At 42.5% G+C, this 70,448-nt stretch overlaps 3 protein-coding genes and 1 pseudogene across 7 annotated transcripts; 3 read left to right on the forward strand and 1 right to left on the reverse strand.

Annotated features, from left to right (window-relative positions):
* Positions 1 to 1,267: 1,267 nt before the first annotated feature.
* On the reverse strand, positions 1,268 to 13,163 carry ATP5PB (ATP synthase peripheral stalk-membrane subunit b). 3 transcript variants are annotated; one of them, XM_011737101.3, is made up of 7 exons: positions 13,007 to 13,163; positions 12,715 to 12,751; positions 8,314 to 8,459; positions 6,431 to 6,594; positions 5,931 to 6,056; positions 3,370 to 3,549; positions 1,268 to 1,761 (listed from the first exon to the last, which is right to left on the reverse strand). In XM_011737101.3, the coding sequence occupies exons 1-7, from the start codon at positions 13,044 to 13,046 to the stop codon at positions 1,684 to 1,686; spliced, it is 771 nt and encodes a 256-aa protein (XP_011735403.1). In that variant the 5' UTR covers positions 13,047 to 13,163; the 3' UTR covers positions 1,268 to 1,683. The 3 variants fall into 3 exon arrangements, with proteins under 3 accessions (XP_011735403.1, XP_070950858.1, XP_070950917.1); XM_071094757.1 differs by having other exon boundaries at positions 8,314 to 8,495; XM_071094816.1 differs by having other exon boundaries at positions 8,314 to 8,449; positions 13,007 to 13,124.
* Positions 13,164 to 13,274: 111 nt separating this feature from the next.
* Positions 13,275 to 22,198, forward strand: LOC105479211 (WD repeat domain 77). Of its 2 annotated transcripts, XM_024792067.2 has the most exons (11): positions 13,275 to 13,537; positions 13,789 to 13,974; positions 14,901 to 15,042; positions 15,333 to 15,382; positions 18,371 to 18,441; positions 18,570 to 18,624; positions 19,098 to 19,169; positions 19,706 to 19,814; positions 20,376 to 20,444; positions 21,076 to 21,151; positions 21,207 to 21,401. In XM_024792067.2, exons 1-11 carry the CDS (start codon positions 13,423 to 13,425, stop codon positions 21,267 to 21,269), a joined length of 1,008 nt encoding a protein of 335 aa, XP_024647835.1. In that variant the 5' UTR covers positions 13,275 to 13,422; the 3' UTR covers positions 21,270 to 21,401. The 2 variants fall into 2 exon arrangements, with proteins under 2 accessions (XP_024647835.1, XP_011735401.1); XM_011737099.2 differs by having other exon boundaries at positions 13,278 to 13,537; positions 21,076 to 22,198.
* Positions 22,199 to 36,191: 13,993 nt separating this feature from the next.
* Positions 36,192 to 49,831, forward strand: LOC105479213 (oviductal glycoprotein 1). Of its 2 annotated transcripts, XM_011737104.3 has the most exons (9): positions 36,192 to 36,396; positions 37,392 to 37,448; positions 39,030 to 39,195; positions 39,682 to 39,806; positions 41,372 to 41,480; positions 41,584 to 41,769; positions 43,325 to 43,441; positions 46,899 to 47,034; positions 48,007 to 49,829. In XM_011737104.3, exons 1-9 carry the CDS (start codon positions 36,317 to 36,319, stop codon positions 48,585 to 48,587), a joined length of 1,557 nt encoding a protein of 518 aa, XP_011735406.2. In that variant the 5' UTR covers positions 36,192 to 36,316; the 3' UTR covers positions 48,588 to 49,829. The 2 variants fall into 2 exon arrangements, with proteins under 2 accessions (XP_011735406.2, XP_011735404.2); XM_011737102.2 differs by lacking the exon at positions 36,192 to 36,396 and having other exon boundaries at positions 36,403 to 37,448; positions 48,007 to 49,831.
* Positions 49,832 to 53,826: 3,995 nt separating this feature from the next.
* On the forward strand, positions 53,827 to 63,861 carry LOC105479321 (pepsin B-like; annotated as a pseudogene).
* Positions 63,862 to 70,448: the final 6,587 nt, after the last annotated feature.

Below are 70,448 nucleotides of genomic sequence, written 5' to 3' on the forward strand. Positions count from 1 at the left end.
CCACCATCACCACTATCCAGCACCATAACTCATCTTGTAAAACTGCGTGATGTCCTCAAGGTTCATTCATGCTGCAGCCAGTGTCAGAATTTTCTTCCTTGAAGTGGAGTAATACTCCATTGCATGGATATACCACATCTTGCTTATCCATTCATCTACTGATGGACACTTGGGCGGCTTCCATGTTTTAGCTATTGTGAATAACGCTGCTATCACCATGGTGTACAAGTATCTCTTCAAGACCCTGCTTTTAATTTTTTTGAGTATATATGTAGATGTGGGATTGCTGGGTCATGGTATTTCCATTTTAATTTTATGAGGAATCACCACACTTTTCCATAGTGGCTACACGTACCATTTCATATTTCTACAAACAGTGCACAAGCGTTCCAACTTCTCCATATCCTTGCCAACACTTGTTATTTTCTACGTTCCTGTTAGGTGTCTGCTGGATTTTTTTTTTTTTTCTAGATGGAGTCTCGCTCTGTTGTCCAGGCTGGAGTGCAGTCGTGTGATCTCGGCTGACTACAACCTTTGCCTCCTGGGTTCAAACAATTCTTCTGCCTCAGCCTCCTGAGTAGCTGGGATTACAGGCGCCTGCCACCATGCCTGGCTAATCTTTTGTATTTTTATTTTTTATTTTATTTTATTTTATTTTGAGACGGAGTCTCACGCTGTTGCCCAGGCTGGAGTGCAGTGGCGCGATCTCGGCTCACTGCAAGCTCCGCCTCCTGGGTTCACGCCATTCTCCTGCCTCAGCCTCCTGAGTAGCTAGGACTACAGGCGCCCGCCACCGCGCCCGGCTAATTTTTTGTATTTTTAGTAGAGACGGGGTTTCACTGTGGTCTCGATCTCCTGACCTTGTGATCCGCCCGCCTCGGCCTCCCAAAGTGCTGGGATTACAGGCTTGAGCCACCGCGCCCAGCCTTCTTTTGTATTTTTAGTAGAGACAGGGTTTCACTGTGTTGGCCAGGCTGGTTTCAAACTCCTGACCTCAAGTGATCCACCTGTCTCGACCTCCCAAAGTGCAGGGATTACAGGTGTGAGCCACTGCACCTGGCCTGCTGGGTTCTGAAGAGTGACTTTATGACACACTGAGTCCATAATATTTTCTACAGGCATACTACTAAAATAGTAATGTCAACTATATGAATTAATATATATAATATTCCATTTAGTTATTTTAAGAGTACTAGAATAGCTTTACACATCTCATAACCTATCAGTCAGAAATAGTTCATCACTGAATGGTCTCATAAACAAGACAGTAGTTCAACAACATCTTTAATTTTTACCCGATGACAAAAGCTGAGTATTTCAGAGAATTATACAACTTGAAAAACCTTGTTTCATTCAATTGTCACTTTATTGCAAGATGGTAGAATTAATTGCAAATTTAAACTATAATCTGGTAATCTTTAGTCAGGCTGCAAGTTTTTATAAAGACAAACTGCTTATTCAGAAGTGATCATGGAACAACTCAAAGGCAGAGTAAGAAGGATGAGAAACATTTGACTAGCTGATAGAGATTTTGTTCTCTTACTATATGAAACAAACTTTTCATTTTTAGGAAGGGTAAATTATAACTTCAGTAGACATCAATACAGAAAGATTTCGTCAAATAGACTAGTTTCCATTTAGTCTGTCAACTGTTTCTAGCTGTCTCAATTGGGATAGATTCATTTACATAACCAGGGGTGCTTGAGCCTTCTTTGCCAGCAGCTTTAGGTCCGCAATGCACTTGGCAACTGTCTCCTTTTCCTGTGATAAGGAAAGAGAAATCTGGTTAGACCTTTCCAAAACATAGAAAAGTATAGAGTATAAACATCATTATTCTAAAAGACACCTCCTACCAGACCAGAACCTCAAGATTACTGGCTTAACATTATACGTCTACTAGACAGGTTTAGAAGTAAAACTAATTAACACAGAGGAGATACAATTTATTTTAAGCAAATCCAGGGGGTTAGTTAAAAATCCCTGGCTCACAGCTTTTATGAGTGAAACCTGTATAGAATCTGAGACCAGATATTCCTGTAACCATCTGCCACTGATGTTGGCTTGTACAACTAACAGCTGCTTGAAAAAGACCAACTCAACAAATATTAGTAATATACAAATGTTAAGAATGAAAATAATTTTTAGTCTCTTTTCTAGACTTCTTTTGTATTTTCTAAGTTTCTTAAGCATGTATATTACATTTATGTAAAAGACAGTTTACTAGAAAAAGAAAAAAACTTTTGATAGGACCCTGTTTTTCTTTTTTTTTCTGAAACGGAGTCTCACTCTGTCGCCCAGGCTGGAGTGCAGTGGCCGGATCTCAGCTCACTGCAAGCTCCGCCTCCCGGGTTCACGCCATTCTCCTGCCTCAGCCTCCCAAGTAGCTGGGACTACAGGGACCCACCATCTCCCCGGCTAGTTTTTTTTTTTTTTTTTTTTTTTGTATTTTTTAGTAGAGACAGGGTTTCACCGTGTTAGCCAGGATGGTCTCAATCTCCTGACCTTGTGATCCGCCCGTCTCGGCCTCCCAAAGTGCTGGGATTACAGGCTTGAGCCACCGTGCCCAGCCTAGACCCTGTTTTTCTAATCCTACATACATTATGCTGAAAATGACCAGAAATACTTAAATGTTATAAACCCGAGAAAGAAAAAAAATCAAGTCATATTAAAGCAAAAATATAAATGAAAAAAAAATCGATTCAGTTTAAGCAAACAGAAAACATTTCCGTTCAAAACAGACAAATTATGCAGGTGAAAAGAAGAAATGGAATGTCATGGAATTAGAAAATGGAAGGGGCTTAGAAATAGCCTTGTTCAGTCTTTTATTTATTTTATTTTTTGAGGCAAGGTCTTGCTCTGTCACCCAGGCTGGAGTGCAATAGTGCGATCAGAGCTCACTACAGCCTATGCTTCCTGGGCTCAAGAGATCCTCTCACCTCAGCCTCCTCAGTAGCCCTAAGTACAGGCGTTTGTCATCGCACCCAAGCTACTTTTTAAATATTTTGCAGAGACAGGATCTCGCTATGTTGCCCAGGTTGGTCTCGAACTCCTGGTCTCAAGTGATCCTCCTGCCTCGCCCTTCCAAAATGTTGGGATTACAGGCATGAGCCACCATGCCCAGCCCAGTCTGTTTTATAGAGAAATTAAATATATCAGTTAATGCTACCCAAATTTGAGGAAAGAGAAAAGCCAGCCTGACAGATAGGCAGCATCTTCCTGCTTATCACTATCCAGAAAAACAAACCGGGGTTACACTGCTACTTCTAGGCTAAAGACTCCTTGCCAGCTATTCCTACCTTAATGAAACATCAGCAGATACTTGTTAAGAGATACCAGTACAATGTCAGAACCTGTAAAAATGTTGTGTACCTGCTCTGCGGAGATGCTTTGCACCACGTGCTTTTCCACCCAATTTATCATGTGCTCTTGTTCCTTTCGACGCGTCATGTTCTGCACAGCTATATGATAGTCCAGGCGACTCTTTACTTCCTTATATACTCTATATAGTCGTTCCCGGTAAGTAACCTCCAAAGCCATAGCAATGTTATTCTGGGGCAAAATGAAGAAATGATAAACATTGTATACTTGAAGGAATACTTCTACTCTGAAGATTCTGCCAGTGAGAATGCCCCACTTCTTTTGTATTTTATGTGGAATTCTTTTATTTAATAAATATATACCTAGAAATTATAACAGCATATGGCAAAAACATACTTAAAAGTGTATGCTGTAAGAAATAAGTCTCCTTCAGTCCCCCCATGGCCACTAACTTCCTGTATTTCTTGTATTCCCTCTCAGAAATATTTAATAAAAATATAGGTATACACATCAAAATATAGGCATATACACATCACGTTTATTAATTATGACAGAAAAACCTACCTCAATTTTAAGCTACATTGGATTCCACTATACTGGTACTCCATAATTAATTTTTTGGTTCTACAAATAATGGTGCATATATTGTATATTTGTCTTTGTGTTTATGTCATAATACTTGCTGGATCAAATAATAGTTAACATTTGTAGAGTACTGACTACACTCTAAACACTTTTGTGTTTGGATTCAATTAAACCTTATAATGAAACCATGGCATAGTTATTATAATTATATCCATTTTGCAGTGAGGAAACTGAGGCAAAGTTAGGAAACTTGACCAAGGTTACAGAGCTAAAAAACTATGAAGCCAAGATCAGCATACAGGCAATAAGGCTACAAGGTCAAGCTCTTATATATTTCTACTTAGCTAACCCATAGGCATCACAAACCAATGCACACCAAACTGAAGGTTATTGGCAACAAGGCAATCAGAGTGATCCTTCAATGACTTTCTCTCATTCAGAGTCCAAGTCAAAGTTCGTATAGGAGCCTAAGGTCTTTATGTATCATAGTCCCAGGCCACCCTCTATCTCCTTTTATTCTCCCCCCACCAATTCTACTTCAGCTGTATGAACCTTCTTACTTTTCCTTGACTATATCAAGCAAACTTTCAGGTTTAGGGCATTTGCAACTGTTCTTCCCTCAGCCTGGCACTTATTTCCCCAAAAACCCACATACTTTGCACTATTAGTTCTTTCACGTCTCTGCTCAAATATCATATTAGAGACATTTCCTGAATGCCCTTATGAAAACAGTAACTCCTTCTTCCTGCAATTTTGTAGAAAGGGTCTATGCCCAGGCTGGTCTCAAACTCCTGGGCTCAAGTGATCCTCCCGCCTTGACCTCCCAAAGTGCGGGGATTATAGGCATGAGCCAATGCACCTGGCCTGCAATCTTTTTAATACTAGTTTATTTTTCTATCTAGCATTTACTACCTGTTGACATTTGCATCTGTTCAATTATTTATTTTCTGTGCTTCTCCCAAAGACTGGCTAGAAAATAAGACTCCATGAAGGCAGAAGCTGTTTGTTCTCCACTATATTTTCAGCACTCTGCCTTGGTCAGAATATCTACATAGGAAGAACTCAATAAATAGCCATCAAGTAAATATAAATAAATAAAAACCTAAATTACTATCATTTCACTCTTAGGAAAAAGCTACATTTTCCAGTATGGTTTTTTTAAAAAGCCAAAATATATGTATGCATGCATTCACATATGTGTATATACTACGCAAGAAGCAGGAAGCATTCTCCCTTTGTAACCTAAATATACATGGAATTAACATTTTTCTGGGATTTTTCAAATATCCATGTGCTTACGAGTCCTTAGGGATCTTGTTTAAAAGAATACAGATTCTTGGGTAGCCCTTAAGAAAGGTTCTGATTCCACAAGTCTTGGAAAGAGGCAAAAAAAATTAACACCAAAGATAACTCTAATGCATGTGGTACCAAGACCACATTGGCCAAGATCCTAAACATTTCAGATGCTTACTATCTTAGCCAGTATTGAGAAATATTGGCCAAGATCCTAACTATTTCAGATGCTTACTCTAACTCCAGTCTTGACTTCCTGGGTGCAAGCAGTCCTCCTGCCTCACCCTCCTCAAGTCCTAGGATTACAGATGTGAGCCACTGTGCCCAGCCTGCTTTGTGGATTTAGAATATCAGATTTCCTTACAGCAAAGATGTTAAGATGTTCTTGTAGCAAGTGTGTATGAAATACACAGGATGTATTTTACCTATAGTCTTCCTTATACAGTGCATGTCATTTTTAAATCAGCTTTAACTTAATGACTATTTCTTTTTGTGTGGATCCGAAATGTTTTTTTAATAGCTTCTACGGTTTCTAATTTTATAATAATTTGAACTATTTTTCCACTTGACAGTTCTTAAATGTTTGAATAGCCGTGAATGCCAACTGCTACATAAATGTTCTCTTTTCTAAATAAAATATGTTCAATCTATTTAATCATTCTTCATAAAAAATTCTGAATTTAAAAAAATGCACACAAGTAACTTCATTCTTTCTAGAAACTTCTGAAACCTACCCTTTGCACATCAAAAAGGTAATGGCGCTTCTGAGTCAGTGCCTGCTGTGACTTCTCCATATCAATTTCATTCTGCATTTGCTGGATGGTAGACTGCTTCGCCTCTTCTAGTTGGGCAAGTTTTTGCTACAATTGCGATAGCAACAACAAAGATCAGTGAAAGCACAAAGGGTAAAAAAAGGAGATTCATTTCATGCTTCTTCAAAGTTGCATCTCTCATTTGTAAAAACACCCACAAAGAAAATAGAAAGAAATGCACAAATCCTTACAAATAATTTCCCATAATAACTATACAATACCTTTTGAATGATTGTAGAAAAGCTGAAGGGTTTAGTAGATATAAAAAAATTATCTCAAATTAGTAACTAACATTAACACTTATTTGAAGCATTAGATTCATTTCTATGTGTTGCTCCCCTAACAATCATATCAAAAATATCACTAAATGACCTTCATGTTTCTGCTAGTCTAAAATAGGAAATAAGGTTTATGGTTCTTACCTCATTGATTTTATCAGCATATGCTGCAACAGACGGACCATATTTTTTAATTCCATAGACCATTATCCCTATTAATGACATGGCAGTGAAGGTCTCTGCGGTAATCACATATATTTCTTTGGATAAAGCATACAAGATAAGCCCAGTTCCGAGCACATAGGGTCCTACAAGAAGAAGAGTTATTTTATGAATGGATATGCTATGCCTAAAAGAGGGAAGATAGAAAGGCACTTCTATATTTAGCAGAAAGCAAAGTAATGACTTAATTAGATTCAAAGACAAAACACTGGATTGGGAAGCAGTATGGTAGAGCTGAAAGAACAAAGATATGGACTCAGAGAAATCTGTATACTGACTCTGCAATTTTAAAGAAACTGAGCAATCTAAATAATCTCTGAATTTAGTTCCTTATTTGTAAAATGGGGACAATACCTTCTTCAGTCTGATAAATTTGAGAAATAATGTTAAGCACAATACACAGCACAGTAAATTATACTATTCTACAAAGATACCAGATAACTTTCTGAAGTAACTTGTCCAGCAAAATATACTATTTATTGAATGGGAACACTAGACAGGTTAAAATTTACACACGAAACAAGCAAAAACAACTACAAAGTGGTATGTATATAAAATAATGAATAAATATTAGGATTCCCAACTCCTGTAGCACCTAATTACAACGCTTCAAATATGGTTTTTTCTTTAACCAGGCCATGTATTCTGAAAGGATGCAAACCATGATTTACATTTCTTTAGTCTTTCCTCCATGCTTCGCAGGATGTAAGAGAGGCCCACAGCAGGCTTTTAGGAAAGCATTTTACAGTATTTCTGAGAATCATAGGATGGCAGGATGTATCATGACAGTAACAGGGTTACAAACTCAAATACATTTTACCCGGTTTCCCATACAAAGTTCCAACATTTTTTTTTTAATTGTCTTTAATATACAAATTTTAAATATGAATTTGCAAGAAACATCTATCATATGTAACATTTTTATCACCCATTGAAGTCTGAGGAGACTAATGTTTCTAGCAATTTCAGTTAGGAAAATGCTACTTTAGGTGACTCTAGGGCTAAAAAAAGAGTCTTTGGCTTCCAATATTCCACAGTCATAGCAATACTTGGGTATGGGCCAAGAAAGGCAGTACATGTAGTAGAGAGAATCATAAACTTAATCAGGGGACTCCTGCTTTACCTGGCTTCATTTTTATTCATACCCTTTTCATTATCTAACAGTATATTACACAGTTACTCATTACTTTATTGTCATCCTACAACAGAATGTATGTTCCATGACAGCAGGCACTTAACACTGTTTAACACCATATGCCTTCAACAGTGCCTGGCATAGAGCAGGCATCAAAAAATTTGATCTACTAACAGAGATAATTCTGTAAAATTAAGTTTAAAATCCCAAATACATTTATACCAAAAACAAGTTGGAGCAATCAAATCAACTGTTACAATTTCCTTTTGAAAACAGCTGACTTGCGGCTGCAGGCGGGTGGCTCAAGCCTGTAATCCCAGCACTTTGGGAGGCCAAGGTGGGTTGATCCCACGAGCCCAGGAGTTGGAGACCAGCTTGGGCTACATGGTGAAACCCTATCTCTACAAAAAAATTAAAAATGAGCCGGATGTATGCCTATAGTCCCACCTACTCGGGAGGCTAAGGTGGGAGGATGACCTGAGCCTGGGGAGGTAGAGGCTGCAGTGAGCTGTGATTGTGCCACTGCACTCCATCCTGGATGATAGAGTAATACCTTGTCTCAAAAAAACAAACAAACAAACAAAAAAACAACCAAACAAGAAAACCCACCTAATTTGATTTTAGTGATGCCATCAAACCATATTATCAAAGACCAGGCAAAAATGCTCACCTGTTACACCAGTTTTAGGATAAAGAAACTGGAAGAATTCCTCAGGGATCAGTCCATAACGAACTTTTCCTCCATATTCAGGAAGAGGCGGTATAGGGGCAAGGTGTGGCTGCCCTGTATGGAAGGTCCTTGTTGCCTGCAATACTCTACAGGTAATTATTGTACAAATGTAAAGCCTATTTCTTTAAGGAGAATACAATGTATGAATAATTAGCAGAAACAATAAATGGGGTTGAGGATTGAGGCAGTTTTCTAACTCTCATAATGGAAAGAGAATGGACTGGGAATAGGAAGGTTAGGGTCCAGTAATCAGCTGTGACAAGAGCAAAGAATTAATTACAGACACTTAACCTTCTACCCAATACTGGAATCCTTTCTATAAGCCTTGCAGATCATCTGTCTAGCACTGTGTATGTCTATTATTAGCACTGAAATATGTAAGAATGTGGATGTGGCAGCCAGATAGACTCCTTGAGTTCAAATCCTAGACCTGCCCCTTGACTTTGAGTAAAGAATTTAAAGCTTTTGTAATCTCAGATTTCTCTCAGTAAAATGGAAATAAAAGATAATACCGTCTATGGTTGTTGACAGGATTAACTGAGTTAATATGTGTAAAGTGCATAGAATGATGCCTGGCACATGGAAAAGTGCTATGTAAGTGGTTAGCTATTATATGCCTGGTATGTTGGCTCCTCAACCTTTCTGAATATTCTCTTTGATGGGAGTGCTAATCACTACATGTAACAGACTTTTTCAGTACGGGGCAGCTCTAATTATATTCATCTTTGAATTGAGATGCTGCATACATTCTTGGAACCTCAATCCATTCTTAGTTCTAATTTTGCTATGTAAGATAACACACATGTACCTGGGTGAAACATCTGTTCCCTCACAATCCTGATTGCCCATAAAGACTTCTCTGGTTTTGTCTTTTTTTTTAATGAGGTATAACAGAACTGTATACAATACTCTAAGTATAGTCTGGCCAATTCATTCATTCTACAAATACTTATTGAGAACTTGCTATTGCCAGTTTGGAAACTATTCTTGTATTAAAGCAGCTTAAGACTACAGGTTTAACAGTTACAGCATACTGATGTCTCCTTAGGCTTCTGATGAAATAAAATTTAGTCCCTTTATGTCTGCTGTCAAGTTTAGTCTCCTTCAAGTTTTCAGTATATTTTTGTCCCACTTCCCACCTTCCATTCCTCTACTCTGTCAACCTCTATCTCCTTGTAATGTAAGAATTTACATTATTTCATTTATTTTGGTACAATGCTTATCTTTTGAATATTATTTCTGCCTCCAAATATATTAGCTACCCCACCAGGTTTTGAAATCTGAGAATCACGCTCGAGATTCCTTCATTTACATCAAGGTTTCTCAACTAAACTACTGATGTTTGGACTGGATACTTCTTTGTTGTAAGAGGTTGTTCTGTGCATTGTAGAACGTCTGGCAGTATCTTTGTGGCCTTTACACAACAGATACCAGTAGCCTCCTTCCTCCCCGACCCACCCAATGGTAACACTGAAAAATATCTCCAGACATTGCTAAATGTCACCTGCAGGCAAAGCACCCCAGGCTAAGAACCCCTGATTTAAATCATAGTACTAAAGGGTATGCTTAAGCTGATAAGTCTCCCTAACTAGCTATCTTAGTTCAAGCCCTTATCACCTCTTGCTTAGTTTAACAATCCAAAACCTGATCTCTCTGCTTATTTTATTTTTTTTTGAGACAGAATCTCGCTCTATCACCCAGGCTGGAGCACAGTGGCGTGATCTCTGCTCACTGCAACCTCCACCTCCCAGGCTCAAGCGATTCTTGTGCCTCAGTCTTCCGAGTAGCTGAGATTACAGGCGTGTGCCACCACGCCCAGCTAATTTTTTTATTTTTGGGACAGATGGGGTTTTGCCATGTTGGCTAAGCTGGTCTCAAACTACTGGCCTCAAGTGATCTGCCGTCTCGACCTCCCAAAGTGCTGAAATTACAGGTGTGAGACACTATACCTGGCCTCTGCTTCTTATTAAATACCCCAACTTAAACCTAGCCCTCTCACATTACTGCCAATGGTTCTAAAATGAAAATTTGACTTGAAAACTCAACAGGCTCTCTCCTGCCTACTGAAAACTACTTAATATAACATATATAATCTAGTACCTGTCGTTTTTTTTTTTTTTTTGAGACAAGGTCTCACTCTGTCACCCAGGCTGGAGTGCAGTGGTGCCATCACTGCTCACTCGCAGCCTCCATCTCCTGGGCTGAAGCCATCCTCCCACCTCAACCTTCCCAATAGCTGGGAGTACAGGTGTACACCACAATGCCCAGCTAATTTTTAGAATTTTAAAAAAATTTTGTTGTTTTGTTTTTGTCTATGTTGCCCAGGCTAGTCTTGAACTCCTGGGCTCCGGTGATCCTCCTGCCTTGGCCTCAGGATTATAGGCATGAGCCACCACTGTGCCTGGTCCTGTCAAATTTTATAACCTCATCTTCCTTCATTCTCTTACTCTCCTGGAATTACTTAACAGCTCTCAAAAACAAACGAAGAAACACCACAAAAAAATTGCCCAATGCTGCTCCTTCTGTCTTGTATGCCCTTCATACCATGACTTCATAGCAATGACTACCAAGACCAATCAGCCTCCAGATGTGTAAAGCCCTCCCCCATTTTGGGCTAACATTCATTCTTTTAATCAATAAAACATTTACTGACTTTCTACTAATGCTAGGTACCAGTAACATGGCAATGAACAAAGCTCCAGCCTTCAACATTCTAGTGGGGGTATGGGAAGGGTGAGTGTGTATCTCCATACAAAATTTCAGGCAGCTCTAAGTGCTGTGAAGAAAAACTGAGCAAGGTAAGGGGATAGGGAGCAACAGAATGGGGAAGTTTTTTTTGGTAGGGAGCCAGATGACATTTGACCCAATGATCTGAGGAAAAGAGAGAAGAGCAAGTAGAAAGATATTGAGGCACGAATGCGCTTGGTAGTTTTCAGAGGAACACCAAGGCCAGTATGGTTGAAGAATGAGCTAAAAAAAGAACAGAAGGAGATGGTGTCAAGAGATAGGATGGGATCAATTCATGTTGGACCTTCTGGGTTATGCTAAGTTTGGATTTTATTCAAGTGGGATGGGGAGCTCTGGAAGGCTTTGGTGGGAGATTGACATAATCCTCCTGGCTATTATGAGAATGGGCTGTAATAGCACAAGAATAGAGATGCAAGACTAATGAAGAGACTACTAAAATACCTAGGTGAAAGTTTGCGGTGGTTCATACTTTAGTGGTAGTGGAAGCAGCAGTCAGAGTCCAAATTTCTAGAGGAAGAGCCTTGCTGAGGTACTGGACATGAAGTGTGAAAAAAAACCAAGGATATTCCTTGTATCTTGTAAATATAAGTTATTTATTACCTGGTATTACAATTATTTGTTTACAAGTCTGTATGGGGTCCTTTTTCTTCTAAGTTGGAAGCAGTCAATTATAGCCTCACTTCATTGCACACATGAGACTCAATTACAGACAAGACCACTTTTTCAAGTCCAGTTTTTTCAATTTGATAGTTAACATAATTTGCAAGCTTTAGAACTAAATTTGGAAGTAAAAAGAAATCTCTAGGAAAATGAACATGTCTTATGAAACAATTTTAACGCAAACAGCTGCTAAATTTACTAAACACACACCATGTACCAAGAACTGTTTTTGAATTTCACAGAAATTGCCTCTTAATTCTCAAAAGCCACAATGCACTATCATGCGCCATTTTGTAGATGAGGAAATTGAGGTCACACAGCTAGTAAGTGGAGGGGCCAGGGACCCTGTACTGGCTTTGGAGCCCTCACTCTAAACCAACACTCTAAAGGTGCCTCCCATTCCTAGACTGTGAGCTCCATGAGGGCAGGTAATTTGCCATACTCATTCTTGTATCCTTGGTTATGTGTTTAGGCAACATAAATATTTACTGAATCAATGAATGATTTCTCTGATTGTTATTATATGGCAGCAAAAACTAGGTATCTGGGAAACAGACTATAAACAACATGCTTCACTGTTTTATTGAACAAAATTTGTTCTTGGGTATGTAATCTACTCTGATTCAGGCTGTGGAGGCTACATGTCATAAGATCCCAAGGGAAGGTCACAAAGGAGAGGGGCGGGCATAGAAGACAGCAAAACCAATTTCTAGTTTAGTTAGAATACGTTACATATCCTGTTAAAGTCTTGGTCATCAGTTCATATGACAGCGTTCCTGGCAGTTACAGGAACAAGTGTTTGAAAGAGGGTTTAAGTGTCCCAAAATTATCGGAAAGAGATTTCTGGCCTAAAGCTAAGGGGGTGGGGGCAGGAATCGAGAAATAAAAGATAGTAAAAACAAAGACGAAAGGGACCATTATCCTCATACTTACCCTGGACCTAGGAAGGCTGCATTCTTCAGAGACGGGGCTGCAGACAGACAAGACGAAGGTCAGCAAAGTCAAATGAACTCTAGTTTGTCCCTTCCTCATCCCTGCCAGGCTAGATCACTAAGGCTATGTACCCCTCTTTCCTGTCCCTTAAGTCCCCACGCTCCTCTCCGAGCGGCGCTGATCACTCGCCGCTCAGGCCCGTGTCGCTGCGCCCTTCTCCCCTCCTTGTGACCCCTAGATTCGCTTCTTTCCAATCACTCTGATAGCCCAGAGCAGCGTCTACACCCCTCACCCGCTGTGGCGGCGGCGGAAAGTACCACCCGGGACAGCATGGTCAGCGAAGGTGTAGGTAGCAATCTTAGAGTCCCTGTGACCCCGACAGGAGAATCTGTCAGGGCAGGAGCAAGATGGCCGCTCACAAGTCTCGCGAGATGAAAATTTTGTAGTCTTCCTTCAACTTTCCTCGGGAGATTTTTTTTTTTTTTTAATTATCGCGAGACGAGGCAAGTAATGCTGAGAACCTATCGCTGGAGGGCGACAGCCGGAAAGCAGGATGGAGCCACAGAAGCAATTCTCGCGAGAAGTAGACTTGCCGTAGCCTCGGGAGAGGGGCGGAGGCTCAGAGGCACACCACGTGGGGTTTGCTATCGGAGCTGAGTCTCCGGCTGGCGTCCAATTTGAGTCTAGGTTGGAGTTGGAACCGTGGAGATGCGGAAGGAAACCCCGCCCCCCCTAGTGCCCCCGGCGGCCCGGGAGTGGAATCTTCCCCCTAATGCCCCCGCCTGCATGGAACGACAGTTGGAGGCTGCGCGGTACCGGTCCGGTGAGCCGAGATCCCGGGCCTGGGAGCTCCCTTACCCCGGCCCAGGGCGCCCCTCCCCAGAGACTGACCCTCCCACCCCATCCCCGCCCTGCATGTTATCCTGACCCGTGGGTCGCGCCGCCGAGCTGTCCCCAGCCCTGCCCCGCGTTCCTGAGCTCAGATCCAGACCCGGCCCGAAAGCTGTTCTGTGCGGTCTTCATGGAGGCGAGCCCTTCCACCCTTCACGCGCTGACAGCTTGTACCCCCCGTAGATGGGGCGCTTCTCCTCGGGGCCTCCAGCCTGAGTGGCCGCTGCTGGGCCGGCTCCCTCTGGCTTTTTAAGGACCCTTGTGCCGCCCCCAACGAAGGCTTCTGCTCCGCTGGAGTCCAAACGGAGGCTGGAGTGGCTGACCTCACTTGGGTTGGAGAGAGAGGTATTCTGGTGGCCTCTGATTCAGGTGAGTCACTTTCCCCTCATCCACCCCTCACCCCCACCCCCAGCCCCGGGTGGAGTGGTAGAATGGAGGCTTGGGGTACGGGTAGGGCTGAGCTCAATATCTAATGTCCTATGTTCAGTGCTTGGAGGAGCCTGAGAGTGTTGGCCCTGAATGCAAACTCTTGTGTAGGTGGGAAATATATTTTCTAAAATTCTAAATTGTCTGTTGAGATTTCCTAGAAAAATCCGTAACAAAATTAAGCAACGGATTGGAACCATTTTTCTTCTGTGTAACCTGCTGCTTAACCCCCGCAGCCCAGACCAGGCATAATCTTGATTTTAAGATGACACTGAAGCCAATCTATGCTACATGTCTCTTTACATTTCTTACTGCTTTCTTGTCTTCATTCTGCTTTCTTTGTGTTGACTGTAGGCTCAGCGATGCAGGCTTTGGATTTTTTTTTTTTTTTTAATCAGAATTTGGAAGTTGGCTGGCATTGCATGGAAGTTTAAAAGACCCACTTATAGATTTAACCTCTCTGACAATTGAGCTTGAACAGTACATAATCAAGAAAACTTTTGGCGGATTCTCTATACTGAGCCAGTCACTGTGCAAAACGTTCAATTATTCAACATATTTTTAAAGACTCTGCAAGACATTTATTCAACTAGTTCAGCAAATACTTATTAGTGTCCAAATAATTGGGAAGTGTTAACATCACTGGCTTTCTCCACCTCCTTGTCTGGGCTGTCATTAGGAAAACAGTAACACAGAATAAAGTCAAAGGCTCAGAAATTAGCTAAACTCTTCAGTGATGTGGACTTTGCTTTTATAGGAATAACTAACTTACTTTGTTAATTTAGTGACAGTGGCTCTTTGAATCCTAGAAGTGAATTACTACCTTGGTATAATTCAAGCTCATGTTTTCCTTACCCTACCCCCAACAGGTGCTGTTGAATTGTGGGAACTAGATGAGAATGAAACACTTATTGTCAGCAAGTTCTGCAAGTATGAGCATGATGACATTGTGTCTACAGTCTGTGTCCTGAGCTCTGGCACACAAGCTGTCAGTGGTAGCAAAGACTTCTGGTGGGTCCCTGTTCTCATTGCTTCTGTCTCTGAGCCTCCTTTGGGTGCCTTTCCTATCCTGTTAACCTCATTAGGTAACATTTTGGGCTTATTCTAAGAATTCAGTGACTAACTTTAGCATGTCTATAAGGTTTCCTTAGGGATTTTGCAGTCCATTGTAAGTAGACCATAGCAGCAGTCCAGGAGGCAAAGACTTGGGGAATGTTGATTACAGGAAGTTCATGTTTGAACACGTTTTTATGTTGCTAGTGTAGGTCAAGATTAAATGTCTGTTTTCTTTTGCCTCTTAGCATCAAGGTTTGGGACCTTGCTCAGCAGGTGGTACTGAATTCATACCGAGGTGAGTATTCTTTCATTTTTAGCCCTGGTCTTAGCTCTTGTGTTTTTGGACTTTCTGAAGTTTGCTTTGATGTTAGGAACAGCAATTCCATGTTCTGATAGTTTTCTTATAAAACAGTAGTCAGGCTCCAGTATCTACCCCTTGTTCTTTTCTCAATTTCCTTGTTTCTTTTTTCTTTCTTTTTTATTTTTTTTTAATTCGACTAGTCAAGTACAGTAGTGAAAAGAGGGGAAGAATAGACAAGGAGTTTAGTCTGTAACTGACTGTGAACAATCAATTGAGATAACTCGCTACCTTCAGACCAGCCAGTTTCCCTGTTTCTATTGATGGCCTCACCACCTTGGCAACACAGGGCTCAAACTCTCGGTCCTTTTCCACCCCTTCTGTTTCCCCACCATCAGTTGGCCACTAAGTTCTTTTTAGTCTTTTCCACTGGTCAGTCACCTTCCTATCCATTTCTATGCCCCTATTCGCTTTCAGGCTTTACCTTACACAGGTAGTAGCACTCATGTCTCCACTAGCAATCTAGCTCTTTTGGTCTTTTATTAGTTTCTTGTGGCCAGTGGATTAAAATCCCATTTTCTTGTAATGGCATTGAAACCCTTTTACTGCATTTCCTCTCTTCAAGCTTATTAGATCCTTGACATTCTCAAGGGATAAATCTTGAGACTTTCAAATCTTGAACTTTTGAGTATTTACCTTCATAAAATGTCTGTTTTCTTTTGAGAACCATTGCTTTTTTAATGCCCCTCTTTCTGCTCACTTTCATTAACAGCACTAGTGGTTGACTTTATCTTGGGAGCCATTCTTTGTGAAGATAATGTCTAGAGCCTTAATGTGTGCATGTTCCAAGATTTAGATGCTGGGTGATTGATCACTGTGGTTCTCTCAATGGCTAAGTGCCTTTCCCTGCCATTTCTAACTTCAAAGTACATGATTAAGTTATAGACCAGAGAAATCACCGACTCATATCCAAGGTCCAGTATCCTGGACCTTCAGGGTCACTTGCAAATAGTTTTACAATAATGTTGAATGCCCAGCTGTGCGCAGTGGCTCACGCCTGAAATCCCAGCACTTTGGGAGGCTGAGGTAGGCAGATCATATGAAGCCTAGGAGTTAGAGACTAGTCTGGCCAACATGCCGAAACCCCGTCTTTACTAAAAAGTACAAAAATTAGCCAGGCATAGTGGTGCACATCTGTAATCCCAACTACTTGGGAGGCTGAAGCCCGAGAATCGCTTGAACCCAGGAGGCGGAGGTTGCAGTGAATCGAGATCACGTCACTGCACTCCAGCCTGGGCAACAGAGTGAAGCTGTTTCAGGAGAGAAAAAAAAAGTCAATGCCCTATGTCTATTTTATTTGCCTTTTATTGCGTAGACATATGTGCTTTCCTGGTTAATGCTAACTCTTTTTCAGCATTTCTGCCATGCAGCCTTTCTGTTATTCTTTGTGTTTGTGTCTTATTCCCCCTGCTGAATTCCAAATCCTTTATTATTTTTTAATTTTTTGTAGAGACAGAGTCTTGCTATGTTGCCCAGGCTGGTCTCAAATCCCTGGGCTCAAGGGATCTCCCGCTTTGGCCTCCCAAAGTGCTGAGAGATTACAGGCATGAGCCACTGCATCCTGCCCCAAAACCTTTGAGGGTAGAGGAACCATGTATTCTTCATCTTTTCTTTACCACCATGATGCTTGTCCCAGAGCTTTGCTTTTTTCAAGTGAGCAATAAATTCCTTTTCTTACTTCTTATTCTGTTGACTTTCTATGAATTCTAGGGCTAGGAAAGAACTATGGAAGCTGGTTTAGTTCCATCCTTCTGCCTCAGGGAAGGGCCACATTCAGACTACCTGGGAAAGTCTGGTAAAATGACTGTAGAAAAGGTTTCCACAGTTTCCAATTAACATGTAGCAGTGACTTTAAAGTTTTTTACATGTAGACCTCCTAAAACAATTTTGAAAATCTGTGCCCCCTCATACATTTTAAAATTGATACCTAAAGAAATTTTTTAAGTAGTTGCAGAGAAGGTAATTTCTGGCATATAATTTATTATATACTTATTTCAAGCGTATATTTGTCCAAATTTCAGGTTTGCAGGTTAATCCTATTTAGTTTGTACAAATGTCTACCAAATAGCCTAACTGGCAAAAGCCAATCTGCATTGTAAAGCCAGTGGACCAAGTTAGACTAAATTTTCTGTCAGAAAAAGTCTGACTTTGTTTTTAAATTCAGATAAAGTTGTTGAATATGTCCTTATCACAACGATCTGTCATATGTTTTAGTTCTCGTTATTAGACAGAAACAGAGTGAAGTTACAGAACCATACTTGTGTTTGTGGTGTGACTGAAACAAGATCAGCGCCCCCTTCATTGAATTTTACCTAGATGCTCTTTCTTTTTGCTCTTCGGTTCTTAGGGAAAAGCCGCTTTTGTGCCTTAGTTTAGAACCCTTATGTTTTTATACCCCTGAGCATTGTACCATGGAAAGATCTGGGATGAATGACAGGTATGTGTTCTTTCTTTAAAGTGGAAGAAGGGTGATTGTGAAAATAGAGGCAGTTCAATTTTAAGAAAGAGAACATTAGAGAAATTGGCTCTCTTAATACTATTAGTGCCCAGAACTCCCTCGAAAGTTTTTGTATACTACTTGGAGGTATGTGTGCTCCAGTATGAAGACTGCTATTCTAGAATTATTTAGATCTCACGTCTAAGATGCCTTAACTGGAAATTCCTTTGTTATTCTTAGTAAGCTCCTAATTTCTCATTCATTGTTTTCACTAATACATTTTTTTTTAACAAGGCTTTTTAGGTTTTATAAGTGTATAAACTTCTCCTCTTAGCTTTTGTCTGATCCATAATCTCCCACAAAATTTGTTAAATTGCATCATGAGACCAGCCCTCCCTCCCTCCTGCACCTTGATTACTCCTGGGCTGGCCCTCTTGTAATGCTTCAGCTTGTTTTCTATCATGTTTCTCTTTCTCTCTCCTTTATAGCTCATGCTGCACAGGTCACTTGTGTTGCTGCCTCTCCTCACAAGGACTCTGTGTTTCTTTCATGCAGCGAGGTAAGAGATAGCTCCTTCTTCCCTAAACACACTCCAGCCCTCCATAGGCCAAAGTCTCTAGTGTGGAGACTTTCTGGCCTGCAGCGCTTTGGACTGTGAGATCCTTTTTCTGTTCCGCCTTCCTCTAGGACAACAGAATTTTACTCTGGGATACCCGCTGTCCCAAGCCAGCATCACAGATTGGTGAGTCTGAGATTCATTGGTGGGAGAGTAGTACTTGGAACCCTGATAGAAAAGAATTTCTTTGGCCAGTGTCAAAGCATAGTTGCCAGATGCCCAGTGTAGTTACTGTGACATGAGTGACATAATCTCCTTCTTTTCCACTGAGACTCTGCTAACCCCATTCTTGCAATGCATACCAAGAGGAAGGGCCAGTTCCTGGGTGGCTGATTTACTTTATTAGACGGGAGGACAAAGGGGCCAGAATTGTTATCTTCATGATTTGTGCCTGAAACTTGCCTGTGACTCATGTCCAGAAAGGGCAGGAAGCTGGTGGATAAATGGTTATGAGGCTCAAGGATGAGGACACTGCTGCCTTAGCAGGGTTTGGGAAATCAAATAAAGGTGCTCCCAGGATTTAGAGTGATGTCATTTGAGAAACCGCTTCTTCTGGACTCTTTTGAGTTTTTGTCCAGACCCTCTTCTCTCCTTTGCAGGCTGCAGTGCGCCTGGCTACCTTCCTACCTCACTGGCTTGGCATCCTCAGCAAAGTGAAGTCTTTGTCTTTGGTAAGGCAGCATGTCAGACTTCATATTGACTCTGGGAAAGGGGAGGAGGAAAGAGAAAGAGCTGACTCCACAATGCACAAGGCCCTTGCTGCTCAGTCTTAGCCCTCATGGACACTAGATGAATTATGAATTGAGGGTGGGGAGGTGGGGTGATGCCAAGGTAGTTTTAGTGTAGCTTTGGAGAACATGATTATTTTCCCAGTGGATTTGATTTTTCTGGGCATGGCTATAAGTCAGTGAGCCACAAAGCAAGTGGATTGCTACACAGCGAATTCTTTTCTACAGTGGGTAGGTGTAGAGCTATCGTGGTCATGAGGCTGTGTGTATGGTGACGTAGTTTGTGGTTAAAATAATAACTGCTTCATTCATTAACTTAATTTTCACAATCATCCAGTGACGACTTATCCCTGCTTTGCAAAAGAGATAACTGATGCTCAGAATGGTTAACTTTTCCAAGCTTAAGGAACTAGGATTCAAATCTTTGGCACCAAAGTCCATGCTCTTAATTACCATGACATGTCCCTTCTCTTCTACAGGTGATGAGAATGGGACAGTCTCCCTTGTGGATACCAAGAGTACAAGCTGTGTCCTGAGCTCAGCTGTACATTCCCAGTGTGTCACTGGGCTGGTGTTCTCCCCACACAGGTACTGTTCTTTGTCATCAGGGGCCTGATGGGTATAAATGGGAACAGTGAGGGTGTGTGTGTATGTTTTCAAAGCATTAGCTCATTAAGTAGTTCCTTAAAGCAGACAGTGTTCTAACTGAGGTTTTGGAACATCAAAGATCTCTTAAGTGGGAAGTGGAATGCTTTGGGAATCAAAGGATTTTTCAGATTATACGGTTTCTGTCTGAAATGGCTAAAATGTGGTCTCATTCCTGCTCAACACCCAACATGGTTCATATTGTGGGTTTCTGGGACTGTGAGGTTGGAAAAGCCTGTGTTTCTGGGTTATTGCTGAAGCTATAGAGAGGGACCAGACGGGGCGGTTAGTTACCAGGATGGTTGTCAACCCTAACTTTGCTTCATTTCCTTCATCTTTACTTGAAACTTTTAGTGTCAACTTAGAGTAGCCAGACCTTAGCCAAAAGTGGGAATCAGGCTGCCTTTTCTGGGTCACTTTACAGTAGCGGTGGCGCCAGCTCAGTTAAGGTTTTGTCTTGGGATCCAGGCTTTGCCTTTCACAACCCTCTCCTCCCTCTGATAGTGTTCCCTTCCTGGCCTCTCTCAGTGAAGACTGCTCACTTGCTGTGCTGGACTCAAGCCTTTCTGAGGTGTAAGTGTGAAGTGGAATCCTTTGGGAATCAGGGAAGGGGAGCAGTGAGTGGGTGAGTCATTTTCCTCTTCAGAAAAGTGTATTGTGCTTTTGGAGAACAGATTCTCCGTCTGTATCTGAAGGGACTTGGTAATGGAAGCAGGCTGGCTGTTGACCCTCTCCGTTCATGGGGCACATTCACAACCCCAAGGACAAAGCTGTGTCCTTGGTAGAGCGGGGTGGTAGGTGGAATTTTTAAGTCTAGCACTCCAGCCCTCTCCCACAAGGGGGCGGCAGTATATCCTTTCACATAGAGAACTGCATATGAAATGCAGTCTGCTACAGGGTAAAAGGCAGCACTTGGAAGACCTGAATTGTACTTCCCTCCTTGCCATGATTTGCTGCCTGTTACTGCCCCACATCACTGTCTTGTTCTATCCAGCATTTCTTCATCTATGAAAATAGAGGACTGGATTGGATGATTGATGACATCCACTGTGGATAGCTACACTGCTATCCTGGCGACGAGGCCATACAGTTGGTGAAATGTGTGTAACACACCCAAAAAATATGCCCCAGATGTGTTGGGTTCTCTTTTTTCTCCAGGTCTGCTTTTCTTGTCTCTACTATGCCCTGACTTTTTTTCTTCTAGGTTTAGAAGCCGAGCCCACAGAGACTTTGTGAGAGATGCGACTTGGTCCCCGCTCAATCACTCCCTGCTTACCACAGTGGGCTGGGACCATCAGGTCGTCCACCACATCGTGCCCACAGAACCTCTCCCAGCCCCTGGACCTGCGAGTGTTACTGAGTAGATTGGATTTAAGACACAAAGCAAGTCCCCCATGAGCGTCCACTTCTTTGCCCTACCCTCTCAGCTTGTGAGACAACACAGGAGCCTTCTGTAGTATGTTGATATGCTAGATCTGTGCCATTAAAAGGCATCGTCCCTCAGCCTGAGGGAGGCTGAATTCTGGGTTCCTGTAGTCACAGGGAGGAAAAGCTTTCTTAAAAATGGACATGTATGTACGTGTGACTGTGTGTGTAGATTTATAGTTTTTGGTAGTGGCAGGAATAAAACAATCCATCCTACATATTCCCTAAGCACTGCCTCTCCCTCACCCCCCAAAACAAGTTGATGAGAGGGTTTTATTCTTCCCATGTAGCTGTCTATGAGGAATTGGCTGTGTCTGGGTGGGTTATGGGATGTGGGCATCCCTGGGTTCTTAGAAGCAGCTCTTATGCTACTTATAGAGATGGGATTGATTTTATTTTTTTAAAGTGCTTAATTCACCATTACGAGAAATGCTTCCAGTCACAAAAATGCAGCCCAGCTCACTTTGAGGAAGAAGCAGGACTTGGTACGGATTTACATAACTCTTTGCCTTTAAACTGAATCAGAAATCCATTTTCTGGCTGAATAAAAAGTTTGGCTTGCCTTTATAATGCCCACTCCCTTCTCCCCGGCTCCCCAGTGATGGGGCATATATGAGAGAGGAGTGTTTTTCTATCATAGATGCCATAGGGGAAAGTTTGGGGATGAAGGAGAGCTTAAAGGCATTTCAGTTAAGTTAGAAAACTGACACAGACTGTTGAGAAATCTTTGCTACTTTTCCCACCCCAAACAGCCTGGGTCCTGACATCTTCTGCCCTGGGCCCCCTTCTCTTGATGTGGAAAGTATGAATGCAGTATTTATAGATTTCTAAGGTTTTAACATCCAGTATCAGGAGGAATATCAGAAATACTGGTTGGTGAAATAAAGAGTTTAGGCATTGTTGGCCTGTCTTTTTTGAAGCGTGTGTGTCATGTGTAGTTAGATATATTTCACTTATGTGAGTCATCATGGTGTCAGTCTTGTAGCCCATTATTTTTCCTGTGCTTCCGCAGCTTCCCAAAGAAGCTAGTTAGAACTTCAGGTAAACATTAATTCTTGGGTTGGTGGAGTGGGTATTGCCAGTTAGAAGTCATGGATCAGTTACTGATTATATTGAAACTAAATATAATCAATTATGTGCTTTTGAGCTTTGCAGGTTCAATTTAGGTAAAAATCACATTAGGAAACTGGGGAAGTCTGAAGGAATATGGGCAAATACTTCTCAGTAAAGCTTCCTTGCTTCACCCTTGACATGACTGATTACCCTTGAGTAAAACATGGGAATTTATAGTCATGTGATGATCTGGGGTTGATGAGGAGTAGGAATAAAGTCTTCCATCGTTTTTATAATGTGGGAGGAAATAGAATGGGTAGGTACAATCATTTAAGTTCTGCCTCTCAAAGAGAAAACTTTAATTTTGTGGACACTTAGAGAAAGTAAGGGGTGGGGGAGCTTGAGGTGAGTAGGAATTTGCATAGCCCTTTTCTTCATGGACTTAAGAATGATGGAGAAAAAACTCAGTGAGAGAGATAAGAAAGGAAATGTGTGTATGTGTTAAGGTGGTTACAATAAGGAAGGAAAACAGGTTTTTTGTTTTTTTTTTCTTTTTTTGAGATGGAGTTTCACTCTTGCTGCCCAGGCTAGAGTGCAGTGGCATGATCTTGGCTCACTGCAACCTTCACTTTCTGGGTTCAAGCGATTCTCCTGTCTCAGCCTCATGAGTAGCTGGGATTACAGACGCCCACCACCATGCCCAGCTAACTTTTGTATTTTTAGTAGAGACGGCTTTCACCATGTTAGTCAGGCTGGTCTCAAACTCCTGACCTCAGGTGATCTGCCTGCCTTTGCCTCCAAAGTGCTGAGATTACAGGCATGAGCCACCGTGCCTGACCAGAAAGCATGGTTTTTGAAGGACCATGTTTTATTGTAAAAAAATGTTTTAGTTCAGATAGATCTGTACTGATGAGAGTAATTCACATCTATCAGTGACCACCACCAAGATATTTATAAACCTTATCAAATACAGTAGGAAGAACAACTAGCACAATTTTGGGTGAATGTATATGTTGCAGTGAGCAAAGAAGATAGTTTAAAATAAAAGATGACCACAGAATAATTAGAAATGGTGCTATCACATGTGGGGTGATTTGCTAGGTCCTTCACTTGAGAATAGTTCTAGTAGAATGAGTACAGAGCTGATGACAGGTAGAAATGAGATCAATCTATTGTTTAAAAATATACAAATATTTTGCATTTAATTTCATTGGTTAAAATGTCTAAACACTAGAGTAAACCCATTTCTCTATCTACATCCTTACTCTGAAGTCCACTAATCAAACCTACTCTTCCACGGCTGTTCTCTGGTCCACCAAGGGCTGTGAGACTCACCCCTTGCATGGTGCTCAGAACCACAAGGAATACTGAAGAAGGCTTGCCTACGATTTCAGGTGGCATCAGACATTGGGCTAATTTCCAGGGTATCTCTCCTGCCCAACAGGACAGTTGGAGTCTGTTTCTTTAATAAATAGCTATATGGACATTACTTACTGGTTCACAATCACATTACAGCAGCAAAAACACCCAAGCTCGATAACTGCTCTGGGCCTCCAGCCATGTTTCCTCCAGATAGCATGTTAGGAGATTTTTAAAATCAGACTGGACTTCAGAGGGCTCCAAAACTTCTTGCCACATCTAGACCTGAAAGTAAAGGGCTCTGATTATTAAGAGGCAGATTCTTGTTGCATTTGGACAGCGCGAGTAATGGTCACACTGAACACATTAGAATCAGTTGTGTAATTGATTTTGTTTCAAAAAAGGATAGGCAAGCTGTAGTCTCAATTTTGAGTTAAAGTTTCTCAAGAACTTAATCAACAGCTCACAGGATACAGTTTTGGAAGAGTAAACAAGGTAAGCAGACAACTCTTGGACCCCAGACACATTTTCTTTTTTAGTTCTCCATCAAAAATAGGCATTTCTGGAGTTTTGGTCTCACTGAGTGATCACAGGACTACTGCAATCCAGGGAACTGAGGGAGCTGTGAGCATCTGAGAGAAAGGTTAACTCTCGTTTTAAGTTGTGACACAATTAGTGATCCCATAATCTTTTATCATCTGGTACAACATTTAATACAGTAGCATTCTACTTACTGTGGAAACTCCTTGTCTCATAAATGATGTTCTGCAGCTTCAATATGTAATGGATAGGCCATCAAAGTTCAAAATATAATAAAGAATTTGATTCCCAAACAACAATTTCACCTTTAACATTCTGGTGAAAGCCCAACCAGTGTCACTGGTTCAAAGTGCCTTCAGTGGATATAGCTATATTTCACATGTCCCTGTGATCATGAGATACCAGATTCCAGTCAAGCGTTTCACTTTGAGAGGCACCATGTTGTAAGCATTAGGAATTTCAGTTGCAAACTAATTTTCCGTTCTGGCAGTAACTTTTATCTGGAGTCTGAGCTCTAAGTCATGAAAATTGTTTAGATTAGAAAATGCACTTTTTATGTACAGCCTAAATTAGCTTCATGTTCTGCAGTTTCTGCAACTTGTCTCAGAAATCCTCTGAGTAGAATTGATGTATGAGACCCTTTAAGACCATTATCCAACTGCAGTTTGCTTGGCAGAGTTAGCATTAATGCAACCTTTGATCTAAGCATCTGGAGGCAGGTAAGACAGGCTCTGCGTGCACCACTGGCCCTGGACCTGTTGTGGCAGACTCCTTGAAGCAAGATCAACTTGGGCCTTGTTTGAGTTTTTAAAGTTTTTTTTTTTTTTTTTAATGTAAAATTTGTCATTTTAACTTTGTAAGTGTACAGTCCAGTGGCATTAAGTTCATTTGCATTTTTGTGCAGCTTTCACCACTTTCATCTCCAAAACTTTTTCATCACCCCAAACTGAAACTGTACTCATTAAACAGTAACTCCCCTTCCTCAAGACCCTGGCAATCACCATCTTCGTTTCTACAAATTTGACTATTCTAGACATTTGTGTAAGTGGGAGCATACAATATTGGTTTTTTTTTTGGACGGGGGTTCTGGCTTAATTTTATAAGCCATTAACTTGTTCCTCAAAATGTGTTCCATAAACTGGGAGCATCTGTATAACCTGGAACTTGCTAGAAATACAGAATGTCCAGATCTACTGAGTCAGAATTGACATTTTCAAAAGCTTCCTATGTGACTCATGCGTATTAAAGTTTGGGAAGCACTGCCTTAGATTGCCTTTTGAGAATTCCAAATGGGTCAGAAACCAGGCAGAAATACTCGGCAGTGAGCAGCTATGGTGTATCAGAAGTTGTTAGGCATTTTGTGGTTTGATAGTGAGCAAGGCAGACATGGTTGTCCTGCATTCAGCAACTTAGTCTAGAGAGAGACAGGATGGAATTAAGTGTTTAGGTGCTAGCCAAAAGTAAAGATTACTGGAAAACAAGGGTTCATATCCCAGTCATCAAAGTGATACATTTTCCCTGCTTAACATTTAAATTAAAATAATTAGGCCAGGTGTGGCGGCTGATGCCTGTAATCCCAGCACTTTTGGAGGCCGAGGTGGGCAGATCACTTAAGCTCAGGAATTCATGACCACCCTGGGCAATATGGTGAAACTCTGTCTCTATAAAAAATACAAAAGCCGGGCACGGTGGTGTGCGCCTGTAGTTCCAGCTACTCGGGAGGCTGAGGCAGGAAAATCACTTGAGCCTGGGAGGCGCAGGTTGCAGTGAGCCGAGATTGGGTCACTGCACTCCAGCCTGGGCGATGGGAGTGAAGCATAGTCTGAAAAGAAAAAGTTAATTGACAAATATTGTGTATATTCAAGGTATACAATGTGATGATTTGATAGACGTGCAATGAATTATCACAACAAGCAAATGGTACACTCAAGATGGTTTTGGAAGGTTTATTTATAAGGGGACTAATTACAAAGGTTTGGAAATGGTGTAGGAGAACCAAAGAGCTAGTGCCCAAGGGCAAGGGAAGGGAGAAGTTACCTGAAACTGGAAGAAAAGATAGTTTTGGAGAGCATCTGCTTTGAGAGCAGCGGTGACCTTTATCAAGAGATAAGAGTTCCCTTGATACCATGTCATGGGGTGAATACCCCAATTTCTCTCCCTTCCTCTACTCTTCTGTCAGGCTGAACCTGACAAAGCCCATTTGATGTAGTCCAAACAGACAGACTTTCAGGGGCAGCAAGCAAGGTGGAGAAAGATGGGAAATATTAATAGAAGGGCAGTTGGAAAATATGTTTAGTCTACTTTTTTGCCCCTTATCCTCTCTTGTCCTTAATATAGGTGAAATTTCATGTCCTCAACACAAGAGATGCCCAGAGTCCCAACAACTATTTTATCATTATGGGGTGATAACCATTTGTTCATACTTCCGTCTTAAACCTAAAGGATTAGGTATCATTAGTATCCTCATATAAAGCAGCAGTAGAAAAGTGAAAAGAGAAAAACAAGTAACGGAATATAGCTGTTAGAGTTCCTACTCATAAATGGTCATACAGCCTAAGTATCATGGCCATCTTTTCCCACCATCCATTCCACGTTGGGTTCCCCTCACCCTCTGAGAACTCCTCGTTGAGGTTCCCCTCACCCTCTGAGAACCTTGGTGAGATGACCGAACCTGTATGCGGGGTCTGAGTTCTTAGTGATTTGCTCTTTATTGGGTTTCTGCTGCTTTCTGTCGTGGGAATTACTGGGCAAGGGAGTACTGAAGATGTCCCTGAGTCCCCAGAGTTGTAAACACAGTCCTTTCTCTAGTTGTGCAGCAGCAACTCAATTCCCCCCTGGCAACTGGGATCAGTTACCCCAACCGGTACAATGGCTTCTTTCTTCACATTTTTTTTTTCCAGTGGCCTAAGGAGCCCCAGATGGCCAAGAGGTAGCCTTAGCTTCTAATTCATTGAGACCATAACTACTGGGTGAAACATTGCTCATTTAATGCTAGAATCTTCAAGCCTGCTTAGCCGGGACTACTGAATAAGAAGCAGAAACTCTTCAAGTGAATTATTGGATACAATAGTAAAAAAGGCAACTCCTATTTCTACCCCTTGGTTCTTAATTGCAGCTATGCATTTTGGCCTTGGGAGAGAGGACACTATATATTCTCCCTGATTTAAGGCATAATGGCATTAATACAGTGGACCAATATAATGTTTTGTGGGCTACTAAGAAAATTAAGTTCACTTTGGACTACATTGTAACAAAAAGTGGAAGAGTTGACAGTCCTGGGGCAAGATGGTATTAATAAAAGTATACTCTTGTCCCTACCATACAAGTGCAGTTTCCCCAAATCCCATAATGATTGGAATGGAAAATAAAGCAGGTCAGTAGCTGTACGTCAAGTGCAAGGGGCTATGTCGTTTTGCTCCATTAAAGAACAGCACATCTGGAATTGCAGTTGTGATTGGCAGCACAACCTGATTATCAACTGTCATTCTTCAGAATTTGTCTGGTTTCCAATTAGGTGAATAAAGGGATGATATTGTAAGAATTATCACTCTGCATTTCTCAAGTTTTTGATGGTAGCATTATTTCTGCCATTTCTCTAGGGACGTCGTAGTGGTTTTTTGTTTGGTTTGGTTTGGTTTTACTATTTTTTTAAACTATAAAGTTTTACACACACACACACACACACACACACACACACACACACACACACACACACACACACACCACGCATACATATATGCAACTCCAGAGGTTTCTGCCTGATCCTACCATAACAGTCCTCCTACCAGAGGCCAGGGAAATAATGTAAGGACTCTGCTTGTTTCTGATATCTATTCTCAGTATACATTCTGGGACTTGGGAAGAATCACATAATAAGTCCATGGTTACGCTGCTTAGATGGACTCAGGCCAAGACTTCATTTACCCTTTGAACTTTATAAGCCCCCAGTGACACGTTAGGTGCATTGGTGTTTCCAGTCTCTGAGAATCAGTGTAAATTTAGAGACAGTATCTAATGTCTCTGCATAGTCTAGGCATTTCTTTTCCCCAATGTGAAGTCATGCAGCCCACACTATCTCTGGGGAAAGCTTGGGTGAAAATTCAGAACGCATACGTGTGGCTACATTGCAGGATCCTTTCTCAGAAGGACCCAGCTTCCTCATAGTTAAGTGGCTCCAGGACTGTGAACTAGCTTAGACCTGGGAACTGGGTAAAAAGCTGTGAATCTGGGTTAGGTTTCTGTCTTGTAGACCTAGAAATTTTTCATCTATGTATATCTAGCTGCACCTTAGTAGGCTGCTCATTTATTTCATTTCTTGGGACCTCACCATCAATTAGTCATCACTACAAATTCTTATAGGTCAAAACACCATGATTATCATATCTTTAGTTTAATTTATTTATTTGAGACAGAATCTTGCTCTGTCACCCAGGCTGGAATGCAGTGGCACGGTCACAGCTCACTGCAGCCTTGAACTCCTGGGCTCAAGCGATCCTCCCACCTCAGCCTCCCAAGTAGTTGGGACCACAGACATGTGCCAACATGCCCAGCTAATTTTTTTAAAAACTCTTTGTAGAGACGGGGGTCTCTCTATGTTGTTCAGGCTGGTCTTAAACTCCTGGACTCAAGTGGTCCTTCCACCTCGTCCTCCCAAATTGCTGGAATTACAGGTGTGAGCCCTGTGTCTGGCCCATGACTATCATTTCTTTCTTATGGTTTATTGTGGTCACTGCCTAGCTTGTATCTGATTGATCAGGGAACTGATCCCCTTGTGTCTATTCTCACCGTTATCTCCAGCATACAGAGGACAGCCACCATAGAGCTGCACCTTTCTGAATTGGGAATCAGTCACCATGAGCAAAGGCACAGCACTGGGAAGGTGGGAAAAGATCAACTCAAGATGGTTTAGCACCCTGCCCCTTTCCTGCCATCCAGTGGGTCTCTGCCCCATTCCTTCTTTTACTTGTCTCTAAGCGTCTTCCTAGAATATCCTTTTGATTGTTTCCCTTTCCTGCTCAGATACCTTCCATGGTAAAGAAGTTTCTAAACCATCTTCTTCCCAAACAGTACATCCTGCATGTTTTCTTAATCATACTTATACAAAATATAAGTAAATAGGGAAAGGTGACTATAGTAACAGTTGCTATTGGAATTCCTCTTTGGATTTATCTGAGAAAGTACCCTAATATCTGCCTTGGATATAGACAGTGAAAGCCCAAGCATTATGGATCTGGTTAGAACTAAACTGTAGCAAGCAAGGGAGGAGTTTTTCAGGGACTCTGGAATGGGAGAGAGAGAACACCGGGATAGCTGAGAGGAGCCAGGAGTTGGTGAAGTCTTTGCATTAGGGGATGTGACCCTTCACAGGCACCCCTCACCCCTGTTTTTAGTAAAAACTACCAAGAACTAGATGTGTAAGGATTTCTTATGGAGGCCAGTAAAAGGGTTAAGTCATGCACCAGGCAGCTATGCAGAAAAACAGTCTACACCCAAGGATGAAGGAGCACAGGAGTAGAGAAAAACATAAGGAGGAATTCTTGAGACTTTGCTGGATTATCGGGGACACTGGGCTGACACAGGTTGTGGGGCTGGGATTTAGGCAGAGTGTAATCAGACCACTGAGGGGCAGGGAGTCTCTAACATCTAAGTTGCATGCTTGTATTTTAAATTTTTGTGATTTTAGTTTTTGCTTACTCCATTAGAGTAGAAAATAAGTATTTGTTGAATAAGTTAGAAAAATGAATGAATGAATGAATTGCTTTCAGGACTATGCCACAGAATGAGTAGGAAAGGACTTTAAGGATCTATTAGTTAAACCTGTTGAGCAGTTAGTTCAATGTTGTTAGGTGCTGATCTCACTGCCAATAATAATAACCATTAGCAGCAATAACAACCGTTGCCTCTATGAGTGCCTACCATGAGTCAGACAGTTTACATTTATAATCTCTGTTTTTTTAAACCTTTCAAGAAAAGTGTCATTATTGCTACTTTTCAAATATATTGTCCAGAGTTTCTCTATTAGTGACCCAAATCTGCCTGTTTCTAAGCCAGGGTGTGCCCACTTCTTTGGCTATGCTTTTTCTCAGCTCATTCATTCCAAAGACAGACCATTTAACCATTGGATCTGGGGTAACAACGGTGAATCAGTCATGAATCCTTCACCAAAAGAGCTTGCTTTGTAATAGATGAAACAGTTTACTTTTTAAATCTAGTGTAATAAGGGTTTAACTAGTAGCACACGGTCAAACTTCTTTTGGAATGAAAAGAGTAAGAACTGATGACCACAAAAAAGCAGTTCTGCTTAAACCAGGGTCTCTCACCATTGGCACTATTAAATTATCAGTACAGGTGGTCCCTGACTTCTGATGGTTCAACCTATGATTTTTTGGCTCTACAACGGTGCAAAAAACAAACAAACAAACAAAATGTGTTGTCAGTTTGTTCATCGACTTATGATGGAGTTACATCCTGATAAAATAGTGGTTAGTTGAAAACATTAATATTTTTTATTTTACTTTAAGTTCTGGGATACATGTACAGAACCTGCAGGTATGATGCATAGATATACATGTGCCATGGTGGTTTGCTGCACCTTTCAACCTGTCATCTAGGTTTTAAGCCCCGCATGCATTAGGTATTTGTCCTAATGCTCTCCCTTCCCTTGCCCCTGACTTGCTGACAGCCCCGGTTTGTGATGTTCCCCTCCCTGTGTCCATGTGTTCTCATAAACATTAATATTTTCCACTTCAATGGGTTTATCGAGATGGAATCCCATTATAAGTCAAGGAGCCTCTGAACTGAATATTCTTCATTGTGGAGGGCTGTCTTATGCATCAAAGGAGGGTTAGCAGCATCCCTGGCTTCTACCCCTTAGGTACTGTGGCATACCTTCCTTCTTCCACCGTTGTGACAACCAAAGTATCTCCAGACATTGCTAGATTGGGCAAAATTGCGCGCAGTTGAGAATCACTGGCTTAAAAGGAAAACGGCCATTGCATGGATGTGCAATAACACCTTTAGCCATTTCCTAATGACGTCATTTAATCAGTTAGGATTTTTGTTTTGTTTTTAGTATTTTGCTGTTACAAATAAAGCTGCAATGAACATTGTTTCTTTGTGTACTTGGGCATGATACATTTCTTTTTTTTTTTTTTTTTTGAGACGGAGCCTCGCTGTGTCTCCCAGGCTGGAGTGCAGTGGCGTGATCTTGGCTCACTGTAAGCTCCGCCTCCCGGGTTCACGCCATTCTCCGGCCTCAGCCTCCCAAGTAGCTGAGACTACAGGCGCCCACCACCACGCCCGGCTAGTTTTTTTTGTATTTTTTTTTTTTTTTTTTTGAGACGGAGTCTCGCTCTGCCGCCCAGGCTGGAGTGCAGTGGCCGGATCTCAGCTCACTGCAAGCTCCGCCTCCCGGGTTTACGCCATTCTCCTGCCTCAGCCTCCCGAGTAGCTGGGACTACAGGCGCCCGCCACCTCGCCCGGCTAGTTTTTTTTTTTTGTATTTTTTAGTAGAGACGGGGTTTCACCATGTTAGCCAGGATAGTCTCGATCTCCTGACCTCGTGATCCACCTGCCTCGGCCTCCCAAAGTGCTGGGATTACAGGCTTGAGCCACCGCGCCCGGCCTGGCATGATACATTTCTAAAAGTGAAATTGCTAGGTTATAAGATTTTATATTTAGGATTGCGATATTGCCTATGTGACCTGTGAAGACATTAAACAAATAGCACTACCTTTACTATTTTATTACAAATATTCTTTTTTGAATTTCCTCAATTTTTAAACTTTAATAAGATCCATGAAAGTATGGGTTTATACGATAATATTCATTTTCCCACTATACATTAAAATAAACACATTAAATATTTTTTAAAAATCCCTCATGCACAACCAAAAATAATCTTTTACACCAAATATTGGAACACTCCCTTCACTTTAAAGATGTGGCAACTGACTAGAGAAGAGTCTTCCCTTCAAGTTTACAGTGATCTGTAGTCAATACTCTTTGGATTTCTTTTTGTTATTCAGCCAACTGATTTTGTTTAAGTCATACTTCTCTAATTCATTCACATGGGTATCATGAAATATTTGGCCAAATGCTCTGTTCAAACCAAAGCACTTCACGTCTTTGATCTTGCCTTCATCTTGATAATTGTTGTAAAATGTGAGAGGTGTCACACTGCTGCAGGGATTTATTCAGTAAAAAAGACATTTGCAAATGTCTTTTCTAACTTCATGAGAACAGGCTAAGCACTAGGGAGGGATATTTTCTAAGTATCCGGGTGGGTGTGTAAAAATAAAAAGAAATGGTTGTATTTTTTTTTTGACAGCAAGAACTGAAGGAAAAGGATTGAGAACACACAGAGCGACACGGCACACTGATTTTCAACATAACCCCCATTCAGCATTTTACTATTCATCATCTGCTGAACATATAGAGGCATAGTTGCCAGCTCTTTGGCACGGTCATCCCTGCATTATGCAGAGGTCATTCCTGGGCATCCATTGTTATATCTTGGCATTCTCAGCATCATTAGTCATTTTTGCAAGGTACAGAGGGGTCAGGTCTGAGATCTAGCCATGCTTAATGCAGCAGAATAGGAATCCAGAGGATGACTCAGGTGCAGATGAGTGAAGTTCAAATTGGCAGGCAAATTTGGCTTCTGTGTTAGGTACAGCATTAGCAGCTAGTGCCCCTATTAGGAGTTTCAGTGGAAGGCCACAGCCCAGTGGGAAATCTCAGTGATGTGAAATCTTGAGGGGCAGGGGATGCTGTGGGAGGAGGCTCAGAAGTAGAGAAAGGTAGGCATTCCACATCAAAAAGGTCTTCAAAGACAGGAGGCCCTGAGGCTATGGGGTTTGAGAAACCTAGCAAGACAGAGTCAGCACACCTAGGCCCTAGGAACCAACTGTGGTGCCAGCAGTTTGTAGAACAGGAAGAGAAGTCAAAGCAGGGACCAGACCCAGTTACAAGAATGAGGGCACAAGGTCTAGGAATGGGGGAACAACAGCATGGTCATTGTAGTCAGAAAACGTACCAGGGGTAGTCTAACCAATGGTACAAGTTGTTGCCAAGCATGATCCAGTGTTGGTCTCAGGAGGCATAATTATCTGCTGATTCAGGTTAATATTAGTCCAAGGAATGGAGGGTGGCATTGAGCATGCAAGTGGGACCCAGGTTGCCTCAGTGATGGTACAGAGTGGGAATTGTATCTCAAATCATTATGGCAACAAAACTCATGTTTTCCTCACTGCACTCATCATGCTACTTCTCCAAGAAAGAGAGACATACACTAGCCCTAGGGATAGGATCAATCTGTTCACTAAATTGTAAGCTCCTTGAAAGCAGAAACTGTTTCAAGTGCCGAGCAGGGTGTGGCACATGCTCAGTGAATATTTGTTGAATACGTAAAGAAAGGCAAAGATGGATGAAGAAAAGGAGACATAGTCTTGGTTGGGTGGGGTATTCTATCAGGCTTTCCCAGAGTTTCAGTGAAATACTCCAAAAATTCTATACAATTTGTTGCTTTTATTCCATCATATTCAAGCAAACTGCTGATTTAAAACAATGACTTTCCTGGTTTCTTCATACTGGAAATGAAGGATAGATGTTATATGAATTTGATCACTAGTCATTGTTTCCCTGTGTTGTGGATTATGTTGACATCTGGTTAAAACCTTGTGGTAGTTCATGTGGATGAGATGAGTGGCATCAGTCTCTGTGACGATGGGCAGAGGGTCTGAGACCCTCTGTAGCAGAGAAAGAAAACGGATGAATCATTGGTTTGCAGTCTGGTAATAATTTTTTTTTTTTTTATCTTTCATACTCCTGTTGTTGCATTTTTTAAAAACTGGCTCTTAGATGTCCAGAATTGTATCCATCATATTCTTGAGGTTCATGACACATCCTCACAATTGGCTCATATACTGACTCAAATATTGTTGACTCATAAAAATTCAGGTTTTGTCTTCTCCTGAGAAACTGAAGGATCCAGCAACACTGGTTCTATTTCCCTGCAGGGCAACCATTAGCAGCTGCTCAGAGTGCTGTCCCTCTTTATACTGATCTCTGTTGTCTCCTGACCAAGAGGCTTCATGTCAGTTGATGTACATCATTGGGCATGAACTGTTACTTTTCTAATAAAATGGAGAGAGCTGTTTTATTGCATCTATGCCATCCATTTACATTAGCTGCCTGGCAAGTGTCATTTGAGTTTGAGAACTCTGCTCTCCTGGGCAACCCTTTTGACATCCCTAATAATAGCTACCATTCACTGAGCCCTTATTATATGCAAGCACAAAACTAACACTTTTTGACCCATTATCTCTTTGATCTCTATAAAGCTCTATGAGGTAAGTCTGAGCTGTCATCTCCATTTGACAAGCATGGAAACTGAAGCTCGCAGAGGCAGGTAATTTGTGCAAGATTACAAAACTTCTAAGTGGTGATACTGAGACTCAAACTTTGAATTCAAACCTTGGATTCAAAGCCTAAATCCAAAGCTAGGGTTTAAACTTTTTTTTTTTTAATTACGCTGCTTCCCAGCCAATCATCTTTTAATAATAGAACTGCTGCTACCATATGGGGTTTCTCCCCCATATCTGGTCCATGTGGTACTGAATATCAGGAAGACCCTCTTCCTGGTATTCAGTGCCAACCCGGAGCTGTTGCTTTGTTGGAGAGGGAGGACAGGTGGTTCTGGGGTCACTATGACTCTCATAAATTACTGATCCTGGCACTGGTGTGTGTGTGTGTGTGTGTATGTGTGTGTGTGTGTGTGTAGCTGGGCTGTCTCAGTGCTATCCACAGGGGAGCTCCTATAAAGGGCTCCATCTCTGGCCTCACAGCTATCAGATCATTGAGATGTGGAAGCTGTTGCTGTGGGTTGGTGAGTGTGGCAGGTCCCAGCAGTGTCACTCAGTCCAGGAGGTGCCAGGCTTTATGAGTTTGTCATCTCTTTGGTTCCTGAGAGAGCAGCCTGAGACTCAGGGGGCCTGGATTAGATAGAGATGGGATGGGCTATAGTGAACGGTCAGAGGTCAGAGGGCCCCAGGGAGAAATGGTCAGAGCAGTGGTTCTGCAATCTGGTGGCACATTAGAAATTTTAAATGCTCGAGTTCCACCTTGGACCAGTTCCATCAGAATCTCTGCATGACCAGCCAGGATGTCAGTGCTTCTTAATTTGCAGCCAGGGTTGAGAACCACTAGCCTCAAGCTTTTTCTGGGACTTCTAAGACTCATCGTTGTCCCTGAGCAAAGCATGAGCATATACATGTGTTTATCAGAAGAAAAGGAACTTCTATCTAGCTCCACTGGTCCAACTTTAGAGACTAGGAAACGAGTGAATGGTGTGTGTGTCCCCATTTGTACGTCTGCATCTGCGTAAGGTGCTGTGTTGGTGGGCGCCCTTGCTAACCAGAGGGTGTGCTGTGGTATGCCACTCTGGGGAGGGTGTGAATCTCTGTGTGACTCCTCCCTTTGCTTCCCGCAGGGCTGGTGCTTGTGCTGAAACACCACGATGGTAAGGAAACTGTGTTTTCCCTTCCAGAGCCAGGGAGAGTCTCTGGCTGAGAAGTCCTCCACACTGAGTGTCCCCTGCAGCCACCTTTCCCTGGCTCCTCTGACAGGGATTAGGGATCCAACACAGTTTCTCAGAGGGTTTTTGGTCACCTGCTGTTTGTGTCTCTGACTGTGTGCCTTGGTTCAGACTTGAGAATCCATTCTGACCAGGATTTCACGAGGCATTCTCTTCTTCCCGAGACCTCAGCAGTGGGGGAGGAATAGAACCACAGTGTAGTTTTGAGGTGTACTTCAGGGCCAGGGAGAGAGGATGTGAAAATGTGGCCCGGTCTCTTGGGCTGCTGCGTTCACATTGCTTTCTGGAAGCTGAGCTCCATCCACTCCCTTGGTTTCTGTCAACTAATGTGTGCTCTCCCTTACCAGGTGCTGCCCATAAACTGGTGTGTTATTTCACCAACTGGGCACACAGTCGGCCAGGCCCCGCCTCGATCTTGCCCCATGACCTGGACCCCTTTCTCTGCACCCACCTGATATTTGCCTTTGCCTCAATGAACAACAATCAGATTGTTGCTAAGGATCTCCAGGATGAGAAAATTCTCTACCCAGAGTTCAACAAACTAAAGGAGAGGTGTGTTCATATTGGATGTGGGGGTGGTATTTTCAGATTTCACAGGTATAAGATAACAGTCTATTTCTCTTGTTACTCTTCAACTTTCCTCTATTTCTTCCAGTCCTAGCTTCCTCTCAAATAGGGGTCCAGAGCACCCCCAACTTGAGAACTCCTTGTCACAGACACCTTGAGCTCTTTCCTGCCTCCTTACTTTTGTAGTTGCTGTTGCCTCTGCCTGGAATGTGCTTCTCTCTCTTCTCTGCCTGGCAAAACCCAACTCAACTTTTGAACCTAGTTGTGAGGATTTTAGTTATAATTGCGGTTAAAGTGGGCCTACACATCCCTAATGCTCAACAAATGCTCAAGTTTTTATTACCGTTTATTAGCTATGAGCTACTCCAGGGAAGGGGCAGTGTCTGCTGTGTCGTTGTATCCCCAGTGGCTAGGTCAGTGTCTCACACAGGGTTGGTGCTCAGTAAGTGTTTGCTTACATTTTCCTCTCTCCAGAACTCCTGGGATCTCTCCGTGCCCAAGGGAAGGCTTGTTACTGCATTAATGGTTATAGATGGGCAGGGAACAAGTTCTATGCCACTAGATTATAAGCTCCCTGAAAGTGGGGAGCTTATCTGTGTTGTTCTCTGTTCTAAAGTGCCTAAAGCAGTAAATGGCACATAGACATTGCTCAATAAATATTTGTTGAATAGGAAAAAGAGAAACATTTTAGACTACTCTTTTTTTGGAAACATCATGGGGACATGTGTGAGTTTGGCAGACTTTGTGCAACCTTGGAGTTGTTGGGCTGTGATGGCCCTTGGGTTGATTGTTCTGTCTGTTTTTCTTTCTCTGTCCTGTGCTCATTTCTCTCCTAATATCACCTTCCTCCTTTTCCTTCCCTTACCTCCCATGTCTCCTGTTTCCTGTTTTTCTTCCACGGAGCAAAACAAAAGAATGTGGCAGCAGCTGCCCACTGGGGTGGAGGACCCAGCTCATCAACCCTCTCTCCCACATCATAGGAACAGAGAGCTGAAAACACTGCTGTCCATCGGCGGGTGGAACTTTGGCACCTCAAGGTGAGACTTTGCTGTTATTGTCTTCTCCCTGGGAGGGTGGAGCAGGTTGGCTAGATGTGAAGACAGAGGGGGAAGCCAGCGAGACGGGCGGATCACGAGGTCAGGAAATCGAGACCATCCTGGCTAACACGGTGAAACCCCGTCTCTACTAAAAAATACAAAAAACTAGCCGGGCGAGGTGGCGGGCGCCTGCAGTCCCAGCTACTCGGGAGGCTGAGGCAGGAGAATGGCGTGAACCCGGGAGGCGGAGCTTGCAGTGAGCTGAGATCCGGCCACTGCACTCCAGCCTGGGCGACAGAGCGAGACTCCGTCTCAAAAAAAAAAAAAAAAATGCTAAGCTTAGTGCAGGCACATAGTACATGTTCAGTATGTAGCAGCTGCTCGTGTTAGCACTTCAATCTCCATGAGGCAACGTTGAGATGACAAATTGCCTTCATATTTTCTGAAGAAACATTTCCCCTATTTCATGGCTGAGGCTTGGAGTAGAGGCCGTGCTTGCCTTGTTGCCTTAGAGGCATGAGATGCACAAGAGGGAGGCCTGGTGGACTGAGAGTGTGTGAGGATGCACTTTGCAAGATGGAGGAAAGATTTGGGGCAGAGGGGTGAGAACTAGCTCTGCCCAGCCCGGGCTTTACCTCTTCCCCTCTCTGAACACTCCCAGTGCTCCAGATACTGGGCTAGGGCTGTACATGCATTAACCCGTGAACACTTGGAGGAAGCTTACAAAGTGGTTGTATTCCAAACTGGTAGAGCAGAAAGCACAAGTCACGAGTATTAAGGAACTTGCCAGATTTGTCCCAGGTATTCCTCAGAGATTGCCCAGCAAGGAGGTGGCAAACTCACCATGGAACCCAGGTCTATTTATGAGTCTGGTTAATCTTGTAATCATGGCTCAGCTCAGGACTAACCCAGAGTTGCTTAAAGTTCAGCTCCAATAAGTTAGAATTTTTCCAAAGTGTCATCACTATGGAAGAGAAAACAACGTAAAATAGAAAAAAATATCAAACAAGCAATGAACAAAAGAACACACGATCAGGAGCCCCTTATCAGAGCACAGGCCTCTTGTGCCAAGTTATACAGCTCAGGCCCACATTAACTCATAGATGTTTCTGGACATGCTGGCCCTAGACTCATGTTCTCTCCCCTAATCCAGTCAGGTAGAAAATGTCAGTGCTAGGACAGGTTGTGGGAATTGAGTGGTTACCTATGAGGAGACAGCACAGAGAGGGGCGGTGCCTTGCCAGTAGGCATACCATGTTTTGGGGGGCAGAGCTGGACTGAGCCGTTTCTCTGCACCCCAGGCTACCTGCTTGGTTCTGTGCCTGCTGTTCCCTGTGCCATCTGCCCTCGGGGCAGTACGTGGTTTTCAACTTCTTTTAGCTGCCTGAATCCCCTACTCTTGGGTATTGAGCTCCTGGTGCTGGGAGAGGCATGGAAGAAGGTGGGAGAGTTTTGGAGATCTGCCTTCCTTTCCTCCAGCCACATCTGTCAGGCCCACCACAGGGCACCAAGCTTGCAAGGGGCCTTGTAGGAGGTTGTCATTCTGTGGATAGTGTTGTCTTACCCCTGGTCTCCCTGCAGGTTCACCACTATGTTGTCCACATTTGCCAACCGTGAAAAGTTTATTGCTTCAGTTATATCCCTTCTGAGGACACATGACTTTGATGGTCTTGATCTTTTTTTCTTATATCCTGGACTAAGAGGCAGCCCCATGCATGACCGGTGGACTTTTCTCTTCTTAATTGAAGTAAGTCTGGTCTGGAAGCGCCAGAATCCAGAAATGATTCTACTTTTATATATCTGGGCTTATGGCAGGAGAGGAGCATAAGTCCAGGGCCAGGGGCAGAAGAGGGTGACAGAATGTTCTTTTATTGTGAACCCCTGGAGGGTAATACCTGTAACTCCCCAAGGTTGCTCCTTTCTCTGCACCTGGGGCTTGCTCCAGTCCTCCAGCCTAAGGGATGCCTTCTGTGTGCAGCTTCCTGCACTCCCTCAGGCAGTGTCTTTCTGAGTTCCATGCTCCTGAGCCTGCTCGCCACTGCACGATTAAATCATTCACCACATCAGCCCTCATCTGCCTATCTCATGAGCCTGTGGCATGGCCCATGTCCAACTCACCTTCGTATCCCAGAGCCTGGCTCAGGAGCTCAGTAAATGCTTCTTAGATGACACTCTCCCCAGGCCCCACCTCTTGTTTGTCCAGTTCTCTGTGTCTTTCTGTCTTTCCTCCTAGGAGCTCCTGTTTGCCTTCCGGAAGGAGGCACTGCTCACCATGCGCCCAAGGCTGCTGCTGTCTGCTGCTGTTTCTGGGGTCCCACACATCGTCCAAACATCCTATGATGTGCGCTTTCTAGGAAGGTGAGTGTATATTGCCTTGGTGGGGCAGGACATTGGAGGGAAGCAGGTGTCTTGAGCTCAGAACACCAGAGCTTCCCAAGCACTGTTTTTGAGCTCACCATGTGCCTGCCCTGACGTCAGTGCAAGTTTGGGGCTGGGCTGAGGGGCATGGGTGGGGACAAGGGCTAGCTCCATTATACCCTGAGGGTTTCTTTAGACCTGAGAGGGAGGTGATGTAATATCTGCCCACAACAATGTTAGCACAGGTAGAGTCTTCTGCATAGCTTAGGAGAGAATCCCAGGGACCTGGCCTCTTTCTACCTAGAGTATGTCTGTAGACATACACTATGCAGCAGATGCTAGCATCAGAGATGGGTGAATTAATAATCACTGTCAGGCTGGGCGCGGTGGCTCAAGCCTGTAATCCCAGCACTTTGGGAGGCCGAGACGGGCGGATCACGAGGTCGGGAGATAGAGACCATCCTGGTTAACACGGTGAAACCCCGTCTCTACTAAAAAATACAAAAAACTAGCCGGGCGAGGTGGCGGGCGCCTGTAGTCCCAGCTACTCGGGAGGCTGAGGCAGGAGAATGGCGTGAACCTGGGAGGCGGAGCTTGCAGTGAGCTGAGATCCGGCCACTGCACTCCAGCCTGGGTGACAGAGCGAGACTCCGTCTCAAAAACAAAACAAACAAACAAACAAACAAACAAACAAAAAAAATCACTGTCACACAAACAAAAGTAGGAATGCCCAGTCACACCCATAATTCAGAGCAGTTCTTCATGCAAAAGTTAAAAAGCTAGTCAAAGAGCAGCACATAAATCTTTTTGGACATGTCAGCTCTAGGTATATTTTCTAGAACTTTGAGAATCAAGTATTTACAGAAGAGGAAACTGAGGCAGATGCAGACCAAAAGAGAAATGGGATGTTCCTGTGCGTGAGTGCACTAGAGAGTGGTTTCAACGTGGGAGGAGAGTGAGAGACGCAGGGGACATGGAGTGTGTTAGTGTTGATCTTTTAGCCAGACAGGATTGAGAGAGTCCTGCCCTCACCCAGCTGGGCAACTTCAGGCAAACTAGTTAACCCATCTGAGTTTCAGTTTCTTCACCTTTAAAATGGAGATGCTTACAGTACTTAGGGAATTAGCCAGATTAAAATTAAATTAGATAATCAGTGTAAACCCTTATCCCTGTAACCTGGTAATGATGAAAGCTTTATAAAGGAGGTAGGTTTCAATGGCTCCTGGAATTATGGAAAGACAAGAATAGACTGCTTTTACTCATGACCATTTGTGCAGTTGCCTGTTAGCATTTGTATCAGGCCTGAGTGTATTTTCTCTCATCTAACTCCTGCCTACCTCCACAGATACTCTCAGGATGCATAGATCCTCACACACAGCTGTTCCTAACCAGCTGTTTGTCCCAGTGGCAGGTGGATAGCACAGCATGGGTAGGCCCCACAGGCAGAAGGAGCAGGGAAGCTCTGGTGACCAATGTCTAGCTAACTAGCTAGATAGTGCTGTGATGATCTGACTTGAAAATCTGGCTAGCCCAGTCTTTAAATCTCTTCCTCCTGCCCCTTACAGACTCCTGGATTTCATCAATGTCTTGTCTTATGACTTACATGGAAGTTGGGAAAAGTTCACAGGACATAATAGCCCCCTGTTCTCTCTGCCTGAAGACCCCAAATCTTCGGTAAGGAAAGGAAAGATCTCAGGTGGCCCAGACATCTGTCCCCCTGAGCTCAGGCCATTGGCTCTTAGTAACAAGGAGGAGTGTGGATTCTTCTTACCTGCAGGCATATGCTATGAATTATTGGAGAAAGCTTGGGGCACCCTCAGAGAAGCTCATCATGGGGATCCCCACCTATGGACGCACCTTTCGCCTCCTCAAAGCCTCTAAGAATGGGTTGCAGGCCACAGCGATCGGACCAGCATCTCCAGGGAAGTACACCAAGCAAGCAGGCTTCTTGGCTTATTTTGAGGTGATGGGAATAGAATAGCAGTCTCTGTCTAGCAGTTAGGACTCTCCCACCCCAGCTGGAGCAAAGGCCAGGACAAGGGGCAATGGCAAGGGTGAGAGCTGTGGACAGGGCAAAGAGGGGGGCTATTAGGACAAGGGAAATCACTCTCTGGGGTATTTTCTTTTTCTTTGGGGTAAGTTATTTGAGCCCTTTGTAAGGTATGAAGGACTTGGTGGAATCTGGATGGAAGGGTTTCATTGTACCCCCAAAAAGGATCTTAAATGCTATACAGGTAAACCCTGACTTTCTGTATGGCCTAAATAAAAATCATTAATATTTGCCATATATATAGTTTCAAACATATGCAGAATTAAAAGAATAGTATAGCCTCTGTACCTCCTCCACATACTACTCACTCAGCTTCGATCATTAATAATTCATGGCCAATTTTGTCACATCTCTGCTGACTCCCTCCCTCCCTACTACTAGATTATTTTGAAGCAATTCCAAGGCATTCTCTACTACAGGTTCTTTCTCTCCACTCCAGCTGTACCCTCTTCATCTTCATCTCAACCAAGCTTGCTATTGAGTGGTGGAAAGAGACATGTTTCCAAGGGAATGTAACTAGCAGAGGTGACAATACTAGCCACACAAGTAAGTGTGTGGCTGTAGTGACCTGGAAAGGTGTTATGGAGCAGGTAGAGTTTGAGCGGAGTTTGAAACACGGGAAAATCCTGAGGGACAGGAATGACTAGATGGGAGGGACTTCCCAGGTAGAGGACAGCAGGTACAGAGGGACAGGGTGAGTACTTTAGGCAGTAGCGGAGGTGCTGCAAGTCTCTGCAATCTCTCTCTGTGCTGGATGGATGAGGGTGTTTTCCTGCTAATCCAATGAAGCGTTTTTAGGAGTGTGGGCAGAGTTGAAACAATGTTCTTGAAGGGCAAAGAAACTTTGATAGACACTTTAAAGCACCAAAAGCACAAAGGAATGACTTAGGCATTAACTTCTGCAGCACAGCTTGCAGACCTCTACTTGTTTGCGGCATATAGTTTCTAGCACAATGCTGGGCATCCAGTAGACACTCAAATGCTTAATTGATTGTAGCAACCTAGCTCTCCCTGCCTTCAAGAACTTCAAATCTACTAGAAGTTCAGGTGCTAGTTTGAGAACTACCTCTATGGGGCAGTTTGTGCTGGGATCTAATGAACAGGAGAGACTTGTTTGTGAAAACACTTTGAATGAGATACAGATTTGGTCAAGGATCAGGTATGTTACTCTTACGATTTTGGTACTGGCATTATATCCCTGGCTTGGTTTCTTAAGGATGTAATCCACTCTTTGGTTCCCTGTTTCCCATCATGGACAGTAGAGGAAGGAACAGGTAACAGTAGGAATTTATTCAAAATAGAGAGGAACTCATTTCTGAGTGGCCTCTCCATTCTCTCTTTGGTTTACCTTCTTCTCATTCGCTGGTGAGCGATTCTTGGGTTCTTTAACCTTGAGCAAGGAACAACTGTCTCCTGGTGCTTGTCTCCGTGGCACTTTCCAGAACTAACCTGGTGGTCCTCTTGGCAGATTTGTTCCTTTGTCTGGGGAGCGAAGAAGCACTGGATTGATTATCAGTATGTCCCATATGCCAACAAGGGGAAAGAGTGGGTTGGCTATGACGATGCCATCAGCTTCAGTTACAAGGTGAGAGCCTGGTTCTTTCATGCTCCAGCACATGGTTTCTTACTGGCTTCCATGGGGCCCTTTTCTGTGCAATGCATGCATGTGTATCGGGTGGAGGGTGAAAGGTGAGGATGATTAGACCAGGGGAGTTTCAGGCATGCCTACATTTTAGTTCTAACCAGGGTTTCATAATCCCATCTGTTCCAATTCTCTATTCTGAAGAGAAGGAATCTAGGTTCTGAGGGAATAAATAGTTCTCTCAGTTCTTACAGCTTTTTGATGATCTTTTTGGTCTCTTCCTTTCCATTTGGACCAACTAATTTCATAGCAGATAAATAACCAACACAAAGTAGATCATGGTAAGTGCTCTGTAAATATTACTGACACGTAGCAGAAATGAGGAAGTCTGGGAGGGCTTCCTGAGGGAGGTGAGCAGGAGTAGGAGAAGATGATGACATGGGGGAAAGGCTCAGTGGTGTAGAAAGCTTATAGCAGATTCAAAGAAGAATTTGGGTGAAGCAGAGGCTTTTTATAAAGGGACTTGAATGCTGGTAAAGGTGTTCGGTCTTCATCCTGTGGACATTTTAAGGCAAAATCAGGTTTCTACAGGTGGATGACCTTTAATTTTCAAACTTTTAGAACCAAACTGTGACCACCACTCTCCCTTCATGTAAGTGGTATTTTATGAAGTTGGATCTGGCAGGTTTTTATAGTGAACTAAAAGAGAACTGACATGCTCCAGCAGTTCCTAAACCTGCCTCTGTTTTGGAATCACCTGAGAGACTGGATACATGTATAAATCATGGTTCCACTCCTGAATATTCAGTAGGTCTTAGAAAAACTTTGGAAACTATTTTAGAATGCCTCCACATGTGATCCTTCCAAATGCTAAGTTGACATTTTGGGAGCTCTCGGGGGGGACACAGAGGTGTCCAAGCATGAGATAATGAGGGTCTGGACTAGGGTAGTTGGAAGGAACAGCAGTTGAAAGGTGAGAAATTGTCATAATGTGGCAACTGCTTAGTATTGAGACTTAAATAGAGAGAATTCACAGTTCTCCTGTTACCAGTGATGCAGAAATGCCAGGTGTCGGCTGTTTTGGGGGGCACGTTTGTGTGGGAAGCACCAGAGAGGAAGGCACTCATGAAGATTCACTGTGTAGCTCTTCTGTGCATTAACACTGGGTGAGGCCTGCTGGGGAGAAGACAGATAAAAGAGCGTGGCTTCTCCCATGTGGGATCTTGCTCTGTGGTTTGGGAATGGGAAGACACAAATAGGAAAGATTAATGACTCAACGCATTTACCCAATTGGATGGAATTAAGTCTAAGACCTGTAGGACGTCAGAAAGGGGATTGACCCCGTGTGTTGGGAGAGGCCCTGGGATGAGCAGCAGAGGGTGGTCTTGCTTTGAGGTGCAGTTACTGTAACTTGCAGAACTAGGTGAGGGGACATGAAGCCAGGGTGGGGATGGTTAAGGGATTTTGACACAGAATATCACAGCTAAAAGAGACCTTGGGGATTATTGTTGGGAGATAATTATACCCTGGATTTCTCAGAGTTCCTGCACAGTTTGAGGATTTTGGGCAAAGGAAGCAGACAAGCTATACTAAAAATAGAGAGCTGCTTTCCTCTTTCCCCCAGAGCCATTTGCTTACCTTCGCAGGGAGGACTTGTTTATGTTCCAAGTTCTCTCCTCTCTCTGGAGGGAGGAGGGCCACGTAGGTCAACCATTCTATAAAAGCTCTGAGTCTCATAATTTCAGGGTTCTTCTCTGTAGCGCAGACCCCACTGTACATGCAGGTGAATTGAACATCTGACTTTCATCACATCGTCCTTTGGGTAATTGGGACATGGAAACTGACTCAAGGTGCTATTCTGGCTATTTTGTTTTGTTTTTTTTTCTGTGAATAATGAATGTTCTGTCCTCTGATCCAGAGGTCTGGGGCTTTGGGGTATGTGAGTATGTGTGTGTGTGTGTGTGTGCATGTGTGTGTGTACACACAAAACTGACAGGCTAATTTGTTAGCTTGTAAGTAGGATAAAAGTCTCAGGAACTTAACGGTATCAGACTTAATGATTGGGTTCCTCCTTCCTCTTATTTTACGTTTGGGGAAAGTCAACCCCTGAAAGCAGCCAATTGACTTGGCTAAGGCACACAGCTCTTTGGACCTGATGGAGTCTGTCTTTTCCATCAGACTTGACAGAGCGCTGGCAAAGTAATAATAAAACCTGGACTTGAATCTAAGCTCTGCCATTTAGTTGTAGTGGAGGTTTTAAAAAGTGTGGATGAAAGCCTTTATTTTCTCATCTGTGAGAAGAATATAATATTTTGTGCTCTACTGCATTTTATAACATCACTGTGAGATAAGGAAATGAATTTTAAACAGTAGAGGAACATCTACAGTTCAATATGATAATAATGCTGATTAGTGAGGCGGGGAACCCAGAGGGTTAGTAGCTAACTTTTATTGAAGATTCGCTATGTGCCAGGTATTGATCCAAATATCTTATGCATAGGAACTCTTTAGGAAGGCTTATATAGCATTCCTATGTAACATAAAAACATAAGATTCACCTTTTTTTTTTTTTTTTGAGACGGAGTCTCGCTCTGTCGCCCAGGCTGCAGTGCAGTGGCCGAATCTCAGCTCACTGCAAGCTCCGCCTCCCGGGTTCACGCCATTCTCCTGCCTCAGCCTCCCGAGTAGCTGGGACTATAGGCGCCCGCCACCTCGCCCGGCTAGTTTTTTTTTTTTTTTTTTTTTTTTCCAGTAGAGACGGGGTTTCACCGTGTTAGCCAGGATGGTCCCAATCTGCTGACCTCGTGATCCGCCCGTCTCGGCCTCCCAAAGTGCTGGGATTACAGGCTTGAGCCACCGCGCCTGGCCAAGATTCACCATTTTAACCATTTTAAAGTCTGAAATTCAGTGGCATTAAATACTTTCATATTGTTTTATAATTATCACCACTATCCATCTCCAGAACTTTTTCATCTTCTCAAATGGAAACCCTGTGCCCGTTAAACAGTAACTTCCCCTTCCTCCTTCCCCCATCCCCTGGCAGCCACCATTCTATTTTCTGTTTCTGTGAATTTGACTACTCTAGGTGCCACACATAAGTGGAGTCATACACTGTTTCTTATTTTGTGTCTGGCTTATTTCACTTAGCATAGTGTCTTTGCGCTTCATCCATATTGTATGTAGTATGTGCGTGTAAGAGTCTTTTGGGTCTAAAAATGTTGAACATGTTATTATCCTCTTTTTTTTTTTTTTAACAAATGAGGCAGTTAAGGCACATAAGGGTTACATAACTTTTTCAAGATCCCATAGCTAATAAGCAGTAAAGCTAGATTCAAATGCAGGCTACACTCCTAACCACTCTGCTACATTGCTTCCTGAGGGACTATCTTCAGTTTTTTGCCATTGTACCCAGTCTGGAGAGTGCCAAGTACAGAGGGTTGACTGACTGTTACTTTTACAGGCGTGGTTTATAAGGCGAGAGCATTTTGGGGGGGCCATGGTGTGGACATTGGACATGGATGACGTCAGGGGCACTTTCTGTGGCACTGGCCCTTTCCCCCTTGTCTACGTATTGAATGCTATCCTGGTTCGGGCTGGTAAGTAGCTGTGACCTAGAAGCTGGGGTTGGAAGTTGCATAACCAGGCACTGGGTGAGTCCCTTCTGCTAGATCTAAATGCCTTGGTGAGGCAACATGACATCGAGGGGAGAGAAAAAGCTTTGCCAGGCCGATATGTTTTCCAGTCTTTGCTGGGATACTTGGCCCTTATTTGACCTCTTTGAGTTTCCTTTGTTCTATCTAAAATGGGAATAATCTATATACTCATGACATTATTATAAGAGCTAAGTGAGCTATGGAATGAAAATTCTCATAGTTAGCACTCAATATATGTTATTTCTTTCTTTCTTTCTCTTACTCTCATGGGCAAGGGCTGAGGGAATTAGGTTTCTTTTGGTATCTCTTTTTGATGGTAGAGGCTACCCTGGCAATTAGGAAATGGAAACTAGCATGCAAGGGGTGAAGCATCCTTACAGATGGTTTATAATCCTCATTTTATGGGTAATGCGACTGGAGCTCAGTCAGGTCAAGTCTTTAGGTGGGCCCCAGTCTCATTGTTCACAGCATGCTGTCTCCAGCCTCCTTGCTTTGTTCCTGGTGCCTCCTACAACATAGAGACATAAGAAGCTTCTCCTTGAGGATTCATCAAGTAATTCTTTAGCATTAGGCCTCGAGGGCAAGGTTTTGCTGATGGTGCAATCAGAGATGTCACAGTGAGGGCTTGAGCACAAGGAATGGGTGGGCTCCTTTCTGGGGTCATTCATGGAAAATGTAGCAAATCCACTGAGTGCCTGTGGGTGTCTGGGACCTGTGAACATGATGGGGTCTGGAGCAAGGCTTCTATGTGGTGGGATTTCATCTATGTCCTCAAGTAGGTATAGTAGTAAATCTTCCACTTCTGAATTTTTGGAGCAGGTACTTGAGCGGTGGAGTGGTTCTAGTTCTGCCAGTAATTAATAGGATGAGAATGAAGTGGTAGGAATCTCATTCTTTTCTGTTGATTTTCTTTAGAGTTCAGTTCAACTGCTTTACCACAGTTTTGGCTGTCATCTGCTGTGAATTCTTCAAGCACTGACCCTGAAAGGCTGGCTGTGACCAAGGCATGGACCACTGATATTAAGATTTTGCCCCCAGGAGGAGAGGTTGGGGTCACTGAGATCCATGGAAAATGTGAAAATATGACTATAACCCCTAGAGTTACAATTGCGACCCCTACAAAGGAAACTGTATCCCTTGGAAAGCACACTGTAGCTCTAGGAGAGAAGACTGAGATCTCTGGGGCAACGACCATGACTTCTGTGGGTCATCAGTCCATGACCCCTGGAGAGAAGGCCCTGACCCCTGTGGGTCATCCATCTGTGACCCCTGTGAGTCATCAGTCTGTGAGCCCTGGAGGAATGACTATGACCCCTGTCCATTTTCAGACCGAGACCCTTAGACAGAATACAATGGCCCCTAGAAGGAAGGCTGTAGCCCGTGAAAAGGTGACTGTCCCCTCCAGAAAGATATCAGTCACCCCTGAAGGGCAGACTGTGCCTTTAAGAGGGGAGTATTTGACTTCTGAGACAGGTACTCACCCCCAGGATGGGTAACTTGGGTCTTTAGAGGGAAGCTGAAAACAGGATGATGCTCTCCTCCAGCCCTGTCATCCAGCTCCCAGAACATACTCCTCAAGCTTTTGACAACCACTTTGTTCCTGTCTATGGAAACCATTCCTCTGTCCACTCAGTAACCCCTCAAACAAGTCCTCTTTCTCTAAAAAAAGAAATCCCAGAAAACTCTGCTGTGGATCAAGGAGCCTAAGCCCTGCTGGTGTCAGAAACCAGGGAAAACCCTTGTCTTTTCTTCTGAGTGACATGCTTCCTCATCCCGGAGCAAAACAGGCATCAAAACCACAATAGGCCAATCTCTTTTCCATTAAATAAACTGTAAACACAAGAACCCACCGAGTTCTCTGAGATTCTTTTCTTGAATCGAACTCTGCAACTCAGTTGTTGGCTTCTCCCTTTCAAGGTCATTTTCCCCACTGCTATTTTTGGAAAGACAGAGTTTGTGTCTAGTCTACAATGATGCTATCCTGTGTGGATTATGTGCTTCCTTCTTTGTTATGAGCAACTGCTCCCTTCACTGTTGGTTGGAGCCAGAGCCTCTTCTAGAACAGTTTCTGCCACCCTCAAGGGGAGCTGAGATGGGGAAGGGGAAGTTGAGTCTTCCAATTACATTCTCTCCTTGGTAAAATCCTGTTTTCCCTGAAAAAACAACCTCATCTATTCTTTCCTCAAGAAGTGTTTGAGGAAAAGGTATAAAAAAGATACTTTAAAAATTATTTTCTTATAGTATTACCTTCACACTTCTGCTTGGTCTCCTCTAGAAACACCAGTTCTCACACATTAAACCTTTAATCCACCCAGGGAACATTTTCCTAGGCATGACTGTCCCTCATAAGTTGCTATAGCCACTGGATCAATTTCTAGCCCTCCAATTCTATGAGCTAGCACTACACAGAGTGGGTGTCATACCTATCATTATGTTACTTTTTCTTTTGGAAGTGTAGCCTCCAAGTCTTTAAGCTGGAGTCTGAAATTAACATGTCCATAGGATCAGGCACCTGCCATTGAAGCATGTGAAAGCACATGGCCATTTGCTTAACAGAACCTAGGTCATATATGAAACCCTTTTGCCTCCACAAAAAAATTAGCTGGACATGATGGCTCATGTCTGTAGTCTCAGCTACTTGGGAGGCTGAGGTGGGAGGATCATCTGAGCCCTGGAGATTGAAGCTGCATTGAGCCACGATGGTGTCACTGCACTCCAGCCTGGGTGACAAAGCAAGACCCTGTCTCTAAATAAATAAATAAATAAATATTTCTGATGAATCTGTGAGTTGTTTTTCTGCCATCTTCTGCATGCACTTTATTCAAGGGCAACTTGCCTTCCAGTTTCTAATTTATCTGTGTTTTTTTCTTATTTATAAGCTTCCTTGAACTTCTCTCTTAGCTATACATTGATTGAGTCTTCTGTCTTTATCCTCTAATCCAAAGCATAGATCAATGGGTGGTCAAGATTCTTGCCTCTATTTATGATAGCTGTTAGTTGCAGATAATGGAATCCACTAAAGTTAATTTAAGAAAAAAGACATTAGATGGTATTAGAGTTTCTGGGAGGATCAGGAAACCAGGATGGGATACTATACATCTGGAAATAACATGTCCAGGAGATATGGATGACTCACTTTTTAAGACATACTGTTAAAGGTCTCAGATTTTACCCTACTTGCAACCTAACAACCTAGCCTTTTGCCGTGTGTGTATGCACACTACAAAAAACAAGACCTGTGGGTCAGAGACAAGGGAATTTATTATTAATAGCAAAAACCAGAACAAAATTTTTCCCAGTTCCACAAGCTACAAGGGAGATGCAATGAGGACCAAGCTGTGCCTGCACATTCAGTGGGTGCATTTCAAGAGAGAAACCCCAAGATTAGGAAACTATGATGTTATATATAAGGCTGCTGATGACCAGCTCATTTTTCCCCTCTTCTTCCTTGCCCAGAGATAGAGATTTATCTGCAGTTCTCCAGGCTATTTGCTATTTGAATATCCTTGAAAAGATAATCCAAGGTGTGCAGAAATGCCAGATTCATGGAGAATACCTTGGAACTATTCTAGCAGTAATCCCACTGCTATCACTGCCTGCAGCTCAGCATCCGTGATGTTGGAGACTAGATACTAGAATCTCTACCTCTGCTTTCCCAGAAGACCTGGTCTCCCCTATACATTCATTACCTTTATTCTATAATTCACCTAAGTTTCCTATAAGCACATTTGCTTAGCAGAACCTAAGTCACAGATGAAACCTTTACTTCAGGGAATCTGGGAATTTTAGGTTTAGCTTGCTAGCCTATATCACAGGAAAGCATACTGGAGGGGGTTAGAATGAGTACTGAGTTGGGCAATGTTTACAGCTGTAAGGCTCACTCTGGGGGTATGCAACGTACATACATACATATTAATTATTCTTCTCATACTTGAGTATCCTAACAACAATTGCAAACAGTGCTCTTATCTAATACAATGCAAAAATTCATCCTCTCAATGAAAATGTGGTGGTGGGGGCAACTGAAAATGGAATACGAGCAGTAACAAATGAACTCTACTTAACAACAATATAACTGCAATGAAGAGGTCAGGAAAGAAAAGTACTAACCTTGGTAATTTTAACTTTGGAAAATAGGATTTTGAATTTATATGAAAAGGGTAGAGACAAAAGGAACTATACATAAATACTGTACTCTAGTTAGTGAATTTATTTCTTACTGGTGTATACATTAGCAATTCTTTTTTTTTTTTAACCTTTAAAAAAGGTTAAAAAAGGTAAACTTGTGTCACAAGGGTTTGTTGTAGATTATTTCATCACCCAGGTATTAAGCCCAATACCCAATAGTTATCATTTTCCCCTCCTCCCACTTCTCCCACCCTCCACCCTCAAGAAAACCTCAGTTTCTGTTTTTTCCTTCTTTGTGTTTATGAGTTCTCATCACTTAGCTCCCACTTATAAGTGAGAACATGTGGTATTTCTTTATCTGTTCCTGCATTAGTTAGCTAAGGATAATAGCCTCCAGCTCCATCCATGCTCCCACAAAATACATGATCTTGTTGTTTTTTTTATGGCTGCATAATATTCCATGGTGTGTATATACCACATTTTCTTTATCCAATTTGTCATTGATGGGCATTTAGGTTGATTCCATGTCTTTGCTATTGTGAATAGTGCTGCAATGAATATTCATCTGCACATGTGCTGTATCCTTTTTTTTTTTTTTTTTTTGGAGACAGGGTGTCACTCTGTTGCCCAGGCTGGAGTGCAGTGGCACAATCATGGCTCACTGCAGCCTCAACCTCCCCAGGCTCAGGTGATCCTCCCATCTCAGCTTTGCTGGTAACTGGGACCATAGGCATGCACCACCACATCTGCCTAATTTTTGTATTTTTTGTAGAGACGGGTATTGACCATGTTGCCCAGGCTGGTCTCAAAGTGCTGGGATTACAGCTGAGAGCCGCCGCACCTGGCCACATGTGTCTTTATGGTAGAGTGATTTCTATTCCTCTGGGTATATACCCAGTAATGGGATTGCTGGGTTGAATGGTGGTTCTGCTTTTAGCTCTTTGAGGAATAGCCACACTGTTTTCCACATTGGTTGAACTAATGTACACTCCCATTAACGGTGTCTAAGTGTTCCCTTTTCTTTGCAACCTTGCCAGCATCTGTTATTTTTTGACTTTTCAATAATAGTCATTCTGACTGGTGTGAGATGCTATCTCATTCTGGTTTTGATTTGCATTTCTCTGATGACCAGTGATGTTGAAGTTTTTTTTCATATGCTTACTGGCCACATGTATGTGTTCTTTTGAAAAGTGTCTGTTCATGTCCTTTGCCCACTTTTTGATGGGGTTGTTTTTCTCTTGTAGATTTGTTTAAGTTCCTTATAGATGCTGGGTATTAGACCTTTGTGAGATGCCTCGTTTGTAAATATTTTCTCCCATTCTCTAAGTTGTCTGTTTACTCTGTTGATAGTTTCCTTTGCTGTGCAGAAGCTCCTAAGTTTAATTAGATCCCATTTGTCAACTTTTCCTTTTGTTGTGATTGTTTTTGGCATCTTTGTCATGAAATCTTTGCCCATTCCTCTGTCCAGGATAGTATTGCCTAGGTCTTCCAGAGTTTTTTAGTTTTTGGTTTTATGTTTAAGTCTTTAATTCATTTTCAGTTGATTTTTGTATATGGTGTAAGGAAGGGGTCCAGTTTCAATCTTCTGCATATGGCTAGCCAGTTCTTCTATTACCTTTTATTGAATAGGGAGTCATTTCTCCTTTGTTTTGTCAGCTTTGTTAAAGGGCATAGGTGTGCATTCTTATTTCTGGGCTCTCTGCTCTGTTCCATTGGTCTGTGTGCCTGTTTCTGTACCAGTGCAATGCTGTTTTGGTTACATGCACTCCAGCCTGGGCAACAAGAGTGAAACTACATCTCAAAAAAAAAAAGGTTTGATGAGAGGCTGGCAGAGCCCATGGAAACATAGTCCTTGGTGTAGAATTTCACATTTTCTCAGCCTCCCAACAACCTGCAGCTGGAGTGGGAACACTCTGGTGTAATTAGTTTCTGCAGTTCAAACACAGACTTCCAGGAACACTGGTTACAGTCAGGTCCTGTGGAAGAGCCAAGGGCAGGGCAGAGCAGGAGAAACTAAATAATTCAGGAAAGAAGTGAAGAGAATATGTCAGTTGAGTTGTGAACACCCTGGAATTAATGTAGTCTAATACTGAAAACATAGCAAGGGCTTCATTAGGCTTCTCCTCATTTTGAGAAAGACAATGTCTACATTCTGCACCCATTTTCCCTAGGACCACATGTGAAGCTCCATGTTGATCTTCCCAATATCATCATCTACCTTTTATTTTTTTCTCTCATTAAAAAGGTCTTTTTCTTCTGTTATGCAGACAGAGTGAAAGCCAGCTAATTCCAATCTATTTAAGGATTGAGCCGGGTCAGGGTTGAGTTGCAGCTTTTGAAATATTCATCTACTTTTGATTTGTCCCTGTTGCTCTGGAATGACTTCTCTGGGATTTTGTTGGACAGTTGGTGGATATCTATCTCTTCTTAAGTTTTGAAAGACTTAAGGGGGTTCATCTTTCATCATAAGTTTCCAGCTCAACTCTATGGCCTCCTGCCCCGTGTAGCTTCGAATCTTGAAGGGAAGACACACGTTTGAGGTGGACACTTTCCCGTGATAAGTCTTTGTTTTCTAAGCACCAAGAAAACACTGTAAGAGAATTCACTATGAGAGAATTCGCTCTACATTTAGAAGGTTTTGGTAAGGTTACATCATCAGTAGTCTAATATTGAACACATAGCAAATGAGTCTTTCTCATTAGACTTCTACTAATTTTGAGAAAGAAAACATCTATGTTCTGTGCCTGTTTTCCCCAGGACCCTGTGTGAAGCTTCATGTTGCTCTTCCTAGTATCATCAGTTGCCTAGGACATTGTGCCTACCTCTTTCCATTCTCATTTAAAATGTGTCTGGTCTCATCATTCCATTCCTAGCTAACAGGAAAAGCTAAACTACAGGCATGATAATATTAAAAGTAATGGCAGAAACCACAATGACTTTTGCACCAACCTACTAGGAGCTCTGTAATGAACCTGAACTGGCAAAATATGTGTATTTTAACAGGACAGTTTGAAGCCCCATCTATAGAGTTGGCTCATTCCATACTTATTTCTTGGGTACCTATTACATAGAAGCCACTGTGCTGAGTACAGTGCGTGATATTTCCAGAACCAGGCTCCCACAGGTCTTTAAAAATGATGAGAGGAATGACGTATCCCAGAGAACTCAGAGGCTGCTCTGCACTTTACATACATTCTTTCATCTTAGGCTGAGGAAACACTCAGAGAGCTTATCTAGTAACATCATGCTGCAAAGAAGACTGTCCAAATGTAGGAAGAGAGCACTTAGAAAGTTTTCTCTAGTGTTAAAGGGACGAACACTGTCGTGTTAAAGGATTGAGAGGTCAGAGGCATGGATGTGAGATGGGGGAAATCTTAAGAACAGCTGGAAAGGTGATGTTTAGGCTGCTTTGACATGGGTGGGGAAAGAGCAGTCTCAGACAAGACAAATGAACAGGTACATGTTGTCTTCACCTAGGAAAGAGCTGTGGAGAAGATGTTAGGAGCTATTTTCACATCTGACTTGGATTGTGACGCTTTTCAACCTTTCAAAACTCTGTTTTTGTAAGTTAGGAATATTGCCACCAGGTGGCAGCAGTTTTCAGGGTTAAGTTTTTATATGCAGGCAGGAAAAATCTAGGAAAGATGAGAAAAGCAATTAACATACTTTTCCATAGAAATTATTTTCATTATACTTTAAGTTCTAGGGTACATGTGCACAACGTGCAGGTTTGATACATAGGTATACATGTGCCATGTTGGTTTGCTGCACCCATCAACTCGTCATTTATGTTAGGTATTTCTCCTAATTCTATCCCTTCCCCAGCCTCCTACCCCCTAGTAGGCCCCAGTGTGTGATGTTCCCCACCCTGTGTCCAAGTGATCTAATTGTTCAATTCCAACCTATGAGTAAGAACATGCGATGTTTGATTTTCTGTCCTTGTGATAGTTTGCTGAGAATGATGGTTTCCAGCTTCATCCATGTCCCTGCAAAGGACATGAACTCATCCTTTTTTATGGCTGCATAGTATTCCATGGTGTATACGTGCCACATTTTCTTAATCCAGTCTATCACTGATGGACATTTGCGCTGATTTCAAGTCTTTGCTATTGTGAGTAGTGCTGCAATAAACATACGTGTGCATGTGTCTTTATAGTAGCATGATTTATAATCAGGCAAGTCTATCCAACAGACAGTGGAGGAGCAGGGTATACTGGAAACGTTTCTGAGGGACCACCCAAAGGCTGATCCAATTGCCAAGTATCGTTTCAATAATGGTGCTGTTGCTTATGAGCCCATCACCAACTACATGTGAGTGATGGGGCAGGGAGTGTCCATAATCCTTGCATAACCACCATTCTTAGACATTCACTTATACTGCTCATTAGCTGTAATTTTTGACTAGTTACTAAACCAAAGCCTCACCTTTCTATGGAAAGAATCAGAACAAGCTATGAGTTGGTACCATCTAACAGTATAGTAATTCCTTTTCTTTCCTCCTTTCTTCTCATTGCTGGCCCATCCTGCTAAAGCCTCATTTATAAGGTTAAGAGATTCATGGTAGAAATGTTCAAGTCAACTGAGAGATCCAAAGGAAGTCCTGGCAATGAGCTGCAGGGGAAAGAAGGAAAATACATGTGAGACTGTCAGACAAAACCTCCAGTGGCTCAGATACTGCATCTCTCTCTCTTTGGAAAGATGCATAGTCCCCAGAGCAAATGTCTGAATGTTCTCAAGCAAATGTCTGAATGTCTCATCAGGGCATCTTGACATTCTCTTGTCCTGTGGACTGTCATTAGTGAGATGTTATGTTACATGTCTGAGCTGGAAGCCACATTAGGGATCTTCTATTTCAACTCCCACATTTTATAGATGAAGAAACTAGAGGCAGGTAAGTGACATGACTGGCCCAAGTTAACTTAGAGCTTAAACTACCTTCCAGTGAAAAGCTCTTCTTTCTCTTCATGCTATATCTTCTCCAGCTGCCTAGCACCCTCTGCCAGTGTGTGACCGGGAGGGAGGAAAATGGTGGTAGAAGTATCTAACATTGAAAGGGAAGGGGAGAGGAGTCGTGTGTGTGTCTGTGTGTGTGTGTCTGGACACTGGAAAAAGAGAAAAAGTGATTGTTTCCTCAATTCTGGGCACTCCAGTGTAGTGAAGATACCAGCTTATTGTAAAAGTAGAAAACACTTTTGGAAGAGGATATTGTCTTGCCATATTAAGTCTTGGCTAGCCAAAGGCTTTCAATTAGGGACAAAAAGTAGAATCTTGAAAGGAACTAACTCCAGATGGGAAGGAGAACTTGTGGGATAAGCCTCTCATTCCCCCAAGGAAATGATTTGGGCAGAGTGTGGCTTCCTGTGGGTTAACTGCTTGTCCATTCTTAAGACAAGGCTTGGTTGCTTAATGAAGGTGATAAACCTTTCTTTTGCAGTCTTTCTACTTTGGGGAGATCAGCATTGGGACCCCACCCCAAAATTTCCTAGTCCTCTTTGACACGGGCTCCTCCAATCTCTGGGTGCCCTCCATCTACTGCCAGAGCCAAGCCTGCTGTGAGTATGCCACCATCACCCTCCACACCATGAGGGGAGCAGATAGAGGGGCAGAGCTGGGATTTGAGTACAGGCGTATCATTCTAAGTCCAGAGTTCTTTGTGCATATCCATCACGTATCCTCCTTCTGTTTGGAACATCTAGAAATTGCTCTCAGTCTATCACTTCAGCACCACTTTCCAGAAGTGCTGACTTTTTTGGAGACAGAGAGCAGAAACCGACTAAGGCTTCCTTTCCTTCCTCCCAGCTCCCTCTTGTGGCCGAGTATTCCTGGCAAGTCTGAGGCAATCTTTCCCTCAGAGGATGGTCAGCTGGAAGGAATTTGGGCAATGTGTGTCATAGACTTTTCTAGGACTAGCACAGTTTGTCTACAAGAAAAGATCTAGGGTGATGCCCTATCCCAGCCTTGGTCTGATGAGCCCAATCCATCAAGGATAAGTAGCCTTCATGTGTTTTGGAAAACTGCAAATGAAATTAATATTCCATTCTGTCTTTCTACAGCCAATCACAACAGGTTCAACCCCAGCCTGTCCTCCACCTTCAGAAACAATGGACAAACCTATACACTGTCCTATGGGAGTGGCAACCTGAGTGTGTTCCTGGGCTATGACACTGTGACTGTAAGGAGTGTTTTCATAGCCTCTGAGGGTCTGTGGTTTGGCTCCCATTTTCGAGAGTCTTACACCTTATTAGAGAAATCCATGCTTACTAATTAGGTCCAAGCTTCCCAGAAGCTGAGTGTTGGAAGGAACACAAAGCCTATCTAATTCAGCCTTCGTCCCAAGATGTAAATTGCTTCCATAGCAGTCCTGACTGCAGGAAGCCTTTATGTTGTGCTAAAGTTGTTGTGTCTTCTTGCAACTTTGCTGTGTGGTCCTAACTCTGCCCCCTGGAAACACACAGATAGGTCTACTCCCTCTTCCACCCAGTTGCACTTTGCATATTTGAAGACAAGCCTTTTTACTATTTTCTTATTTCTTTAGTTCAAACACCTACAATTCCTCTAATCATTCTTGCACATAGATTGTTCAGTATGAAACCATTCAATTCTTTCACTGTCTATGGAAGTAGAAACTATAACTCCAGAAAAAACTTCTTCCACTTCTCCAACATCCACACTCTTTTTTCCAAGACACACATGATTGGAAAGGTTGCTCTTTCACCCTCCACTCCCACCCTTGTGGTTGGGTTCTGCATGAAAGAAGCTGATGTTCCCTCTCTAGGAGGGTTTCTGGATTCCATACCCTGTGCACATAAGTCTGGGAAGCCGTACAATTTGTGCACCTGAATTGTCAAGCTATACTGTCGGCTTGCCATAGGTTCAGAACATCATCGTCAATAACCAGGAGTTTGGCCTGAGTGAGAATGAGTTCAGTGACCCGTTCTACTATTCAGATTTTGACGGGATCCTGGGAATGGCCTACCCAAGCATGGCAGTGGGGAATTCCCTGACAGTGATGCAGGGGATGCTGCAGCAGGGCCAGATCACTCAGCCTGACTTCAGCTTCTACTTCACCCAGTGAGAACCTTCGTCCTGTGAAGGGCTCAGAAATTGAGGGTCCATGGGGATTCTAGGCAACCCAAGATCAGATGGGGTCCAGGTTATAAGGTGTTCTGACACAATGAGTATAACTTGCTATATAAAATTCCCGTATTTCAGAAAATTTGGGAAAAATCTTACTTTAAATACACTTTAAGAACTTTCAATTAGGCCAGGTGAGGTGTCTCATGCCTGTAATTCCAGCACTTTGGGAGGCCAAGGCGGGCAAATCACGAGGTCAGGAGATTGAGACCATCCTGGCTAACATGGTGAAACTCCATCTATACTAAAAATACAAAAAAATTAGCCGGTCTTGGTGGCAGGCACCCATAGTCCCTGCTACTATGGAGGGTGAGGCAGAAGAATGGCGTGAACCTGGGAGGTGGAGCTTGCAGTGAGCCAAGATCGCACCACTGTACTCCAGCCTGGGTGACAGAGTGAGACTCCGTCTCGGGAAAAAAAAAAAGAATTTTAAATTATATTAGCTATAAGCTACATGATGACTTTTCATAAAATGGAGTAACTGTCCCTCAGGGTTTATTTAGGAAATCTGGAGACTGCTGTGATAGCACTAAAGAACAAGCCACATGAGCATTACTAGTAAAGAGAACTATAATGGAGGAATAATCATAATACTACGTCTGGCTTTATAAAGTGTTCTCCTAGCAGTTACTTCAAATGCCATCTCAAAAATCCTCATATTAGCCCCATCTTGCCAGGGAGCAAATGGAGGCTCAAACAGATTGTTAGAATTGATCAAGGTCACTCATGGTAGGTGTGAAGCCAAGACTCAAACTCAAATATCTTGATCACAAATCCAGTACTTTTCTTGCTCCACTTGGCACTGAACTTTTGTGCCAAACTTTATCCCTTATTCCTTCTTTCCCAAACACATGATCCTCAAAGTACCTGAAGTTCACCTGTCTTTCTTCTACGACTGGCCAGCATAAGGAGCACAAAAGGCCAAAGTCCTTTCAGTATTGTCTAGTTAATGACCTGACCATGATGGGAGCATACCTCTCAGAGTGCACTCGCGGGCTCTCTTAGGCTCCGTTCTAGTTGTCCCCAAAACCGTTTCCTGTTGTTCTCACTTCTTCCCAGGGAGGGTTTCTCTGCGATCCTTTTCTGGTTCATTTTTGGGTGCCTGGTTTCTATTCCCATCTTCTTTATGGGCATCGTGTCTAGTAGTTTGGTGTTACTCTGAGAAGTCTCCTCCTGTGCCTCAGCAGGCCAAGTCTGAGAGCAGCTCAGAGGACAGCGTCCCCTCATCTGCGGCACCCCTGTGTCTGAGGGAGTGCGGGAAGGAGAGAGACGAGAGAACGGCCTCACTGACTGTGTGTGGACACTCACGTTCTTCTACATCTCTCCCTAGCCAACCAACCCGCCAGTATGGTGGAGAGCTCATCCTTGGAGGTGTGGACCCCCAGCTTTATTCTGGTCAGATCATCTGAACCCCTGTCACCCGGGAACTGTACTGGCAGATTGCCATCGAGGAGTTAGTAGAGAGGGCACCTCCTGTAGATTGTGGACACTCGCAGGGTGTTCCCCCAGCTTAACAACATTTCCTGTTCCTCCACATCACACAGGTTTCTTAAATAGAATCACCAGCCCCGGGCTGAGGTGGTCCTGGAGCTCAGAAGACACTGGTGTCTGGCGCTAGACTTTTTGAACTGGGTACTGAGCCTCAGCATGCTGGCAGGTTGGTCATTCCTAGGCACTGTGAATCTATGTTTCTATCTTGGAAGCTTGATGATTTCCATCAGCATAATCTTTACCACTTCTATCATTAGTGAAAGTAATAGCTGTCATTGATGTTTTTATATATGCCAGGTACTATGCTAAGTATATTTTTTATTTATTTATTTGAGACAGAGTGTCACTCTGTCGCCCAGGCTGGAGGGCAGTGGCATGATCTCGGCTCACTGCAACCTCTGTCTCTGGGGTCCAAACGATTCCCTTGCCTCAGCCTCCTGAGTAGCTGGGATTACAGGTGCCCACCACCATGCCCAGCTAATTTTTTGTAATTTTAGTAGAGATGGGCTTTCACCATGTTGGTCAGGCTGGTCTCAGACTCCTGACCTCAAGTGATCCATCCATCTTGGCCTCCCAAAGTACTGGGATTATAGGTGTGAGCCACCGTGCCCAGCCTAAGTACTTTGAATACATTATTGCATATAATTTCCACAAGAGCACTATAAGGAGGTCAGCAATATGTTTCATTCTATAAAGAAATCAAGGCTCAGAGGGCTAAGTAACTTGTCCAAAGTCACGCATTATATAAGGCCAAAATTTGAGCACAAGCTTATCTGATCTGCATTGGGATCAGATAAGCTTGTGCTCAAATCAGTTATTTCTACAGCCAAGAATTCTCTATCACATGCCAATTGAAGACAAAACTCCTTTGATCTGTATTTAAGACCATACAAAGTCTCGGCTCCACCTATCAATACAGCCTCTCAGTGCTTCATGATATTTAGCACAGACTTCAACAAGTCCTTGCAGCTGGCCATGATTTTCTTGCTTTTGTTCTTTTAATCATGCCACCTGGAGTGCTTACTTGAATTGTAGGCATTCCTCAAAGCCCAGATTAATTTGTATCTTCTCCTAAAAATCCTTCCAGGGGCCCAGAGCACAGTGATTTCTCTCTCTTTTGATCCTATAATGCTTACCTGTGCTGCTGTCACAATTAACATGTCCTAGTCATTGGGCAAGGCAGTGGGGAAACAGCCCAACCTACAAGAGTAGAAAGAGGTAAGAGCTTGGCAGATTATCTGTACATGGAATAGAGGTGTCTTTTCATATAGCCCAATTCTACTCATCCTTTATCACTTCCTCAGAAAAATCTTTGTTCTGGCTTTCCAAACTAGATCAAGTCCTCTTTTCTCAGGCACATTGCAACGTGCACCTATCAGGGCTGCAATTAGACATCATTTGTGTGTTTTTGTTAAGTGTCTGGGCTCTCCACTAGACTGTGGTGTATGTCTTGTTTACCATTGTATCTCCAAGTGCCTTGCATGACACCTGGCTCGTAGACAGATCTCAACACATCTATGTGGGATGAAGAGGAAGGGTAGAGCAGTAGAAAAAAGCAAGACAAGGAATCAGAGACTGAATCATGTAAGATGCTATGTACCACATTACAGGGTTTATCAGCTACTGCCTTACAGTGTTAGTCATGGCTTGATTAATTGTGTTGTTTCATCTCTATTAGAATAAGCTCCTTAAAACAGTAAGCACAAATTACTCACTCCTTGTATCACCATAAACCCTGAAAGAGTGTCTTACACATAGTAGGTGCTCAAAATGCAGCTATTTATTGATTACAAGCCCTGACTGTGTTTGGCACTATGTGCTGGACCCTAAATAGGTAGATGAAAGAAGATAAGACACAGGCTCTGTCTTCCTAGAGCTTTCAGTCAGAGCTGGAGTGGGCATCAGATCAAGACTGAGGATGCGACTCCAATAATCACAAATGCGCTGAAGCATTTCATGGGCAGATGTGTAATAGGAGTGGCTTGGCTGCCTGGAAGAGGAAGAACATCAGAGCTGCTGGGTTGGGGGACAAGGGATGACATGGCTCATGTTTTCAGTAGAGGCACTTGATTCTCTTTGTCCTGGTGTCCCCCTCAGATTTGCCGTCGGTAACCAGGCCACTGGCTTGTGCTCTGAGGGTTGCCAGGCCATTGTGGTTACCGGGACCTTCCTGCTGGCAGTTCCCCAGCAGTACATGGGCTCCTTCCTGCAGGCAACGGGAGCCCAGCAGGCTCAGAATGGTGATGTGAGTAATCAGAAGCCAAGGGCTTTTCTGCACACCCAGACAGACTCAACACAGGCACCTGAGTGCAAGGAGTTCACAACAGAGAGGAGGAAGGGTAGAATGGGACCTGAGGCTTTGGTAGGAGAGATGGGTGGGGACACAGCATGACATTTCTGTCATGAATCTTCAATGCAAGGAAGGGGAAGGGGAGGGAGTAACACCATCTCTCCTCAGACTGATTGAGTATGGGGTGAATGGTTGTCAGGAGGTGCTATGAATTCACTGTAGGTCCTGGGGGCAAATTTCAGCTTTCTGGCCACTATCATTTGACTGCTCTGAAATATTAGAGTCAACACATTTCTCCATTCCTTTTGGTTTCTTTCTCCCATAGGAATACATCTTTGGATTTCACTCTGAGTAGCCTTCTCTCCCCACACCTGCCCGCTTTGTACTCATTATCTGTTTTTTGCTTCTCCCCACATGCAAGAATCTATTCCCAGACTAAACCTTGGTTTCTCAAGTTGTGTGTGTGTGTGCACATCTGTGCACGTGCATGCATACATGTGTGCATATGCTATGGTGAGTACACAGACGTGTGCACACAAATGTGGATATGAGTGTGTGGGAGAGTAGGCTTCCACAAGTGTGTGCCCATGCCTTTTCTCTGTAATTTTCACTTTCTGAGGCTAGAGACTCTGTTCTAGAATAAGCCTCATTCTTTATGACCATATCAATACAACCAAAATCCAAAAGCTGAGATGTATTTAAGGAGAGGACCGAAGACAGCAAGCGGGCCTGGTCAGAGTTATTCCTGGGAAGGCCAGGCCTTCCATGCTCTGAAACAGCCTTTACTGGAAGGTCGAGGGGAAAGTCTTACAGGGAAGTCACGGGAACAAAGTGGGCCTTGGGCTTTTTACCTGGGCTCCTAGTCCCCTGGAGCGCCTCAGCTTTGCCTCTTCCCCCTCTCAGTTTGTGGTCCACTGCAGCTACATACAGAGCATGCCCACCATCACCTTCATCATCGGCGGGGCCCAGGTTCCTCTGCCTCCCTCTGCCTATGTCTTCAATTTTTGTATTCACTCCTGGCTTCCTGGGTACTGGGATTCGGTGGCCCAAACAGGTGTTCCATGTCTCAGCTCACATCTGGGCACCTATGATGTGAGTGGGGCACCAGGGATCAGGCTGAGGCTGAACAGGAATTCAGGGCCCCCTACAGGTGTCATGTAATATAAGGTGGGGAGTCCCTGTGGGGAAAGGGCTCTACAGTACAGCTGGTTGTATCTTCATGTCCTTTGTCTCTTCAGAACAATGGCTACTGCAGGCTCGGAATTGAGGCCACCTAACTGCCCCTCCTGCAGTGGGAAGCCCCTCTGGATTCTGGGGGATGTCTTCCTCAAGGAATATTACTCTGTCTATGACATGGCCAACAATAGGGTGGGCTTTGCCTTCTCTGCCTAGACTAGCCAGCAACTGCTGTCTCCACCCACTCTGCAGGACTCTGGGATCGTCCTGGTGTTTCTGTCGGTCCATGGCAGCATTTTTAATGATCCTGACTCCCTCTGCTCACTAGAGTCTTACTTTCTGGAACTAATAAATTGGAAAACTCCAAACACCTTTAATGTTCATTCCCAGATGTCTGTTTTGGTGTGTTCTGCTTTTTGTGGCTTATTCTAAGTTGAAACTTAGCAACAGTTACTACAGGGGATCAGTTAGTTAATCAATGGGAGAGCGATACAAGGAGGCAATCTCTGCCTGAGTATAGAACTGCAGCATAGGCATTAAGGACACAGTGATATTTCCTTGGGAAGCTCTGGTTGGAGGTTATCACCCACCTAGCTCTCTCTCCCCCGATATTGTTTTTGACTGTCCTTAGAAAGAACGTGTACTAGAGCAATGGCTGACTCAAGAACAATGTAAGGGATGGGGGAAGCAACAACTTTATAAAGCATTTCAAACACGTGTTTTGCAAGCCAAACATAATCAGAAAACTTTTTTTTAAGGGAAGCAGCACAATTTCAATGAATTTGCAGATTAATGGGCATTATCATAGTCCTCATGACTCCCTACTGGTACTCAAGCTACTTCACATGTTCACTTTGCCTGCCTGAATCTGAAAGCATTTGAGTTCAAAATCCCCAGTTTTATTTTACATTGGAAGGAACTGAGGCATGGAGAGGTGATCATACAGTTGGTGTTCAAGTCAGATTCAGATTCAATATAATAATTTTTTTAAAGTTATATTTCTATGTAATAAAGTCCACTATGCCATGGGGTCATGGAAAATATAAATGAGGCATGGTTTTGATCCCTAAGAATTTTAAATCTAGAATACCTTGCTTTTGAGCATTTCCCTGTTTGAAGTGAGCTCAGTGGTTAGATTTGCATTACACAGTCAGTAATCAAAAATCATTTGAAATGAGGTCCTCTAATGTAGAAGGTTACCTCAGGGAATTAAAAACTGTCATTGCCTTGGGATCTCAAAAAGGTTTCAATAGTGGAGATATCACATTAATTCCAGTATAATTAGAAAAATGTATCTGGATAAAAACATGCAAAGCATTCTCAACCCACCCATGTATGGGGTAGGGGGCAATAGTGGTGAATGTTAGTGTCCATTTTCTTACATAGTTTTATTGGTCCTGTCTACTGACATGTAATAGAGCTGGTCTTATTGAACTGAATAATGTCTGCATTTGGTCATTTGTTTTTTCTTCAGTGTTGTGTTTATCTTATGGAAGAAATAGATTCTTTTTATCAAAGGGAAGGGCGATGCAGGTCAGCCCCACTGCACCTCCATCCTCCTCCCCTGCCCTGTCAGTCACTGATCTTGCCTTAGCATCACCTCTGTTTATGCTCTGACTTTTGACCTCAAGCATTTAGAGCAAAGATGTTGAGTTAGAGATATAATTTCCAGAAAGTTCTCACTACAAGTCATCTGAGGTTTTTCAGCAGGTACCAGTCTGCTAGAACGATTATAGTATTTGCAAAGCCAGAGTTAGAAAATTATATCTGCTCCTGTTTTCTAGAAAATAACAATCAATGCCCAGGCGCGGTGGCTCACGCCTGTCATCCCAGCACTTTGGGAGGCCGAGGCGGGCGGATCATGAGGTCAGGAGATCAAGACCATCCTGGCTAACATGGTGAAACCCCGTCTCTACTAAAAATACAAAAAAATAGCCAGGCGTGGTGGCGGGCGCCTGTAGTCCCAGCTACTTGGGAGGCTGAGGCAGGAGAATGGCGTGAATCTGGGAGGTGGAGATTGTAGTGAGCCGAGATCACGCCACTGCACTCCAGCCACAACAGAACGAGACTCTGTCTCAAAAAAAAAAAAAAAGAAAAGAAAAAAAGAAAATAACAACCAACAAAAACTTCCCCACAACTTAAGGTCTGTTCCCCTTTGCTTATCATCTGGGGGGTGGGGACAAGACTTCTATTAATATGTGAGTGTTCCTCACCTTCCTCTAGCACCCTTCTGTCCTCATTGTACTAAATAAAGACCTTGGCTGTCCAATCCCTATATTTTTGTGAAAGAGAATTGGGGGGCTGCCAAAAACTAACAGATATTGGTGAGAATGTGGAGAAAAGGGAACACTTACACACTGTTGGTGGGAATGTAAATTAGTACAACCACTATAGAAAACAATAGATTTCTAACTAAAAATAGAACTACCCTCTGATCCAGTAATCCCGCTCCCAGGTACCTACCCAAAGGAAAAGAAATCATTATATCAGAAGGACACCTGCACTCATATGCTTATGGCAGCACAATTCACAACAGCAAAGTCATGGAATTAATCTAAATGTTCATCAACAGATGATTGGATTAAAAATGTGGTATACATATTTCATGTAATACTACACAGCCAAAAAAAGAATGAAATCATGTTTTTTGCAGCAACATGGATGGAATCAATGGGAGAGAAAAATAAGGAGGCAGTCTCTGCCTGAGTATGGAACTGCAGCATAGACATTAAGGACACAGTAGTCCTTATCAGAGGCTGTTATCACAAGTGAAATGACTCAGAAACAGAAAGTCAAACACCAAATGTTCTCCCTTGTAAGAAGGAGCTAAACATACGGAGTGGAATAATAGACAATGGAGACTACAAAAGGTGGGAGGGTGGAAGAGGGATGATGGATGACATACTGCCTATTGGGTGCAATGTGCACTATTCAGGTGATGGGTACACTAAAAGCCCAGACTTCACCATTACACAGTATACCCAAACTTCCATCTGTACCCCTAAATCTATAAAAATAAAAACAATAAAAATAAAAAGCAAAAAGAGAAAGAAAACACATGGATATCTAATGACAGTTTCAGTTTCCAACATAAAAAAGACAACTTTAAAAACATGAAAAAAATTTGTGGACTGGGTTGAGAGAGAGGGGAAGGTCTGCAGAAGTAGAAGGAAAGATGAGAGAATTAGACAGAAAGAGTTGGAAAGTAACAGGGGCGTGAAAAGGCATAGAACTATGAATGGTGGATGTGAAGACAAGGATTTGGGCTTTGTTGGGGGAAATGTCCCAGCCCAACATCTCTGGAGGAGAATGTAGAATGGTAATTTTGAAAAATGTTGCCAATGCTTACATATTAGAGCTTTTCAAATATTCTTTAAAGAGATAGATAAGTATTGGAATTTCTGTTTAATCTTTATTTGTGCGGGTGTAATGTGCTTGTTAAAAAATTTTAATTTTTAATTTTTGTGGGTACATAGTAGGTGTATATATTTATGGGCTACATGAGATATTTTGATACAGGCATGCTATGCATAAAAATCACATCAGGGTAAATTAGGTATCCATCACCTCAAGAATTTATCCTTTGTGTTTCAAACAATCCAATTATACTCTTTTAGTTATTTTAAAATGAGCAACTGAATTTTTAAAAATATAGTCACCCTGTTGTGCTAGCAAATATCAGATCTTATTTATTCTTTCTACCTATTTTTTTTTAACTCATTAATCATCCTTTTCCCTCCCTCCTGACTACCCTTCCCAGCCTCTGGTAACCATCCTTCTATTCTCTATGTCCATGAGTTCAGTTGTTTTAATCTTTAGCTCCCACAAATAAGTGAAAACATGCAGTGTTTGTCTTTCTGTGCTTGGCTTATTTCACTTAACATAATGACTGCCAGTTTCATTCATTTTGTTGCAAATGATGAGATCTCACTGATTTTTTATGGATGAATAGTAGTCCATTGTGTATATGCACCACGTTTTCTTTATCCATTTGTCTGTGAATGGACACCTAAGTCGCTTCCACATCTTGGCTATTATGAATACTGCTGCAATAAACATGAGAGTGCAGATATCTTTTTGATATGCTGATTTCCTTTCTTTTAAGTATATACCTAGAAGTGGGATTGCTGGATCATATGGTAGCCCTATTTTTAGTTTTTTGAGGAAGCTCTAAACTGTTCTCCATAGTGATTGTACTAATTTACATCCCCACCAATAGTGTACAAGGGTTCTCTTTTCTCCACATCCTTACTGGCACTTGTTATTGCCTATTTTTTTAAAAATAAAAGCCATTTTTTAATTAGGATGAGATAATATCTCATTGTAGTTTTGATTTACGTTTCTCTGATGATTAATGATGTGAACATCTTTCCATACCTGTTTGCTAGTTGTATATCTTCTTTTGAGAGATGTCTATTCAGATCTTTTGCCCATTTAAAATCAGATTATTAGGTTTTTCCTATAGAATTGTTTGACCTCCTTATATATTCTGGTTATTAATTCCTTGTCAGATGGGTGGTTTGCAAATATTTCTCCCATTTTGTGGGTTGTGTCTTCACTTTGTTGTTTCCTTTGCTGTACAAAAACTTTTTAACTTGATGTAATCCCATTTGTTCATTTTTGCTTTGGTTGCCTGTGCATGTGGGTTATTGCTCAAGAAGTCTCTGCCCAGTCTAATGTCCAGTAGAGCTTTCCCAATGTTTTCTTTTAGTTTCACTAGTTTCATAGTTTGAGGTTTTGGATTTAAGTCTTTAATCTATTTTGATTTGATTTTTGTATATGGTGAGAGATAGGCATCTTGTTTCATTCTTCTGCATATAGACTCTAGTTTTCCCAGCATCTTTGTCAAAAATGAGTTCACTGTAGATGTATGATTTATTTCTGTGTTCTGTATTCTGTTCCACTGTTCTATGTGTCTGTTTTTTTGCCAGTACCGTGCTGTTTTGGTTACAATAGCTCTGTAGTATAATTTGAAGTCAGGTAATGTGGTTTTTCCATTTTTGTTCTTTTCCTTAGGATAGCTTTGGCTATTCTGGGTCTTTTGTGGTTCTATATACATTTTGGAATTTTTAAAAAATTTCTGTGAAGAATGTGATTGGTAATTTGATAGAGATTGCATTGGATCTATAGATCGTTTGAGTACTATGGACATTTTAACAATATTGATTCTTCCAATTCATGGATGACATGGAGTATCTTTCTATTTTTTGGTGTCCTCTTCAATTTCTTTCATCAGGGTTTTATAGTTTTTACTGAATAGATCTTTCACTTCTTTGCTTAAGTTAATTCCTAGGTATTTAATTTTATTTATGGCTAGTGTAAATGGGATTACTTCTTTGATTTCTTTTCCAGATTGTTCACTGTTGGCATATAAAGATGCTAGTAATTTTCATACATTGATTTTGTATCCTGTAACTTTACTGAATTTGTTTATAGTTCTAATAGTTTTTGTGTGTGGAATATTTGGGTTTTTCTAAATATAAGATTGTATCATCTGCAAACAAGGATAATTTGGCATTTCACTTTCCAATTTGGATGCACTTTATTTCTTTCTCTTGTCTGATTGCTCTAGCTAGGAATTCCAGTACTATGTAGGGTAACAGTGGTAAAAGTGGGCATATCTGTCTTATTCCAGATCTCAGAGGAAAGCCTTTCAGTTTTTCCCCATTCTGTATGATACTAGCTCTGGGTCTGTCATGTATGGCTTTTATTAGGTTGAAATGTGTTCTTTCTATCCCCAGTTTTTTTTTAGGGTTTTTATAATGAAGGGGTGTTGAATTTCATCAAATGCTTTTTCAACATTGGTTGAAATTAACATATGATTTTTGTCCTTCATTCTGTTCATATGATGTATCACACTGATTGAGCCATTCCTGCATCTCTGGGATAAATCCCAGGTGGTCACTATGAATGAATTTTTAATATGTTTTTGAATTCCGTTTGCCAGTATTTTGTTGAGGACATTTGCGTCAATATTCATTGGGGATATTGGCCTGTAGTTTTCTTTATATATATGTATGTTTTTGTCTGGTTTTGGTATCAGGATAATGCTGACCTTGTAGAGTGAGTTTGGAAGTATTCTCTCCTCCTCTACTTTTCAGAATAGTTTGAGTAGGATTGGTATTAGTTCTTTCAATGTTTGGTAGAATCCAGCAGTGAAGCCTTTGGATCCCTGGCTTTTCTTTGCTGGGAGACTCTTTATTACAGCGTTGATCCTGTTACTTGCTATTGGTCTGTTCAGGTTTTGGATTTCTTCACAGTTCAATCTTAGTAGGTTGTATGTGTCTAGGAATTTGTCTATTTCTTCTAGATTTTATAATTTATAGGCGTATAGTTGCTTATAGTAGCCACTAATGATCTCTTGGATTTTTGAAGTACGAATTGTAATGTCTCCTTTATCATCTCTGATTTTATTTATTTGGGTCTTCTCTCTTTTGCTGTCAATTTTGTTTATATTTTCACAAAACCAATTTTTGTTTCGTTGATATTTGTTTGATGTTTTTCCCTTTCAATTTTGTTTATTTCTTCTTTGATCTTTATTATTTCTTTTCTTCTACTAATATTGGGTTTGGTTTGCTCTTGCTTTTCTAGTTCTTTAAGGTGTATCATTATGTTGTTTTTTAAATTTTTTCTACTTTTTTGATGTAGGCACTCAATGCTATAAACTTTCCTGTTAGTACTGCTTTAACTGTATTCCATAGATTTTGCTATTTTGTGTTTACATTTTCATTTGTTTCTTGAAACAAATGAAACGTATTATATATTATGGTTATTAATTCCTTGTCAGATGGATATGATATTCTTTTTTTTTTTTTTTTTTTTTTTTTTTTGAGAGGGAGTCTCGCTCTGTTGCCCAGGCTGGAGTGCAGTGGCGTGATCTTGGCTCACTGCAAGCTCTGCCTCCCAGATTCACGCCATTCTCCTGCCTCAGCCTCCCGAGTAGCTGGGACTACAGGCACCCGCCACCTCGCCCAACTAATTTTTCTTTTTGTATTTTTAGTAGAGACGGGGTTTCACCATGTTAGCCAGAATGGTCTCGATCTCCTGACCTTGTGATCCGCCCGCCTTAGCCTCCCAAAGTGCTGGGATTACAGGCGTGAGCACCTGGCCGGGGTATACTATTCTAGTATAAAAGTTT

This window comes from Macaca nemestrina, chromosome 1 (assembly GCF_043159975.1).
Source record: "Macaca nemestrina isolate mMacNem1 chromosome 1, mMacNem.hap1, whole genome shotgun sequence".
Lineage (NCBI taxonomy): Eukaryota > Metazoa > Chordata > Mammalia > Primates > Cercopithecidae > Macaca > Macaca nemestrina.

Excerpts from the sequence above, each read along its gene's own strand:
- ATP5PB (XM_071094757.1), bottom strand. The coding sequence starts at position 13,046 with ATGCTGTCCCGGGTGGTACTTTCCGCCGCCGCCACAGCGG. Across the intron at positions 6,595-8,313 it reads TCCTAAAACTGGTGTAACAG|GACCCTATGTGCTCGGAACT; the intron begins GTGAGCATTTTT and ends TTCTTCTTGTAG. Across the intron at positions 6,057-6,430 it reads ATGCTGATAAAATCAATGAG|CAAAAACTTGCCCAACTAGA; the intron begins GTAAGAACCATA and ends TCGCAATTGTAG.
- LOC105479211 (XM_011737099.2), top strand. The coding sequence starts at position 13,423 with ATGCGGAAGGAAACCCCGCCCCCCCTAGTGCCCCCGGCGGCCCGGGAG. Across the intron at positions 19,170-19,705 it reads AAGTGAAGTCTTTGTCTTTG|GTGATGAGAATGGGACAGTC; the intron begins GTAAGGCAGCAT and ends TCTCTTCTACAG. Across the intron at positions 20,445-21,075 it reads GACTCAAGCCTTTCTGAGGT|GTTTAGAAGCCGAGCCCACA; the intron begins GTAAGTGTGAAG and ends TTTTTCTTCTAG.
- LOC105479213 (XM_011737102.2), top strand. The coding sequence starts at position 37,126 with ATGGGGACATGTGTGAGTTTGGCAGACTTTGTGCAACCTTGGAGTTGT. Across the intron at positions 39,807-41,371 it reads GATGTGCGCTTTCTAGGAAG|ACTCCTGGATTTCATCAATG; the intron begins GTGAGTGTATAT and ends TGCCCCTTACAG. Across the intron at positions 43,442-46,898 it reads CCATCAGCTTCAGTTACAAG|GCGTGGTTTATAAGGCGAGA; the intron begins GTGAGAGCCTGG and ends TTACTTTTACAG.